Here is a 72,089-nt window from a genome sequence, read left to right as displayed (position 1 = left end):
GGTATTACATGTAGGTATTACAAAGGGTTGCACTGTTTCAATGATCAGTGGAACGTTCGTTTTAAGAGGATTGTTTATTTTTCTTGCCAAAAATTCGTTCAGCCCTGGATACGTACGTGGAACGTTACAGTATTATTTCATAAACTTTTGGCACAGCCGAATGACAGAAGCAACTAAATTACAAAGATGCATTTAACAAAATTAAGACGAAAGGTAGTGACGTTTGACTTTATGAAAACGATATATTGCATGGTTTTACTCAAAGCTATGTTGCAGTGTAGTCTAATTCTATAAATAGCTAATTTTATTGGGTTCAAAGGTCAAATATGTAGAGGATGACTATAGCATTTGTACAGGAAACCCTGTTAAAGCCATTCTTCCTCCGAAGAACACGATTTTTTTTATATTCATACACGACGTAAATACAACATACATGTAGTTACGGTTGGAGCTGACCGGAAGTCCCGTCTCATCAGTTCTATCTTGATGGAGTGAATTAATAAAAGTAGGTATGCAGACAGTGTACATAAATATAATTTCATAATATTTGATTTTCTGTTATTATCATCAAGAAAGATCATTAGGTTCGGTGTTGTACAATTTAAGTTAAAGCAAAGGTCGGTTAAAAAGTTGTACACGGAGCTTCCGCTGATTTGTTGAACGTATTATAATACCGACTTTAAGTAAATTTTCCTTAAAGTAATTAATTAAGCTTGTAATAAAGAGTGATTATCATGGCACGCTTCACTTGGTAGATCCAAATAAGGTAATAATCATTGTATCCTTTAATTTTACATCAAAATTATATGCTGTATGTTTTTAAGAAAAACGAAGGAAGGTGATAAATCCGACAAAGAATACAAAATTTAGAGTATAGTGCAAACACGAGCCCTTGGAAATACCAGAGGTGGGGTCATGCTATTTAATGATGATATAAAAATAGTATAAAAATTCTACATTTTATAGAATTTTGAATGCCATATGTCAGCGTGTGTCCTGCTCTAGTAAGTCGAATTAAATCATATTCAAATGATTAAAAAGAAGAATAAGAAAATTACACTGTAACTAATAAATATATCCCCAAATTAATAATGAAATCGCACACAAGTAGGGGACATTTTATTCTGCATCGAACGCGGTTTAAACCATGGGTATATATTCGTTTAATTATGGTTTATTGTAAAATACACTATAACATCTGTGAATAAATTACGAACAATTCACATTGATTAGAGCCTAGGGTCCCTAGACTCTAATCAACCTGTCCGTCAAATGACTTGAGACTGATTTTCCCTATGCGTTTTTATTTTATAATTACCGATATCTGTATGTTAACATATATAGTTCCTGGTTTACGTGATGATGTATAATGCAGACCACTCATTTAAAAACCATTATTGATATTGTATATTATACATATAACAAGGGTTGGAAGCCACAAAGGTCCGAAAACTTCTGTATTGTTTGTTTATTCAATTTCTAACGACCTTCATAAAACTCTACAGAAACGTTCCACTGCAAAATTGGCTTTTCAACCCTACCCCCGTTAATTTAACCCTACCCCCGTTACCAAATTAATGCGTGATCAGTCTAGGATATCAATTAACTCTTATCGAAGAAAGGTTTGAATTTCTGAAAATGTGTATAAGAATTGATTTCTTGCAAATTCTGTTTAATACCATAATACAAGTGTAAAGCGATGAATCTAATGAACCTTACATAAATTTTGGCCGATTTTTGCGTAGTAAAGAAGGATAACTCTAACTAATTAATGCTCGGACTGCACAATACTCATGTGCAAATACATGCAGACGGCAAGTCATTGATTTCTTCCTCCAAATCGCCAACGAACTCAGTCAGGTGAATAATAAGACAAACCGCTCTCAGGGAAAGTCAGCATGACAACCATATTGCCCGTTTACGTGCGACAACCCTAGACCACTCGTAGATTTACGATTATTAATGGTCATAATTCGCATGTCTTAACTTGTAGCGAAACGGTCGTACGTGCTACGTTCACGTTTATATCTACAGTTGGGTAGTGAAACGACCACCGGGTGCCTAGGAAGGAGTAAACACCCCTGTTGACCGCCACACCCGCCGTGGGTCCTTTATCATGATCAGGTAAACATAGTGATCGGAAGACACATTGAGTAAAGAACAGCCTAACGATTGGAATGAAATTAGTCAAACAGCATTCAACCTAATGACAGGATGCATATACAAATAAGATAATAAAATCTTATAGAGCAGTAATCTTTTTGTGGACCCTTATTTTACAGGTGGTGGTACGATCATCATGGATTCTGTTTCTTCGCGATTTTTCCTCTTCAAGACAGTAGCAAGTGTCATGTTCTCTAATATCGGCGTCTTCCTGTTGATTCCATCCTTAATAGCTTTCTCAACAAAGTTTCCTGCCGCTTTTGACAACAAAGAAACCGGTATGTACATAATGTATTGTCTAACCAGAACAGTTTCAATTGGCATAGTGATATATTTACATTTATCAAACACCACGTGCTTACATTGAATAACAAGGTCAAGTACGACATATTCGTGTTCCTACTGACTAACGGACCTTGATAAACCAGAATCTCATAAATATAACTTCATCAAATGTTTGTCTATCCAGACATTATTTCACTATTTTGTCAGGCATATACATGTAGTTTTAGGTCACCTGAGTTTACTCAGGTGACCTATTGCAATTGGTTGTCGTCCGTCGTCGTGCGACGTGTGTTTAACTTCTTCTTAATGACTACCAGTCCAATTCTTTCATATTTGGCATGGGACAAGGGGGACATAAATTGTAAATTTCAGGACTCCAGCACCCCTTGGGTCCTAGGGGTAAGGGCAAAAACTGTCCAAAACTAACCAATTTTCAAAAATCGTCTTCTCAAGAACCACATACAATGTACGCGTAAGAAAAACTAAATGCACAGTGATATAGAGCAGGAAGGCTTCTACCAAAATTGTAACTGTCATGATCTCCAGGATAGAACTTCTAGCCCAGTGTGGGGCCAAACTTGGTATATAGTGTTTATGTGTAAAGCACTTAAATAACAGTGCTATTGATACTCAATTGAAACTAAATAGATATCTAGAACGAACAGGTAGTTCTTTAACGAAAATGTAAATTTGATGATCCCAGGGATATGGGGTTTGGTATCAGGGTGGGGCCAAAATGGTCATTTATCAAATGTGTGAACAATAGAAATTTTTAACTTCTTTTTGATAACTATCATTCCAATTCTTTTCATATGGTATGAAGTATTTTTGAAAGAAGAAAAACATAAATTGTAAATTTCAGGATTCCCGCACCCCTGGGGCCCTAGAGCCTGGGCAAAAACTGTCCAAATTCACCAATTTTCAAAAATCTTCTTCTCTACAACTGCACATGTTTAAGAAAATCTAAATACATAGTGATGTAGAGCAGGAAGGCCTCTACCAAAATTGTAAATTTCATGATCCCCAGGGTAGGGGTTCTGACCCCAGGGCGGGACCAAACTTGGTATATAGTGTCCATGTGTAAAACACTTAAATAACATCTTCTTTAGTGGTATTGAAACTAAATGGATATTTAGAAAGAGCAGGTAGTCCTTTGCCAAAATGGTAAATTTGATGATCCCCGGGGTAGTGGTTCTGATCTCAGGGTGGGGCCAAAGTTAGTAAAAGTATTTATCTGTAAGTTTGCTGATACTGTATAAAATCTAAATGGATACTAAAGAATAGCAGAAAAGGATGTCCATAAATTGGTAATTTTACAACCCAGGTTTTTTACTCTAGTAATATCTTTTAATGTTAATACACCTTTTATATTATATAAAGGCTTTCATCAGTGTATTTTTTTTAGGGCATTGAAGTTTTAAGAACACAACTTGTTTAATACTTTTGCTGAACATTAGAATTTAGCTTAGACATTCAGAACAGGAATTTTTCTCTAGATTTCATCGCCCTTGGGAGTAGTAATACTTTGTCAATAGTACTCAGGTGACCGTTAAGGCCTGTGGGCCTCTTGTTATTTAAAACACATGTTCAATATCCCAGTTATTTCATACCACATAATTAATATCAATTCAAACTACGGGTGTTTTTATTCTAAAAGGGGGATGTTGGTCCTAATGTTTCGATATACAATGATCTACAATGACATTCTAAATGGTTTATGGCGTAGCAAGTTCAATGAAAATGATAAAATGGCAGAAGCCAAATTATTGGCCCCGGACCTAGTCTAGGGCGGACTTCAAAGATCAAAATTCGGCCAAGTCCACTATAAAATCTCACTAGTTCGATAAGACTGTTCACCCTGTATAACGCCACGACGTGTATGATTGTATAGAGTAACATATCGATACCAATCACGGTTGCCACATAACCTGAAAATGTAAGAAAAACACGCAACTGATTACTTGCAAATAAATATATGAAATGCAGAAATGGGGGTTAGGTGGGATGGGTGTTGCTTAATTGTAGCGGTTAACAGTTTCAAAAGAATGCACGCATAACGCGTATGCTCAGATGATGGGGGTAAAACTAGATACCTAACACCTCGCATCCCTCGCGTTACACAGGTGTTTCTTAGAGTCATTATAAGTCTATTTCACCAAGTATACTGTTCAAACAATGCAAGGTGGGATATCCCCTCACAATGTAGACCTTTCTTATCAAGTACACTAGTGACCTTAAACCTTTTGACCCCAAAATTAATAGGGTTTTCCTCTCTTCATAACGAAGCCATATTTAAAGTATCAAGCAAGAAAGCAAAACTGCGGCCTTTAGAGTGTCTGTAAAGATTTCACATTTGACCCCAAAATCAATTATAGTTTTTAATCTTCATAACAAAGTTATACTTGAAATATCAAATCAATCAAGCAAAAAATAAAACCTCTAAATTGCATCAAGTTCAGCGTTACACACATAACTGGGCCGGCATACAGTGCAGGCGGACACATGTAGGGTCAACATATAAAATTAGAGGTTTTAAAGGAATTTAAGGCGACTATCGACAAAGACGACCATTTTTGGAATGTCTGGTTGTCATGATTCACTTGGTTGGCATTTCATACACATATGCGTAGTTGATCTTTTATGTGTGTGAACTTTACATAACGTTAAGTGATTGCTGGTCCATTGCATGATGAAGACAGGGCTCACGGCGGGTGTGACCAGTCGACAGGGGATTCTTACTCCTCACGGCGGGAGTGACTGGTCGACAGGGGATTCTTACTCCTCCTAGGAACCTGATCCCACCTCTGGTGTGTCCAGGGTCCGTGTTTGCCCAACTCTCTATTTTGTATTGCTTACAGGAGTTATGAGATTGATCACTGTTCATTATCTTCACCTTTTCCGGAACCTTAAATTGAATGAGATATAGAGAGAACTCCTCTACAACCGAGACTTGCTAATTACTATCTTTTACTCACTTTAATGATCAAGAAAAGAAAACCAAAAATATTAAGTACTTTTAAGCTTCTATTTAGAACTAGCCATACAAATGTCAAATAAGGACATAGGAAAGGTGAAGATAACGAACAGTAACTCCTATAAGGAATACATAATAAAGAGTTGGGCAAACACGGACCCCTGGACATACCAGTGGTGGGATCAGGTGCCTAGGAGGAGTAAGCATCCCCTGTCGACCGGTCACACCCACTAATGAGCCCTACATGAATGTCTTGATCAGGTAAACGGGGTAATCCGTAGTCAAAATCAGAGTGCCAAGTATATATATGAAACATTTTGAAAACAATGATGAAGGAATCTTGTTTCTTTTCAGATTGTTCCATAAAAGTAGCCTTTTCTTGCATGGTCATATCCACTTGTATCGAAACTTTGCTCTGGTGTTGGACCATATTGGTAATAGTCGTTGCTGTGGAAACTGATGGATTCTGCAATCTAAAATGTTACCATGTTGAAGTTCTGCTACATTTCATATCTTGTAAGTATGTTAATTATACAAATCCATTTAAGGGCGTCTCCCATGTACATAAATCTGATAATGTCCTGTATGGAAAATGGATTGTAAATGATTCGTACGATTATCATATAGCTCTACATTTAGATACATATTATAGCCATGTGATTAAATTGCTGCGTGTATTTTGAGCGAAAGTAACACACGCAAACACCCTCTATTTCACTTCCCCTTTTTTTCAGTTGGATGTACCGGGGTTGGAGTGTCAATATTTGCTTTAAGGCATAATAGGGAAGTCTGGTATTGGATATTTGCCGTTGGAGGTGGCGCATGCGCTGGAGCAAATGCTTTCATTGGCTGTTGTTGTCAAAATGTAAAGCGAAGAGTTGAGGATTACATTGGAGATATGCAAGGTGTTGGAGATGGCATTGGAAATCCAAAACTCCACGTCTAAATGAAATCAGACGTTATTTTTCATCATGCTAAATACCTTAATTAACACAATACTTGAATACAGCTGTAAATATCCCGTAATGAATAACTGAATTTTAATTTATCTTATTCCATATTATCTATATCTATTTAGTTCGGTTTACTTGTTGATAAGGGGTTTTCGTTGGTGGGGATTGTCTTTGCTGTGCGAATTTGTTGTGCACGCTTTGATATATTGTTATTAAACATGCTACATGTATTTTGCTTATAGTCAACAACTACAGATCCAATTCGAATAGAGAATATTGTATCACACCCCATATTAACCCGAGACTCCATACTATATCACATCCCATATTAACCCGAGACTCCATACTATATCACATCCCATATTAACCCGAGACTCCATACTGTATCACATCCCATATTAACCCGAGGCTCCATACTGTATCACATCCCATATTAACCCGAGACTCCATACTGTATCATATCCCATATTAACCCGAGACTCCATACTATATCACACCCCATATTAACCCGAGACTCCATACTGTATCATATCCCATATTAACCCGAGACTCCATACTGTATCATATCCCATATTAACCCGAGACTCCATACTATATCACACCCCATATTAACCCGAGACTCCATACTGTATCATATCCCATATTAACCCAAGACTCCATACTGTATCACATCCCATATTAACCCGAGACTCCATACTGTATCACATCCCATATTAACCCGAGGCTCCATACTGTATCATATCCCATATTAACCCGAGACTCCAATATCAGCCCGAGACCCGTGGGCCCAAGGACGGATATTAGTCGAGGGTTGATATGGGATGTGAAACAGATTTTGCCTTGCATTGTTACATGTATATTTGTCAAATGCTAAAAAAATTTTTTTTACCTAAATTCACACACATGCACACATCTATCTATCTATCTATCTATCTATCTATCTATCTATCTATCTATCTATCTATCTAATGCTTCCTTTGTTGATTTATTGAGTGATAAAGGTAGCAAGAATTGCCCAAAAAATCATAACCGGGTTCGCTTGTTTTGCAATGATTGCTACCTTCATCACCCGATATAAGGCATTGTATTGTCTATACTTATATTCTTACGTATTTTGAAAATATATATAAACTAGATTTAAGTCGTATCGTTGACCCATCCATTACTTCAAACGGAACAGCCAATGCACCTTTTGACATTGACGGCGCTCCATATTTGGTACATGTAATAATTACGCTGCCAGGTGGTACTAAAAACCGGATCGAACTCGGTTGCAACAACCATGTATTCATTGTCGATGATGAAATCAATGTCAATTTCAAACGAAATATGAAAGTTTCAGTGAATGTGAAACACTGATTACTGCTTTTGAATGATATACAATGCAAGATATAATCTAATGAATTTATGAAATAAACTAACAACATTAACAAGAAGGAAATTGTACAGGGTTCTCCAGCATTATCACTGATAATGGATATTCCCTAAGGTCAGTCAAGTTTCAAACAAGGTTATCTCTATACCTTCTAATCTATATTTTGCGCGTAGAATTCAAGTCAATTGCTATGTAATCAAGCAAAAACAAATAAAGATCGATCAACCAGACAAGTAAGATTCCATGCGAAAAACATGGTTCTTAATTGATGAGGAGTCGGGTTCGAAGTCTTGCAAGTAATAAAAAATTCAAAATAATGTACATGCCTGGCGATTACCTCAAAGAAAACGGAAGAGACCAGTGATTGAATTTAAATCATTCTTAAGCTATGAAATTCTACAAGCAGTATGGTCAGATGCTCCATTTTATATATTCATGGTATCAGGCTCAGTTAAAATAGAGGTCAAAATTAGTAACTCAATATCAAAAGAAACCGAAAGTCGCTCTATCATTACGAAATGAGGAATTTACCCTCATAGATAAAACCCTATATATAAAACTGGCTATTCCCAAACTTATATATGATAAAAATTGAAGATAACAAACTGATCAATTCCTTACGTCCTCCAAAAATACCAGATGAGAGTTGGGCAAATGTGGATCCTCGGAACACTAGACCCCGGGATCATGTAACAAACTCAGACTTAAGTCAAAATTTCAATCACCTGCAGATGTCTTTTTTTTTTTTTTTAGACTGAAACTCTTACATGTACTTTGCAGACATTAGAATTTTGATGAAGCAATGTTAAATGACAATGATTGATTTCTTAATCATTTCATTGCAATATTCAGATTTTGACTCAAGCTTAAGTTGTTTCATGATCATGGGACTGTAAGTGTGATCAATTGCCTTGAAGGAGAAAGCATGTTATTTTGTTGACGGGCCAAATCTACCGTGAGCTCTCTGATTAGGTGAACAGAGTAATCCGTAGTCAAAATCGGTAAAGAACGGCATAACAGTAGGTGTAAAACACATTAAACAGAACATGCTTTCGAGAATTGAATTAGTTGAGAGACGTAGGGTGATGATGGGATATTGCTACATAAATATTAGAGGTTGTCAATGGAGAAGTAGCTGAAGGTCATAAAGTTGTAATGTTCCTGTTAACATCTTTGTTCAATAAGATATCATTGTTAACATAAGCTATAAAACCATAGTATCATACAGATATATTTATTATGAAATACCTGTATGCACCCAATGCTGGACATATATTTGTCTTTTAACATGGTTGAAGGGTAAATGTTTTCATTGTCACATCTAGTGAATTTTGAGGGAGAGGTATCTGTGGCTCAACTGGAAATCTTCATTTATTTATTTCCCCGCAAATAACCCCCCACCCCCACCCCGAAGAGCTTAATACAATACAACAGTGCTTTTGGAAGTCTTCATTTCATCTTTTCGTCAAATCTAGATTACATAATAGATTGAAAAGCTACCGTTCTACTGTGATGTTCCTTTTCACGCCAGTCAGATATTATATGTATTGTATGCCATTCCAGGGCGTTAAAAACCAATTCATAGGTATAAAAGGTATTTAATGTTTTGTTGTTGGATATATAATTATTTCACGAGTGAGACAGGATTTTTCTATATTTTCACGAGTGCGAAGTACTATTACATTACATTTTCTTCGATTTTTCCTTAAGGACTTTTAGCTGTTGTTATTTTCACAGTGTAAAAATAAAACAACTGTGAAGATACCAATTTTTATTCAATGGATAAATCTCAGTATTTTACGGTTGAAAATGTAATAAAATTTGACGAGAGTGTGGCTGTCATCTTGGAAAAGATTTTGTTTTTTAAATGGAATGATCGGAATGCGTGACAGTGTGTGAGTATAATGAGATATCTTAACAAGGTAAACCCCGCAAACTACGTGACAATACAGCGATAGTGATTCAATATAACATTCTGTAATACGGCTTTATCAATAGGAATACATGTATATTATCTACATGTCACCAAGTAAAGTGCCTTGTTTCTATTTATTTTGTTTTTAGACAAATTACAAGATTTTTAATTTGAAATCAAGCCGCTATATTCAAATCAATTTACAAAATGCGAATGCAAAAGTGAAGATAACGAACAGTGATCAATCTCAGAAATCCACAAAGAATACAAAATTAAGAGTAGGACAAACACGGAGATCAGGTGGGATCAGGTGCCTACATGTAGGAGTAAACACGGACCCCGGGACACATCAGAGGTGGGATCAGGTGCCCACATGTAGGACAAACACGGACCCCGGGACACATCAGAGGTGGGATCAGGTGCCTACATGTAGGAGTAAATATCTCCTGCTGAGTTCAAGACACGGTGTAGATATCGACAAACCAAATATGATATCGTACCAATATCGATAAGTACCACTCTAATAACCACATAACTTTACTGACGATATCGTGTCGATATCGAATCAAGATCGGTTTAAATTTGTAATGACTGTATGAAGACTAATATAGGATTGATTTCTTTCCTGTCGATATCGAAATACGATCGATTTTCTTAATGCAAAGTGAAGATAACGAACAGTGATCAATCTCATAACTCCTATAAACAATACAAAATAGATAGTTGGGCAAACACGGACCCCTGGACACACCAGAGGTGGGATCAGGTGCCTAGGAGGAGTAGTGTTAGAACTGAAATAAAAAGGATTTCTCTTCCTGTCGATATCGAATAATGTTCGTTTTTGTAATGGTTGTATGATGACTAAAATAAGTTTAATTTATCTTCCTTTCGATATCGAATCACGATCGTTCTAAACGTAGTGTTAGAACTGAAATAGAAATGATTTTTATTTCTGTCGATATCGAATCATGATCGTTTTGTTAACGGTTGTATGAGGATAAGATAGGTTTAATTTCTCTTCCTGTCGATATCAAATCATGATCGTTTTGTTAACGGTTGTATGAGGATAACATAGGTTTAATTTCTCTTCCTGTCGATATCGAATCATGATCGTTTTGTTAACGGTTGTATGAGGATAACATAGGTTTAATTTCTCTTCCTGTCGATATCAAATCATGATCGTTTTGTTAACGGTTGTATGAGGATAAAATAGGTTTAATTTCTCTTCCTGTCGATATCGAATCATGATCGTTTTGTTAACGGTTGTATGGGGATAACATAGGTTTAATTTCTCTTCCTGTCGATATCGAATCATGATCGTTTTGTTAACGGTTGTATGAGGATAAAATAGGTTTAATTTCTCTTCCTGTCGATATCGAATCATGATCGTTTTGTTAACGGTTGTATGAGGATAAGATAGGTTTAATTTCTCTTCCTGTCGATATCGAATCATGATCGTTTTGTTAACGGTTGTATGAGGATAAGATAGGTTTAATTTCTCTTCCTGTCGATATCAAATCATGATCGTTTTGTTAACGGTTGTATGAGGATAAAATAGGTTTAATTTCTCTTCCTGTCGATATCGAATCATGATCGTTTTGTTAACGGTTGTATGAGGATAAGATATGTTTAATTTCTCTTCCTGTCGATATCGAATCATGATCGTTTTGTTAACGGTTGTATGAGGATAAGATAGGTTTAATTTCTCTTCCTGGATACGACATCGAGTCACCATCGTTTTGATTAACGTAGTGTTTACATTATGCTGTGTAGATTGATTGATTAAATATTGTTTAACGTCCCTCTCCAGAATATTTCACTCACATGGAGACGTCACCATTGCCGGTGAAGGGCTGCAAAATTTAGGCCCATACTCGGCGCTAATAGCCATTAAGTAGGGAGGAATCTTTATCGTGCCACACCTGCTGTGACACGGGACCTCGGTTTTTTCGGTCTCATCCGAAGGACCGCCCCATTTAATGGCCTCTAACGAAAAGCAAGGTGGTACTGAGGATCTATTCTAATCCGGGTTCCCCCGGGATTGCTGTTTAGACTATGACTATTAATACAAACACATTTAAAATCGAAATGGTCGGTAACGTTGCGAGAATGTCAATATCGACATCGTAGGCAGACATTATGCTATGTATACTAAGACTATTAATTGAAACACATTCAAAATAGAAATTGCCGATATCGATACGATATCGTTGCGAGAATGTCAATATCGACATCGTAGATATACATTATGCTGTGCATACTAAGACTATTCAAACACATTTAAAATAAAGATTGTCGATATCGATACAATATCGTTGTAGAAATGTTGATATCGACAACGCAAGCGGGCACGACGATATCGATTCTATATCAATTTGATATTGTCGATATCGAAATCGGATTAGATCTTGGACATGTATGTTCCTGCTGATTGGTCACACCCACCGTGAATCCTATATTCCCCGGGTAATCCGCAATCAAACTCATCCATCAAATCACATTAAAAATATATTAAATTCACATCAGGATTGTTAGTATTAAAGGGGATGGGGCGAAAACGAAAGTATGCCGTGATTTCTTTCTAATCGGCTTTGCTTTTACACCCTATGATAAAACTAATATTGTAGTGTTGAAGCTTAAAAGATCGTCTAACATCCAACACAAGGATATAACTAGATTGATGACGTCATAATTTTGTATCGCATGTCGAATTAATGTCCACGGGTTTTAATCAAAGTAAAGAAACACATAATCAGATTGCGGGATTTTTGAGTACTGCCGAGAAGTCTGTATGTAGTTTATTGTTGACAATAATCCGTTTCATATTATGTAAGCCAATCTCCATCATTCAGCGATACAAACTACAGAAAGTATATAAATGTATGAATTGCAAGTCAGTAAATATAACAGACTTAGGTTTATATATATACATGTAACTTGATACTGATCTGTCATATACAACGTGAATTTTGATTGAATTAAAGATATATGATATAATTTCGTAACTGAATGGGTTGCACGTAAAAGCATTGCGATATGATAGTGATGACGTTCTAAATATATAATATGTGCAATGAATGCTCTCTAAAGTATTTAAATTCGTTTGTTCTTGCCACAAAGATAACTTTAGGTCACAATTCTTTCATGCTAAGGACCTTGGAATTCCACAACGGCAGACATTAATCTCCACGTCGTATAATTGCACAGCATTTATTAAAAAGTGATCAACAAGGAATACAAATTAAGAGTTGGGCAAATAAAATAAACACATGGATATTAAAAACAAAAATCACGATTCAAAACAAAGATACATTTGTTTAAATGTCTTTGAATAGAATTTTGAGTCATGTTAAGATAAATTTCAATGATTGTGTTATGGAGAACACGAATATTGTTCTTGACCCATTTTTTTGCAGTACATATCTACACAGAAGGTTAGATAATCGAAGTGTAACGCGCGTGTATGTTCTAGATATGATGACATATGTTATAATTTTATATCTATATACGAATATTGCGAAATCTATGCATGAATACTTAGATCTAAACACAATTTTCTCTATCCTAAAAAAACTACTTCTGTTGAAACTAGCTTCATTGTTTATATATTAGAAAACGTCACAGAACCGAACTAAGTAACACTAGTAAGATTTCAAACATTAGAAAACGTCACAGAAAGTGGTAACAATTCTAACATGGCAAGTTCACTATAAGAAGTACAGAGACCCACGAATCCATGAAAAAAACCTTCATAAAGGGTATTAACTGTAGTGGAAACAAGTCAAATTAAAGTCTTGAATATTGTAAATAAGACTAGTATATTTCATTGGAAACAAGTCAAATTAAAGTCTTGAATATTGTAAATAAGACTAGTATATTTCATTGGAAACAAGTCAAATTAAAGTCCTGAATATTGTAAATAAGACTCGTATATTTCATTGGAAACAAGTCAAATTAAAGTCTTGAATACTGTAAATAAGACTAGTATATTTCATTGGAAACAAGTCAAATTAAAGTCTTGAATATTGTAAATAAGACTAGTATATTTCATTTGCTTGATAAGGAATCAATTGAGACATAGGATTGATTACATCCGGGTACTCTGTTTCGCTAATTGCGGTGATTATCCCATACGGTAAATTAGCAGTGACTACCTTTTTGCTTCGCGGAATATACAATCATTTATTCGGGTGTGTATTCTACCATTACTGTTGACAGAAGGACTCGAACACAGAACAATTTGAAAATGGGTTATACGGACATCATCAAACGATATGTCTTAAGAAAATAAATGATGACTAAAATCCATGCTCATTTTCAGGACCCTGATAGACAGTTATTTCTGGTGTAACTTTGGAATAACACGGAAAACTTCAATGTATTATCTTAGTCATTAAAAGTACAATTCTCAAACGTGTAACGTAAAGATAATATTATAACAGGACTGAATTACAGTGTCCAACGAATTTCTTATACGGCAATTTTGATGCACCAAATGCGCATTTCGACAAATAATGTCTCTTCAGTGATGCTCAACCGAAATGTTTGAATCCAAGATAACAATGAAGTTTTAGAGCTATTATAAAGAAAAACAGTGTGCCAAAAAAGTGGAGTCAAATTCGTCTAAGCGTGAGGGAGATAATCCTTAATTTTGAAATGAATTTCTAAATTTTGTAACAGCAATTAAATATACATCCGTATTTTCAAGCTATATAGCGGCAAATGAAGTTTTAATTTTCAAAATAAAGTTGAAGACTTAAGAATCATCCATAGTTTTTACTCCTCAAACGAAAATAGCTTTAATGGATACTAGTACAAAATGACGAAGAAAATTCGATCAATATGCAAGCTGAGCTAGCTCTATAGAATCCCGTCCCCGGACCCAATTCCTGAATCTCTCAGAGTCTTTCTCAATCCCTTTTACTGGCCAGGAGCCTGCATTAATCCATAATTAACCATTTTCTTATCATTTCGCCCGTACTGAAAGTTTAACGCCGCCTTTGTAAGTTATCATGCGGTCATGTTCGCTTTTTTGCACACATTTAGGAGATGGAATTGTGCTTTGGGTAGATGCACTTCGCGACCTTTCTTCAAGCTCAGAGATTGAAATAAAATGATCATGCGAAAGTAAAAAGCGGTTTTTAAATAAAATCTTTACGGTAAAACTGTTTTAATGTTAACGATATAGTTTTCCAATCCGTCTCATCTGTGAGTAGTGGACGTAAAATTAATGAGCACGACCATCCCAGAGTGCATTTTCCCCACGATATTGATGCATTTAAACGTCAACATACACCTGATAAATCTAATATTGGAATTCAAATAATGAGATGCTTAGTCAGTGTTAAATACTGCCCTTTATACCATTGTTATGACTTCACCCCTTTGTTATTTTGTATGCATTCTCTGTCATATTGAAAACTGCCCAATTCGTTGTAATTTTCATTCTAAAGCAAAAAACAAAAAACAAAAAAACAAAAAACAAATTTAAACAGAAACAAAAAACTGTTCAATATTTTCGAACTTATTGGACAGTTGTACTGAATGGACAGGTAGGTACAAGAAAGGAGAGAATGGTATAGAGCAAAGCCTTTTCCTGACCAGACACACGTGACATTTCAAATTCATACACACATCTAAATAAAAACTTAATATTCTTTCGCGTCGACTTTATTTCGCGATTTAACAGTGCTTAACTGGTTTTGGAAACATATTTTAGCGACCAAGATAATCATAAATAAATTCAGAAGACATTAAAGGACTATTTCACAAAGAGACATATTCGCAACGACCAGGTTATCGCATACAAATGTACCTCGCGAAAATTTCTCACACACAAATAAAAGTTGGTTTGCAGTATACCTCAAATTTTAAGTCCAATTAAGATGTAATTATCAAAATTTGTGACACATGTTCTTTGATCTAGCAGGTTTTTATTGGTACACCCTGGAAAATGAAAATCGTCAGTTATGTCGCATAGTAAACTTCTTCCCTAGCATTCATTTACAGACGCACGCCTAGCGAGATGTTGTAACGTTCACTTTATCTGATTTAATTCATTTTCACAAAGAAATGCATGCATACAATCTGGGTTTTTGCAAGGTACTCGGTAAATATATTTCATGTGTAAAGATTACCACTACGGTGGTGTCTAATACCTCTCTCTCGACACCAAAAATACCTACCATACTCATAAAAAGCTAAAGAACAGGTGTAATTCTCTCCCCCATACCGGAAATAGGACTACAAAGTTTCCAATAATTTCAGGAAATATATTGTCACAATTTGAGTTTGTTTCATTATGCTTGTTATGGCGTTCCATAGGTTGTTCTCATCATATAGTCGTTACGGATAGTTGGTCACGGCTGTCAGACCGGTTTGTAAATGCTTACGTGTTAGTTCTGACCAGGACGTGGAAGTGGGAAGGTGTGTCCGCCCAATGTGAGAAAATGATAGACCTGTGTGGTCGAGAGTTTTACCTGTGTGGTTTACTGGGCCTGCGTTGTATGTACATTTAGTACGGGTGTTCGAATGATGTTCCTGTGTGGAAAGTGAAAACACAATTTTGAGCATTTCGACAACGGTGACCAGCTGTGTGTGTTATTGTATGGCTCGAGCAGGTGCTCGCGACATGTATATCATGGCGTTCTGAGATATTTGAACAGCGTTGGAGAACAACCTATAGAAATACAGGAAATACGTTCACGGTTACAGAAACGTTGAGCGAGTGATGGACAAAGTGTCACCACGTGTCTGAAGACAGCCAACGACTGTTGTGTAAAGTGTGGTAACTCTTTAGTCAACGTATTTTGTTTCGCCATCCTGTGTAACATATTTCGAAGTAGAGAGACAAGTCTGCTGGTTTTCTTACATAAGGCAACATAACGTAACATTTAGCTTTAGTCGGGTACACGTGTAATCGTCTGTAAATTCATATTTTGTTGTTGTTATATTTTTGTTTTGTTTTTGTGTGTATGCGTGTTGTTGTGTGCATGCGTGTGTATGAGTGTAGATGTTACTTGCTATATTAGTGGCACGATAATAAACTTATTTGCACATATTCTTGATCTTTCTTCAAAGAACGGTTTGCAGCGAGGGATTATTTCCATGCCATTATCACAAATTGTGACATATATTTCATGAAAAGTCTACGACAAACACATGCTGGATATTATGAGAGCCGTATTTTCCGTGACAAAGTGAAATTAAATTTCGGCGTTTTGTATTTGTATATTATTGTCCCCAAATGACTTCCGAATTTCCTAAGTATATTTTTCAGAAACCCGCTGTCACCTGTGGACTTTCTGTAGGATTCGTTTAGAAATAAAACTTACTAATCAATTTTAAATGACAAAATTCTAAGAGATTTTGAAATACCTCTAAACCCTGTTTTTGTATTGAGATGGACAGCAGTCACGTGATTCAGGCACTGCGTCTACTGTCCGATTAACACAACCCGAAAGGGTGAGGGTATGCAGACTTTCTTTCTATCTTGAACAAGTCCATTGATTGATTGTATATTGTTTAACGTTCCACTAGAGAATCTTTCTTTCAAATGGAGACATCACCATTGCCGGTAAAGGGCTGTAAAATTTAGGCCTATGTTCGACGCTTATGGCCATCTAGCAGAGAGGGATCTTTATCGTGCCAAACCTGCTGTGACACGGGGCCCGGTTTTTTCCCCCCGGTCTCATATGAAGGACCTCCTATTAAGTCGCCTCTTATGAAAAGCAAGTATTACTGATGACCTATTCTAACCCGGATCTCCAAGTCCAATTGCTAGGCATTATAATGCAGATTAACGAGCGACAACTCCAAATGAAGTTACCTTCTGCTCTTAAATGTTCAGCGTCGAAAAGTTATAATTCTTTGTATATGAATTAATCATAAATACGGATGACGAATAGAGTATGTAAAATTGTATCATCACAGATAATCAAATGGTATATGTATATGCTTGTAAACTCAAATATATCAGCATCTGAATTCCTTTTCGCTATAACGAAGACTATGTTGTTCTTTTCTGACTTTCAATGCAACAATTGATAAATTTCAGTACATAATACGAGTTAATCAAGAACCAGAATAAAAAAAAAAAGAAAGAAGATTGATTGATATTGTTTAACGTCGCTCTCGAGAATATTTCACTCATATAGAGACGTCACCATTGCTGGTGGAGGGCTGCAAAATGTACGCCTATGCTCGGCAGTTTAAGCCTTTGAACAAGGAGGTATCTTTATCATGCCAAACCTGCTGTGACATGGGGCCTCGGTTTGCGGTCTCATCCGAAGGACCACCCCATTTAGTCGCCTCTTATGACAAGCAAGGGGTACTGAGGACCTATTCTAACCCGGATCCCCGCGGGCTAATAAAAAAAAAATACACGCACACACGTAATAGAGATATTTTCAAACTGATAGCTTGACCCGAGCTGAGTTTAATATCCGTCTTTCCACGAAAAAATAACCTTATGTATTTTTGAATGGTTGAGTCTCGCTGTGTATGCCATTCCGTCAATAGTGAATGTTTGCTGCGTGTCGGAGATTCTCGATTTCACTTATCCCGACCTGTTACAAACTGAAATCTTGCTGTAGATACCCACGTTTTCTATAACTTCAGCAACACCATGAGGAAAAGGAAACAAACTCAGATATCATTTTTTGTCACATCTTAATACTCGTGGCACTATATATGTATAGTTATCTTACATAAAGATTTCCTTTACTTCACAAATGATAGTATTTCAATGTATATTATGAACCTTTGCCAATGGTGAGGTAAGTATAGAAATATAGAAGGTAAGATGTTCAGTAATTATGATATTCTGTTTAGATGTACATTATACTAATATTGACATCTATATTGGAATAGCCTGACTTTTACATGTCGGATACGTCTGTTTTGCATGTTGTTTTAACAGTAGTTTGATAGAAGTTTTTTCTCTGGATTTGAGACACTTTTCTCTTTCAATATGGACGTCTCCATATAAATAAAAAATTCTCGATTGAGACGTTAAACAGTATACAATCATTGTTTCAATTTAACAGAGCCACAATCAGTATGATCTTAAACATTTTACTAAGATCGGTTGGACTGATTTGAATTTGATTTGCATTGTCTGATACACAGAAGTACTGATATCCGTACTGTTTGAAATTCGAGTTGTACATGTAAAGTTTAACCAAGCAGAGGTACAGATATCCGTAAGTTCTTCTGTCATTCATTTCAATACCGTAGTGGGGTCCGGGTTAGAATAGGTCCTCAGTACTCCTTGCTTGTCGTGAGAGGCAACTAAATGGGGCGAGGTCCCATGTCACAGCAGGTGTGCCACGATAAAGACCCCTCCCTGCTCAAAGGCCATAAGCGCAGTGCATATGCCTAAATTTTGCAGCCCTTCACTGGCAATGGTGACGTCTTCATACGAGTGAAAGATTCTCAAGAGGGACGTTAAACAGTATACAACCAATCTAACCTTACTTTTTCATTATGTGATCAAATGATAGAGCAGTTCTATTTTTGCCAATCTTGTATATATATGATTTTGACACTTGTATTAATGCACTTATATGACATTTTCATGAAGTTCAAGAACGATAACCGGAATTGTACTAAAGTCGAAACATTCTGCGAAGGTTTAAATCAAACTTTCAAAGTAAATATTCATTACACATATCATGTAACTTTTATTTGTGTTATGATATATTGTGATTATATTTTCATAACCGTTTTGCTGTTAGTGTTTTTTTTTATTAGCGTTTTTTTAACATAGATTTACATATATGTACATTAAGCTTGAATCTCTCCAAGTTCATAAATATTTGTATATATTATCGCAATATGGCGAGATAGATCAAAACCTCTTTCGTACATGTGGTAAACAAATTATGATGACGTAATATGCTAAATATGGAATTATTTCGTGAACATGGTATTATCACGAAAATGCGATTGTTTATGGGTTTTTTTACGTTGAACCATACTAAAGACTGGAATGTGTCGCCGTTAATCTCCACAGGTTTCACACAAGTAATCACGACTCGATTTTATTTATCTTCTACAGTGCACAAAACATACAACACACACACACACACACACACACACACACACACACACACACACACACACACACACACACACAGTAATACATGGTTTTAATGATCTAAGCATAAACTTTTTCGAACTGTACAATCAGTAAATAATTTAGCACTTTATCCTACCTAAAATGTACAATCACAACCAAAGATTTAAAATTTGTACAAAATACTGAGTGTGAATTTGCGATATTTTCAAATTACATATACCACAACTTAGATAATGGGTAACTCCATTGAACAATTCCGAGCTGCAATCGGTCTTTTCTATTTATCAGGTAGAGGTACTTAACAAAAGACAACGTTTTATTGTGTTACCGTTTTCATGTTTTATGCATTTCCTCAAACACATTTTAAAACTACTCACTAGTTGTTTGACATTCATTAAGCTTAGATCTGTGTTTATCAATTTTAATCTTCAGTTTTTCATATTTGTTTTGTTAGCTTGCGGCGATATAGAGTTAAACCCGGGTCCTACTGCTGAAAATGTCCTTGACATATTACATCTGAATATCCGAAGTATTAGACGCAAACTAGGTCATTTAAATTCTTTTGTTCATGACTTTGATATTTTATGTTTTTCTGAAACCCATCTAGATAGTTCAGTGAGCAACGATAAATTACTTCTTGACGGCTTTAATAAAATAATTCGTAAAGATAGAAATTGTTTTGGAGGCGGTGTTATGATATATTTGTCAAATCAAATACGCGCTACAAGACGCCCAGACTTTGAGCCCGCCGATCTTGAGTGTATATGGATTGAAGTAGATAACAATACCTGTGTTTATCATCTTTGCTGTATTTATAGGCCTCCCAGTTCCGACAGTTCTTTTTGGTCCAAACTTTCGTGGAGTTTAGACACAGTTAGCGAATATTCCGACAAAATAATTATAGTAGGTGATTTAAATGTAGATTTTCTTAATGCTCCATTATCACACAATATTCGTGAAATTATTTCAACTCATGGTCTAGTAAATAATATAACTGTCGCTACACGGAACCTGGCACTGCTTGACCCAATATTGACCTCTACAGAGATTCAATCGTGTGAATCGGGTGTATTAAAAATCGAACCGACGATCAGTGATCATAGTGCCACATACATCTCCCTCTTTTCGAACATAAAGTACAATCGTGCATACACGCGTAAAGTATGGATTTATAAAAATGCTGACTTTATAAAACTCAATTATTTAATTGAAAATTGTAACTGGGCAAATATTATCAACGGAGCAGATACTTTAGATTTGGCAACCAAACATTTTACATCCGAATTTCTTTCTTGTGTTCGTCAATGTATACCTGAACAAATTATAACAGTTCGCCCGCGAGATAAACCATGGTTTGATTCTATGATACGGAAGACAATCAGAATTAGAGATCGACTTCGCAATAAAGCATTAAAATCAAAAAATGACTCCGACTGGTCTGCTTATAGAAAAGTTCGGAATTCGGTTAACAATAAGAAAAAACACGCGATAACAAATTATTATGACAATATAGAAACCTACTAAGACGATTCTAGTAAAGACAATAAGTTATATTGGAAGCTGATGAAAGATTCGTTTAATATTAAATCATCGAATGAAATACCTCCAATACAAATTAATGATAACAACGGCGATAACAAGTTAGTATATTCTGATTCTGATAAAATAGAAGCATTGAATGCATATTTTTCATCAATTACCAATATTGACGACACCAATGAAACACTACCAAACATGTATTGCTTATGTAATGGTTCCTTAAATAGCATTATTATTGAAGAACAAGAAGTATCGGATATTATTACAATACTCCCAGATAATAAAGCTGTTGGCCCAGTAAGCATTAGCCATAAAATGTTGAAATCAACAAAAACTACCATTATCAAACCACTTACTATGCTATTCAACAGATCATTGTCAGAAAATATTTTCCCATCTTTTTGGAAAATTGCTCACGTCATTCCTCTTTTTAAGAAGGAAGACCCGTCAATAGTATCTAATTATAGACCTGTCTCGCTATTATCATGCGTTAGTAAAATTTTGGAGAGAATTATTTTCAAACATGTATATAATTATTTTCATAGTAATGATCTATTTTATCGATATCAAGCTGGATTTTTACCAGGTCATTCTACAGTTTATCAATTATTAGAAACTTATCATAGTATTGTTCAAAGTATTGCTGGCTAACTTTAAAAAGTAGACATTATATTGCAAAAATGACTACCATGTTTAAAATTTGCAATGGTAGCGCCCCTGATTATTTAAATGAAATTATTCCACATAAACATGAAAATATATCCCTTTATAATACTAGAAACAATGATAAGTTTTACATTCCAAAATGCAGATTAAAGTTATTCAAAAAATCATTTGTACCTGACTCTGTAAAACAGTGAATTTATTAAATGTAGAAACCAGAGAAGCCATCTCAATCAATTCATTCCGCAAAAATATAATAACAGACATTAGAATACCACCATCATATTACTCTTTTGGAAAACGATATATCAACATTATTCATACAAAGCTAAGATACAACTGTATACTTAATTATGATCTTTATAAATTAAATATTACAAATTCTCCGGTTTGTACATGTGGACATACTAATGAAGATATATATCATTTCTTTTTTGCTTGTAAAAATTACTCCAGGGCTAGAAATGATCTTTTTAATCGCCTTTTCATGCTTGACTTGGTTAATATTGATACAAAATTGTTATGCGGTGATGTCAATTTACCTCTGCAAACTAATATAACTATTTTTTCAGTTGTTCATAAATTTATAGAAGAAACTTGTAGATTTGTTTAATCATTGTACATTATACCTGTTAATTATTACCTTGCATGACATATTGTAATATTTTAGGAGAGGGACTTGTAAGTTGTCAGAACTTGTTCCCAATCCTTTTGATTTCATCAATAAAATATGTTCAAAACAATTTGCGATATTTGTATGTATATACTTTCACACTTTAGGTTTCATAAATCGTTGACAATAAGTTCCTGTCCTTTACAAAATACATGGGCAATAAGCATGTGTTTCTAACAGAAACTAGGTTAAAATAAAAATATGTTTTTAAAGCAGATTTTTTTTTCTTGTAACATGCAAATATTTTTTAAAGTCCTTTTCTGCCATTTTGGGGTCTTCAACCGGAAAAGAACAAACTTTGGTCGCAACCCCCCGCCTCCTTTGACAGTTTTCTGGATCCGTCACCAAATGATATAAATCTGGCAACAATTAAATATTGATGCTCATAAGCTTGAATGTTGTTGTTCATTTGATAAGCTCAGAGCAACTTCACAAATGATGTCCATTTTAAGATACATGTATGAACAAAGGTATGTTACTTCCTTTGTTGAGCCTTGCTTGCATGAATTAGATTCCATAATATATACCTTTTTTATACCATTGAGAACATCTAATTTTAAATTCTTTTGTTTATGAAACGTTGTTGATTCTAATAAACATGTATTTTGCATGAGGAAGCTGACTTTTTACCCATGTGTACAGCCACGTACTGCTCTGTTAAATTAGGTCGTATTTATAATAAAGGTCATGACATTAAGCTCCGGTGCAATCGAAACATCAATCGGCCTTTTCCGTTAAGTAGTGAAGATTGATTGCTCGAGTTTAACGTCCATCTCGAGAATTTTTCACTCATATGGAGAGGTCGCCATTGCCAGTGAAAGGCTGCAAAATTTGGGCCACGGGATCTCGTTTTTTTTATTGTGGTCGCATCCGAAGGACCGCCCCATTTAGTAACCTCTTACGACAAGCAAGGGATACTCGGGACCTATCGTAATCCGGATCTCCACGAGAAAAATAAATTTAAGGAAGAAGAAAGTGTCACAGGCAGACAGACCAGGGTAACAACAGTTCGGATTATGATAAATTAAATTGGTACATGTATCATCACATAATGTATACTTCTCTATATAAGTAATTTTAAACTATTCAAAATACATGTATATCGTATTCGTCAGAGATTTTAAGGTCATTGCAAAATGCTTCCGTTTGAGCGGATTTACATGACCATCTTACAAATTCAACGCTCTCCGGATCTCTTCCCTCCGGAAAGAATGCCTCCGGAAAGAATGATGTCTCAGTGATGCGCCTATTTACATATACTTTATTTTCTTCTTCATTCCTTGAAATAATGAATTGCTTTTCAATTATATATGAATGGCGTCTTCCCGATTAACAAGTTAACATAGATATATTTTATCGATTTAGATGAAGTTTTTTACTTCCATTAATTTGCATCAGGAAATAATTAATCTCCGATATGTTGGTATGTAGATTTCATATACAAATTATTTTAACAAGAATACAACTAGATGAAAATTTACACATTTATAGAAAATATCAACCCCAAACACGCTATCTACTTTTTTTAATGTAACTTGTTTCTACAATATAATTAACATAACATGATTGATATATCGTTGTTGCGTGAGTAGTTTGGATGAAATTGGATGAAATTAAATTCAAATGACGTTCAGTATTTAACATGCAATTCAACGATGGATGGATTGTGTATTATTTAACGTCCCTCTCGAGAATATTTCACTCATATGGAGACGTCACCATTGCCGGTGAAGGGCAAACTACCTACATGTATGCTCGGCGCTTACGGCCTTTGAGCAGGGAGGGTTCTGTATCGTGCCACACCTGCTGTGACACATGACCTTGGATTTTGCGGTCTCATCCGAAGGACCGCCCCATTTAGTCGCCTCGTACGTCACGCAAGGGGTACTGAGGACCTATTCTAACCCGGAGACTATTTAGCAGTTTTTTCGGGATCAGACTACCTTGATAGACGATCTCTCAGACTCACATTCACGGTTTTGTTTCGTTCCTATATTTCACTGCTGAGAACTATACACGCTATAAGAAATTAAACAATGAAGTAGAAAAAAAACCTTACGGCGTGGATTTCTGTTTTGTTTGTTACAAGATGGAAGAAATGAAATAAGGAAATATTGTTTCTTTTTTTGTAATTTATGATTAAATCACTGGATATCATTGTTAATCTTTTTTGTAATTTACGATTAAATCACTGGATATCATTGTTAATCTTTTACTTCTTGTTGTCTTCACCTGATATTTGCTACTCGTTGTTTGTTTCTTGTTGATATCATTCATACTAAAATTCACCTCTTGTCTACAGGCATTGTATTCACATTGTAAAGTCATTTCTATGTCATTCATAATGTTAGCTACAGAAGTGTAACTCTCTGAAAAAATATTGTGACGGGACGGAGAGCTACAGATCCACCCCTTATAAAAACCTTCGATTTACGGCGCACAAAAAGCTGCGCACGGTTGAGGCCTGATATCGTTGTATTCTTGTCTCGTAAATTTGATATAAAAAAGAATCCTAACATATTTTCCTACTATACTTGTGTCCACACATACCTACAAATATTCCTTAAAGCCCCACATGACCCGAAAACTCACAGGTTTTGTTGATTTCGTTCGTTGACGACCCTTTTTATAAGGGGTGGATCTGTAGCTCTCTGTTCCGTCACAATATTTTTTTTAGAGAGCTTACAGTTCTGCAACTATAATAATGTCAATCCGCTGTTTGTCTACATTAACATGTATTTATTCATATCAATTCAGTTTCGTACATGTATGATGCATGTATTCTCATATTCCATGCTTTAACCTTTTGCTTTACTGTTCAAATTGTGTGATCCAATACAATTGTAACTAGTTTAGTTAAACCTCTTTTCTTGTTTTTGCTCTCTTTCAAAATGTGATCGCCATTTGTTAACTTATATTGAGACAGGAGTTGATATAAGTATTCACTTCTTTTCCAATCTCATTAATACTTGAACTAATGATAGGTATACAATCATATTCTGTTTTTGAAATAAATACAGTTTTAACTAATCTTTTCTTCGTAATGTGTTGCCTTCCATGTCAGTTTTGATAAACACATCACGAATTACAGCTAGCTAACCAGGTTTATTTCTTCGTCCACAAACAATACACATACATGTATAGGCGCGGATCCAAAGTAGCACAAACAATACACATACATGTATAGGCGCGGATCCAAAGTAGCACATGTGTACCCCTGTTTAGAAGAGGTGGTGGCAATAATAAGATGAAGAGTGTATGCCATAAAAAAAACGTACAAACAAAAATACAAGTATACAGATGAATGATAGATCTGCAGCCCTAAAACAGAAATATCAGAACATGTAAAACCTGCATCGTGATCGATCACAGTTCCTCATCATATACAGGTGAGAATGGAATATTGTTCCATAAATATTAGATGTTGATGATAGAGAAGGTGATCATACAGTTGAGATGTTAAGTTTGCCATTGGCATCCATGTTCAATAAAATATCGAAGTATGAAGCAGATGTGGAAGACTGTGGTGCCTTTTATTTCGAGTCCATTCGATATATAAATGAAAATGATTATTATCAATCGATAAAACGTCGACGATATATCTAAATGTCGAGTTAAAGGTCACAGCAAGAGATTATTACACCAGTGGTAACATGTAAAATATATAGATCTAACATTCGAAAGTGATGATCATTAAATTTACCTGCAGTATAACAGAACATTTTCAACTGGTTTTAGTTTTCCGTCGGGGTGCGATTTAACCATACGTATGTGTGGTGCTGTCGCTGTTTTTATTTTATTGCATCTTGGTATTGACCACGGCTGAGGTAAACTTGTATATGACATATCAAAAATGGTTATCAAAGCCACAAGTAGTCAGTTTTGCAGCCCAATTAATAGTCCAGTAATAGGGGAACATGAATGTGTAGCATGTGTTTTGATTTCTATTGAGGTCGAGCGTGTTTACCACATTTTACAGGCTCGGGTATTTCTTATACAAACTAATGTATATCATTTCGTATTTAACATACCCTGCAATACATGAACATTGTTCCAGGTCTAGGGACCCAGGGAAAACATCTCGAGTGGGGTACGTCATTTTTCCGTTGACTTCTGTGACATTTGGCAGCGATGATAACTTGCTTTTCTTTGCTGCTCTTAAACATTCTGACCTTTTCAAAATAATTCTCACTAAAACATTTGAACCCCTGTTATGTTGTCTTCACCAAAATGTATTTATCGGAAAAATCATCTGGTAAGTCGCTCAGCAGAGCTATCCTCGTGTGTTGGCTGCAAGACGCCATGCTGCTTTGTTTGTCTAACCTCAGCATCGGTGACGTTATGTTCGAAGTGGGTAGAGTTAAATCTTGGCGTGGCGACTCGCGAATTATATTCCAATCCCTAATCCCGTGATTTGTGCGTAGATACAATGACTATCGAAATATAAACTGCGTCTATCACCCTTGCACCTTATAGCTTTATCGTGAGTCATTCTACATGAAATAAACGTGATTTTCGGCTTTGAAAATGTATTACGTTTGGGAAAGTTAAGATCAGGCGTGCCACACCTTCAGTCCAAATTTAAAACTACGGCTAGCTCTCGGGGGATAGGTGGTATAATTTCATATTAATGTGTGAGAGAGAATGCTATTATCAGTTACACACTTTTTGCTTTTCTTTCCAGTAATGTCATCGAAACATGTTTTCTTATTGTTTTGATAATTTACTTAAATGATATCTTTTTGTTTCTGATCATCTTCATTTCGTGAATTGGTGGCACGCTGCAGCCAATATCTATAGTGTACTACAGAAATGATATGTAGTTATTGACCTTTCTGAGGTCAATGCGATGCTTTAGCTACTGAGAAGTAGAATATTCAATCAGCCTGGAAGGCAAGGTAAATATCGCACTATGTAGAATTATGTAGGTAGCCAGGCTATCGTATTGACCACGTACATGTAAATATCAATAATTTAAAATATAAAAGCTGGTTATTAGGGTCTGTGAAACGATTCCTGGTCGACCATCTTTGTACAAAGAGTGACATTTTAAAAACCATTAAAGCACGAGTCTACTTCCATTCATCCATTTAGACTTTATAAAACATTGGTCTGAGGTCCAAACAATCCCGCCCGAGAAGGATGTTCCCGATAATATTTTTACAAAAAGACACGTCATGTGATCTCTTTCATATTTTACCCAAATAAATCATTCCAGGAGAATGAATGATATTCAAAGTATACGTCACACGGAACTGTTGGCATTAACCACAAATTAAAGAGAATTATTACGCTATGAACCCCTATTCGAAACTGGTGCATTATCATGATAAATACAGTCGAACATAGTTATTAATTCGCGTCGTGTGTTTTTCACACCTATTTCAAATTCAAGAGTAAACATGGTGGTTGTTTACCACCGCTTCCTAGGAGGCCGACATCGGGAACGTACATTTCGGAATACAGATAAATCAATTTATTTCTTTACGTTTTACATTTGTCATTTTTCGTTATTTTCCGTATATACATTTCGCTGGTTTTTTAGCTCATGCACGAGCGCTTTTGCGCTTAGTATATAAACTCCTATTGGTCAGTTTTCGGGCAGTGCAAAGTTCGTTACAAGCAACAAAGGTCGCTTTTGTATAGTATTTCTGTGCCTTAGCCTTCTCTCCCACCCAGCCCATTTTCAGTTTTGAATTCATATGCTTTCATTAGTGATTTATCAGCTTTGTTGATTTGATGTTTGCTTATCAAAAGCGATCTTGAAACGAACGCAGCCAACCTATTCACTTTTTCTGTTTTGTTATCAAATAGTCAAGAACATATTTATTTTCGGACGAGGGCACTGAGGGAGAAAATAATATAGACTATTTAGAGTACAAGAAGCATCGTTTTATTGATTAGTAATGAGTTTAACATGTGTGTTATAGAGCGGTCATAAGGTTCGAATCCCGGCCGCGACAGACCTAAGTAGTTAAAACAGGTAGTGACAGTTCCATCGTCAAATGCTCGGCATCAAGTGTAAATGTCACGGGTTCTCGGAGATGACCTTAAAAATGGATGTCCCGTGTCACAGTAGTTGTGGCACGCTAAAGAACCCTCATTGTTCAATGGCCGTAAGTGCCGAGCATAGGCCTAAATTTGAAGCTCTTCACCGATCTTGTTGACGTCCCTATATGAGAGAAAAATTCTCGAGAGAGACGTTAAGCCAATCTTCCATGGGGAGACATGTTTTTGTACTTTCTGTCCGCCCTTCCGTCACAAAACGTTGTGAACGCTTCTCCTATTATATCAATGGCTTATCGGAAAGACTTGAAACTTTATTCAATGGTTCATTGCCATTTGCAGATGTGCGCATTGTAGGGACAGGAGAATCCAAATATTTTCCTAAAAGTTGTAGTGGATCTGAGTGTGGAGGGTGTAAAACGTTTATGAATAATTCTACTATATGGCTTATCGAAGTTCATAATGCCTATGTTCCTGCCCGTGCTTTCTCCTATATACACTGTACCTTGCAGTACATGAAGGGGAGGTTTCATTTGGTGCACTTCCAATTTGGGAAGTCAATTGGGTTTTTTAAAATATAAAATCAATGTCTAGTTATTATTACATGTAATATGTTGTACGGTGTGACTGTTGAGACGAGCGAAGCCCATTAACATCTTACAACACGACTTTTATCCGCCTCTTCATTTAACGCGGGAAATATAACGCGCTTGGTGTAAACAGTTGCAAATTGTGACGTCATATTAGCTGCAATGTTTTTTTCTTCTCTCAAACCAAGCAAAAACAAAACGTTTGAAGCTATGAGAAAGCTTGTCTGGTATTTAAAAACGTTAATTGTACTTTCTAAACAATTAATTATTTTCATTACGGGATTGTCAATGAAGTATACCGAAGTGACGGCGACATTTTTCCGGAGGCATTATGGGTAGTCCCCATCATTTTTCAGCTGATGAAGAGCAAACCACGTGACTCAATTGCGTAATCATTGGAGCGAGCTCGCTATAGATAGGAAAAGATACCGCGTACGCATAAAATATCCATATGGTAATGGATCCCCCTTTTAGAACACATACGGGAGAGTTTTAAGTCGTTTGTTTCATAAAAATTGCGAAATCTGAAAAAAACCTAATCGAACATGTATCTAATTTAACATGTACATGTATATTACATACTTTGTCACATTGGCACCTGAAGATACATCTTGGTCATGCGGAATCTTATGTCGATAAGTACGTGAAAATTATTCTTAAATACTGTAAACCTACTTTTTTCGCGAGCGAGAAATTTTCGCTAAATTAGCGAGAATCTAATCATCGCGAATATTTCTCGCCGCAAATCAGTCCATTAATATCTCTTGGAAATTAACATGTCCCTATCAACATCAACTTTCCCTAACCAGCTTAAGATAGCACAAGTGACACCATTACATAAGAAGAATAGTTCATTAGAGAAGGGTAACTATAGACCTGTTAGTGTTCTTCCTGCAATCTCAAAAGTTTTTGAAAGAGCAATTGAAAATCAGTTAACAATGTTTTTTAAAAATGTTTTCAATCCTTTTTTGGCAGCTTTTCGGTCAGGTTTTGGATGTCAGTCAACTTTATTAAGAGTAATTGAAGATTGGAAACAAGCATTGGATAAAAACAAGTACACAGCAGCAATTTTAATGGACCTTTCTAAAGCCTTTGACTGCCTTCCTCATGAACTACTTCTTCTGAAACTAAAAGCATATGGTCTCTCAAAAGCAGCACGAGAGATGTTAAGCAGCTATCTCTCATGTAGAAAACAGTGTGTTAAAGTAGGGGAGCACACCAGCATCATGTCAAATATAATCAAAGGTGTGCCACAAGGGTCTATCCTCGGCCCCTTACTCTTTAACATCTTTATCAATGACCTCTTTCACTTTGTAAATAAATGTAATCTCTACAACTATGCAGATGACAATACTTTATCAAAATCAGATAAATCTTTAACTCAGGTAATAGCAGCACTTCAAGATGACAGTAGATCTCTGATTAAATGGTTTAAATCAAACAAAATGCAGGCAAATCCAGAAAAATTCCAAGCTATCTCTGTTGGAAACAAAACACACAATGAAAACATAGTTTTTGATTTAGATGGAATAAAAATTTCATGTGATGAAGAAATAAAATTGTTGGGTATTACAATTGATTTTAAACTTTCTTTCAACACACATATTACCAATATTTGTAAAAAGGCAGCAAGGCAATTAAATGTTCTTAAACGAATAGGCAAACATCTTAGCAAATTAGGTAAATTAACCATATATCATTCATTTATTATGTCAAATTTTAGTTATTGCCCGTTGACATGGCACTTCTGCACTGAACAAAACACCCGCAAAATTGAAAAGATTCAGGAAAGAGCTCTGAGGTTTATCTATGGTGACTATAAAAGTACTTACGAAAACCTATTAAAACAATCTAAATTGCCTTCACTAAAAACCAGAAGAATGCGAACAATAGCTTTAGAAACTTTTAAAATTATCAACAAACTGTCCCCACTTTTTTTACAAGATCTAGTTGTTATAAAAAACCATTCATACAATTTTAGATATACAAATACAGCGGAAATACCAAGACCTAGAACAACCAGGTACGGGATTAAATCTTTCAGATATGAGGCAGCAAAGCTCTGGAACTCTTTGCCAAACGAAGCAAGAAATATTACATCATATAATCTATTCTCAAATTATATTCAAAATTGGTGTGGGGAATTAAATTGTAAATGCAGCTCATGCAAATTCCAGCCTCTCCTGCCTAAATCTTAAAGTTTTGATCTAACTTCTAACTATGCTTCTAAGCTTATATGTACAAATTTAACTGTTTTATTTTTACTCCGCTCTGTCTCTTAGGTATGCATATTTATTTATTCTATGTATATATCCATATTTTTATGTTTGTGTTGCAAACTGTTTTCAGTTATGCATGCTCATCTTAATATAGCTAGTCCCTGTGTATATATATGCATGACTTGTGATGTCTGTATACAAGTATGCGTCCTGTTTTATTTCAAATTTCTGTTTTTATGTCTATGCATGCAATTATATATCATTAGTGCTTTGTGGGTTTTTTTTTTTTTTTTTAATGCTATATAGTCGGTTAAAGAGCTCTTAGCTCATGTTTATTGTTTACCTGTATATAGTTTTCCGACTTTAAATAAAAATTACTTACTTACTTACTTTACTTACTTACTTCTTGTACTTCTTTTCCCGTGAGGATCCGGGTTAGAATAGGTCCTCAATTCCCCCCTTGCTTGTCGTAATACAAGAGGCGACTAAATGGGGCGGCCCTTCGGATGAGACCGCAAAAACCGAGGTCCCTTGTCACAAGCAGGTGTGGCACGATAAAGATCCCTCTCTGCTTAATGGCCATAAGCGCCGAGCATAGGCCTAAATTTTGCAGCCCTTCACCGGCAGTGGTGACGTCTCGAGTGGGACGTTAAGCAATGTAAAAAAAAAATAATCTTGTATTTCTTTAAGATAATATCAGTCGCGAAAATTAGTTGCCGTGAATCAGTTTGTCACTGGCAAATCGTGAAATTAAATAGTCGCGAATAAAAGTTGGTTTACAGTATAACCTAGGAATTTATTATCGGTGATTTCGCAAGAAGCATCACTTATTAGATAAAATAACTCGCTTTTATACATATGACCCCGAGATCGGACATCGGGGGGGGGGGGGGGGGGGGGGTATATTGTTTTTGTCCTGTCTGTCATTCTGTCTGAAACTTTAACCTTCCTAATAACATTTAAACAGTAAGTGCTAGATCTTTGATATTTCACACGAGTATTCTTTGTGACAAGACCTTTCCGTGGGTACTAAAGCTTTTGACCTCGGCATTTGACCTACTTTTTAAAAAAATGACATTGGTCATAACATTTAAATGGTAAATATTGGAGCTTTCATATTGCACATGAGCATTTCTTGTGGCAAGATCTTTCTACCGATACCAAAACAGTTGTCCTTGTGACTTGGCCATCTTTGGAATTGGCCATTATCGGGGGCATTTGTGTTTCACAAAAACATCTTGTTCAGTTACTAAAATACATGTAAAACTGTTAATCAACAGGACATTCTTGAATTCTGTCCTCGTGAGTTTGCGCGTCATCTCGCGATATTTGAAAAGTTCTCCCGTAATATAAGGAATCTACAGTACCGAAAATATCAATTCAACACATTAAATTCTTTTTCTTTCCAACAGAATTTCATAAAATTCAACATTTTAAATTCCTTTTAAACGTTCTTAAATGCAATGTACAAACACATCATTGGGAAAAACAGCTGGTAAAATACAGTAATTAAATTATTTGGTTTTACAACTTGAAAATGAGATCTGAAAAAAATGACAGTATGCCATTAAAGTCTTGATGCATTGTTAAACCGCCACAACGAACACATCAACTTCACACAGAGTTAAAAACTCGGAGACAATCGATATCTGCACGAATCTCCCAATAGTGTAAGGAGGACAGGGGATGGTCACCAGTTGAGACAACGTTCCAGGACCAGCAAAGAAACCGCAAACATGGGACATGGTAGAAGAAGTCACTCCTGTACTGATGGTGACGTCCTTAAGCCGATGTGACATATCTAAATGAAAGGGTTAAATTAAGTTATTGTACATAGGAAAGAGAAATTCAAGGAGGATATGAACAGATAATACATGTAAATCAAACATCAATAGACTTCTAGGTTAAATCTTTATTCAAAAAGAGAACTTTTAAAAAGCAGGGATGATACAAATTTTTGATTTATTTATCTATGTTAACAACTAATATGAATTTTCACCATTCTATTTAACTTCACAGCAGGTACTATGTAAATTTTATATCTAGATTAATCAAACAGTTTGAAACATATTGATGCGTAATATCATTTACTCAACATTACAGAACCCCCCCCCCCTCAAAATTTCCGTCTTTGACTGGTCGCGGTAGCTCAGTGGTAGAGCGTTCGGGAGGTTGCGAGTTCGAGCCCTGCTCGTGTCATGGTCGCGCCAATTGCTCCTGCGCCAAACGCTCGGCATTTAGAATTGAAGTGTTGCTAAAACGCGGAACGGAAGACGGAACAGAACGAAAAATATTGTATGCAATAATGTTATGAAGTCAGCAGCATTTTGCAAAATCGGAAGGCTTATCAAGAACAAGGGAAGCATAAGTTACAGAGAGAACGAGAAGTCATGTACAGAATCCACCGTTTCACATACTTCATACCAATGCATGTATTTTAAAATCCGGGTTAGAATAGGTCCTCAATACCCCTTGCTTGTCGTAAGAGGCGACTAAATGGGGCGGTCTTCGGATGAGACCGCAAAAACCGAGGTCACAAGCAGGTGTGGCACGGTAAAGCTCCCTCCCTGCCCAAAGGCTGTAAGCGCCGAGCATAGGCCTAAATTTTGCAGCCCTTCACCGGCAATGGTGACGTCTCTATATGAATGCAATATTCTCGAGAGGGAAAAAATAAAACACAAGATGTTTAACTTATTGACTTCAATAAGATCATGAATTATCGTTGTCTTATACATGTACATACCACACTAAGTACACATATACACGGTATTATGTGTAAATACATGTATATGTGTGTGTTAATGACGTATTGCCACGGAGGGGGGGGGGATATAAACCACGTGTGTTCTTTCCATTCTCTACCCATAGGTGTCCCTACTCGCCAATACCTCTGTCATTGCCGAATTGCGAAGATAACGAACAGTGATCAATCTCATATTTGTATAATACATGTATCACGCGCATCTTTTCCACACGTGGTCGAGACAAACCCCAGCTTTGATTGATTGGTTGAGGTTTTACACCGTTTCGGCAATATATCAGCCATTTTACAGCCGTGTTTGAAATTGGGTTCAACGACTGAGAATACATGTATATGAACAAGCATTCTGAGAGTATTGCATGGCAATACATAGTCCCCTACCGGTTGCAAAAATCACTGTACCACAACAATATTCAAAGTTCATTATGTAGGTTATGGTAAAAGGAAAAATTGGGGAACCAGGATAGGAAATCAACTACTATTCGAGTAGAGACTAGACCAAGAAAAAAGACAAATTTTTATATAGGTTTAGGTCTTTAACCAAGTCAATAAACTATGACATGTAGATAATCATGAATAACTTATCTATATTGTAGTATTACTAAGCTAGGAGTTTTAATTAGTGTAGTATTCTTAATTCTTATCTACAGAGATAAGAAACTTGGATGTAAGCTAACAATTCATGCTATTTTTCTACGTCCAAGGGCCATAACTAAGTGAAAAATCAACGGACCGAGACGAAATTCGAATTCGAAGATCTGTAACTTGTTATGGCAAAGCCACTTACCAAATATAAAATAAATATCTGCAAGAACAGAGAAAAAAGTACGGAAAACTGGACTGACGGACAGACGGACGGAGCGCAAACTTAAAGTCCCATCGACTTCGTCGGTAGGGAACTAATAAGGACCACACGAAACGATACCTTATTGTCCACCTTTGTTTATAGCTTGATTGCAAGACCCAATCCTCTCTCTCTCTCTCTCTCTCTCTCTCTCTCTCTCTCTCTATATATATATATAAATATATATAGTCGATCGTTATTAGAGACGCAAATTTTTCGTGGGTGACCAACAAATAACAAATAATAACTAATCGTATCAGTATGGAATTCCCAATCACATTTTACGCACCTCCAAGGTTCTGTAGTTATCGTAAATATAGTAACTGTTTTGTAGATAAGTCATTAGAATTTCCATAAAATACACTATATAATAATATGGTACCACTAGATGCCCAATCCCCGCCAAGATTGAAGTGGATAAATGTGCCTACAGCTGTTTTTGTTCGTGAAGGTTATCAACATGAAATCATCCATTATTATGCTTGACACAAGTTATTATTCTTCATTACGTACACAGTAAATCACTTTCAAAAAAAAAATTCTCAAAAATAAAACAAACCTCTCCCTTTCATATCAAACCCTGAATTATCTTTTGTCATGTCATAAAAGACTTGTAAAAATACTAATCAATAGTAAGAGTAGCCATAATGTTACAAATCGATTTTTCATGGACATCAAAGTATGTGTATCTCTCTTATCAACTAACCTTTAGAAATCAATTATAAAACGTAAAGCTTCTATTAACCGTATATACCCAATATATAATTCTAGGTTTCTTTTATTGAATACATAATGTACCTCAAAGTCAATGTAAACGGAATTTTTCAAATTCTAAATATCCTTAACCTAAAAGTTGTACATTTCGCGGTGGCTCAGTGGTACAGCGTTAACCAGGTGGTCGTCAGTTTGAGTCCCGCTCGTACCATGACCGAATCAAAACACACGCGTAAACATAGGTAGTGATTGCTCCTCCGCCAAACACTCAGTCGTATCGCGGCAGGCGTTGATACCTCAAAGACAAACTCCCCCCTCTGCTGTGGCCCTGAGTGCTAAGCATATGTAGGCAATTTGTGGTACTTCATTTTCATTCTCGAAAGAAGTAAAACAAAGAATACAAAGTGAATCAAAATGACCCCCATTTAAAAGTTTTCTATGATACCCCTTTGAAGCTACCCCTTATTTTCCCCATAACTTACAACTTGATGTAAAATTTCTCAGTTTATGCAAAATGAAAGACCGGTGAGCGGGAACTAAGAAAATTAACATGATCAGTCAGACAGTATTTTTGAGATGTCGATTTGATATCAAATATAAACATCAATAAAATGAAACATTGTCCAGTTTGTTGAGTATGGAAAACACGATGATTGATGCAGAACGCCTCCGCTGTCGAATGCGTAGTATTACGTTTTACATTGAAGTTATAATCACCTCGAGTACCCAACAAATATTCAACAGTGATCCTTTTTATGCCCCCGAGATCGAAGATCGGGGGGGGGGGGGGGGGGGCATATTGTTTTTGTCCTGTCTGTCATTCTGTCTGAAACTTTAACCTTGCTAATAACTTTTGAACAGTAAGTGATAGAGCTTTGATATTTCACATGAGTATTCCTTGTGACAATAACTTTCCGTGGGTACCAACATTTTTGACCCGTGACCTTGGAATTTGACCTACTTTTTGAAAATTTTAACCTTGCTAATGCTTTTTGAACAGTAAGTGACAGAGCTTTGATATTTCACATGAGTATTCCTTGTGACAAGACCTTTCCGTGGGTACCAACATTTTTTACCCTGTGACCATGGAGTTCGACCTACTTTTTGAAAACCTTAACCTTGCTAATAACTTTTGAACAGTAAGAGATAGAGCTTTGATATTTCACATGAATATTCCTTGTTACAAGATCTTTCCGTTGGTATTGAACCTTTTGACCTTGACATTTGACCTACTTTAATTTTTTTTTTTTTTTACATTGGTCATAACTTGTAAATTGTAAATATTAGAGCTTTCATATTGTACATGAGCATTTCTTTTGACAAGATCTTTCTACTGGTACCAAGATATTTGCCCTTGTGACCTTGGCCATCTTCGGAATTGGCCATTATCGGGGGCATTTGTGTTTCACAAACACATCTTGTTTATACATACCTTGTGCGTACATGTCCATTCCACGATTCAGTATTCTTACTGTCACGATGTAATACACATTCTGCAGATCCACCCTCCACCAAGGCGTGACGTCACCGTTATCGGTGTGTGAGCACGTGCCTGTCACGATGTCCGTGCTCCTGTCTCCATCAACTGCATTGCCTGCGATGTCAGTTGTATAGGTCGAGGATTGTTCGGCAAGCTTACCTACGGCAACATCTTTCAACACTGGCCATGCAATTACAAAATAAATGTTGAATTGCAATATTAGTACGCCGAGGAAGAGTATAGTTTCATTTTTATCGCCATTTTAAATTGTACTTACGAAACCGACATTGATCAGAAATGTTAGTGTTATACTCTCTGTCACAGGAGGCGATTATTTGTCCTGATACTGCAATAAATCCGGCGTCACAGCTACCATTCAGGGAGGTACCAGAAAGGAATGCGTCGCTAACATCTATTCGTCCGTTTGTTAAGTCAGCAGAACATTCTAGAATGTAAACAAAAGTTTAATGACCTTGAGATTCAAAGTATACATGTGTATGGCCGTTTACAACAATTTACAATGTAGCTAATGCATGTATTTATCATCAAATAAAGAGCGTGATACTATGTGAACAGAAAGGTCAAAGATTGTGTGATTTTTCAATAGTTTTGCCTTTGATATCTTCACAAATTGTAGTGAGAGCCATTTCCTAATGAATGCGCCGGAGTTTTGAATAATGCGAGTATCTATATGTCTATATTAACAACTGGAAATATCAGTAGAATTGCAGCGGTCCATTATACGCCCTTCCTTCTCAAATTCATCTGAACATGGTAATGTTCGAAAGCGTGGTATTACAGAACGTACATTTATCTTATTTACATCCTCCGAAAACAGTTGTATACGATAGTAAGTACATGTAAATCAAGCATGGGGTTACCGTAATCGAGAAATTGTAATCTATTGTAATCATTACTCTACAGTAATCTGTAATCGAAGCTATTTTCAATTACTTGTAATCGTAATTTAATTAATTACAGCTAAATTTTGTGGTGTATTTATAATTACTTTTTCAATGTACATTCAAGTACTCTAAACTAAAATATTGTCATTTTGTTAAGTTCGAAATATATTTTAAATTCCTGGCAAGGCTGTTTAAATTAGTGAATCAATGTTGATTACTGTTCTTTACAATTTAATAGCCCTAAGGATATAAATGGGTTCACTAAAAATAGTTGAATTCTGTTAACCATGTTTCCACTATATTTAAATGGTTAAATACAACTGGTTTTTTTTTATATACATGTATATATAATGAAAACCTTAAAGTAATAAATTACTAATCGATTACATCCTCGTAAGTAACGAATTGCAATCGATTACAGAAGAAAAAGACAATCGATTACACCCCCCCCCCCTAAGTAATCAATTATCAATCGATTACATTTTTGAGTAATCGTGCCCATCCCTGTTGTAAATAGCGACGCATCCAGAAATTTCAGAACCGGGGGGGGGGGTATAAAATGTTGGGTTTGTGACTGTTTTGAAGCCTCCAATGGAACCAGGGACTTCCCCTGATACAACGGAGATCAAAATAAGACGTATATAATTTAAACATATTTCAATAATTAAAGAAAATCATGTTTGTGAGGGTTTCACGCTGGATTCACCACTGATAAACCCCAAGTCTGTTTTTAAAGTTTGTAAAAGTTAACAACACAAAAGTTTATATTTGTATGATTTCAAACTCTTACACTTATACATATTAGTGGTAGCTATTCAACTGTGGCATTATTTTTTATCTTGACATTCCCTGTGACTTTGACATCACTATTCCCTATTTGGTGATTCATGTAAATAAATGAGTATCTGTATTTCATTCGAGTATAAAATGTTTTTTCTTCTTATTTTAGAATTAATTTTGAATAATGATAAACTTTCTATTTAAAACTAGGCAAGATTTAACCAATGCTAAAATTGCTATTCATCTTAGAGTAATTTTCTTAGAATTTTTTTTTGGGGGGGGGGGTCTTCAAAAGGTGACATTTTTTAAAATTAGGACACTTGACTTTGCCATAGAAATAATGCATTAGTTTGATACGGTAGAGTGCTTGAAAGGTTTTCTTTTCTTTGTATTTGTTTGTGATATGACTTGTAAACAACTGAGATTGAACTGTATTAAAGCTTTTAGAGTAAGTAACAAAAGACAAAAGTGTTTCAGAGGTTCTCTTTATGTTGTATACATTTGTGGTATGACTTGAACACAACTCAGATTTACCCGAATACAAAACTAGCACCACACCAGACTAAAGTTCACTAAAGATTTAAACCCTGATACTAGCACAACAATGTGAATTCCCTATTGAGAAAGCACTGCATTTCTCTTCTAATTCATTGATAAGGTGTGCAGTATTTCCCCTCAATCGACCCTTATGGTTATCCTTAATCTGCACAATTTTCTTTTAATGAAAGGGTTCAGATATGTAGTTTTTTTTTCCACAAAATGGAAGAATTCAACGTATTTTCCATTGTGAATGGGGCAGACTATCGGGTCATGAGAAGGTACCAATAAATCCCTGGGTTTTTTTCATATTGCATTACAAATGTCACATTGGACGGTCTTTCATTACAAATGTCACATTGGACGGGCTTTCATTACAAATGTCACTTTGGGTGGGACATTCATTTCCTATGGACGTATTTTTAGTTGTATTTTGTTTTTGTTCCCCACCGCAACGCGGAAGGGGACATAGAAATACCGGTACCCGTCCGTCCGTCCGTCCGTCCCACTCGATTTTGTGGACGCAACTCCGATGACACCACTCAAGGGATTTTGTTCAACTTTTGTAAGATTGTTAGTCACCATAAGTAGTTGGTCACAGTGCGCCGCCATTTTGATATGACAATGTTTATAGGAGTTATGGGACTTTTGTGCTTCAACTTTTCTTGCTGTGGTGGGGTCCATATGGCTACCCGTAGCAATCTTGTTATTTATTCATTTGTATTTTATAAACCTAACTGTGTACGTTTCTATCAAAAAATTGCTTCGCGCAAGAATGAAGTCATTCATATCATTAGATTGATGAGTGTTTTCCAATTTTGATTTCGTAGAAACATCATTTGAAAAATTGAATATGTCAATATCAGCTATTCCACTGAAAAATGGTCATCAATAATTTGTGGTAGTTAATGAAGCCATCGTGTTTCCAGGTATTCACTTTAGTTAAAAGAACGAAATCTAAAAGTAATTCATGATATTGTGAAACGTGGTTCAATATTCAGATGACTGGTGTCCTTATTGTATCTGAACCACCTTTACAAAAAGAAAAATAGTATACATGTTTATCACTTCTGATTAAACTTTCATATATAAATTTCCACGAACTCACATTTCTGCAAACACACATTACAATAGGGCTTCAATTGAAATTAATAACAATCTGTATCATATTGATGTTATTGGAAAAACATAAGAAATCGTTGTTACAAATATCTTGAAGGTTTATTCGGAACTATCAAGTTTTTCTTTCGGCGTATATAAAACCCTAAGGTGTTCCAGTAGTCTTAAATTTGGGAAGGCGTTGTTTTAAGAAGGGCTTCACGCATAGGGGACTAAGCCCATTTTGGGCTTAAACTTTGTGACATCATAAATATAGAAACGGGTCTATCTCTGACCCAGATAAAAAAAATACCCACTCGATTCAAATACCTAAAAAATCAGAAACTAGGTGTGATATGCGTAATTTACCGGTCTCCTGGAATAGAGTAATGTTTGAACTACTAAAGGGGCAAATTTAAAGCCACAGGTTCTAAAAATAACAGAGATATACGTCATCGCACTCTCGATTTCACCTGTTTATTTTTACTAGGACATTTATCGGTCCAGGTCACGGGGTGGTTTCTCGCCTATGACAGCAGCGAAATTCAGACTAGTGCGGAATATTTCGGACCTATCAATTAAAATTTCACATCAATTATACGCTACTTACTTCCTCATACTTTTATAAAGTTCTCTATGTTCGCCGAATCCGGGTCGCTTATTTTACAAAACATCAACTCCTGACTCTAACTGCCATTTTGAGAAACTCACTAAAGACCCGAAAATCCTAAGACTTTTAAGAAGGGGGAATGGGTAAAAATAATCCATATGAAATAAACTAAAGGAAAACAAAAAATTAAGAAAGCCAAAAGATCAATTAAGAAAGGAAGATAATGAGAATTAGAAGGTAAATACTTTTTACACGGAAACTGAAAGAAATAGGTACGATATATGACTTAAATGACCCAATCTTCAAACTGGACAACAGTGTACGGAAATATAGATATACATGTACATGTAAGTATAGTACTTCGCAAAATATAAAGATTTTGAGGATATTTTCATCGTTTTCATTTCAGGAAGTGCTGAAATATTGAATATTGAAAATTTTAATAGGTTTTAAGGGTGTCATTTGTAGCATTGTAACGTTATTACAATTATAAGACAAATAGCCTAAAATGGTAATACAATACCGTACTCCTTCATAAATGAATGGCGAGGACTGTACTGAATTTCACTAATTTATTAAAAGTAACTTAAATCTGTATTAATTATCCACATATATTTATTACAAAGACCTCACCCTACCCCCAATAAACCCAACAACACCAGTCTGTAGAACACAATTTCAACATGATATATGTTTTATCAAATAATGTGAAAGTTACGATACACTTTGCATTAGATGAAATATAGATTAAAGATATATGAAATTCTTCAAAACCATGCTTCAGTTTTAGACACATTTAATATTCCAGTTAATGGGTCGAATGAATATGAGTTACCGTACCTATACTGGATTCCGAAACTACATAAAACCCCTTACAAACAAAGATACATTGCTGGATCCAGTAAGTGCTCTACCAAGCCCCTATCTTTGCTCCTCACGAAAATGTTAACAGCTGTGAAGGAGAAACTTCAAACTTACTGTGCGACTACATATGCCAGAATGTGGATTCTAAAAAATTCTAAAGAACTTTTAGTAAACTTGAAATCGTAGAATGTTTCCCAAATCAATAACATTAAAACCTATGACTTTTCAACACTATACATGACAATTCCTCACGATAAATTAAAGACTAGACTTTTTGACATCATAGACAGTTGCTTCTTCAACAAAAACGGAAATATTCATATCTAGTGATCAGTCATTCAAAAACTTGCTTTGTTAAACACCACTCTGATTCCACGCACAAATACTCTGAAGTTGAAATAAAAAATATGCTAGAGTATCTTCGTGGTCTTTGGTGATCAGGTCTTCCAACAGTCTGTTGGAATTTCCATGGGCACGAATTGTGCTCCTTTGTTAGCTGACCTGTTTTTATATTCGTATGAAGCAGAATTTATTCAAAAACTTCTACGTGAGAAGAAAAAATCTCTCGCTGTGGCCTTCAATTCGACTTTTAGATATATCGATGACGTTTTGCCTATTAACAATGATAGCTTTCATTCATATGTCGATTTGATATATCCCTGTGAGCTCGAAATAAAGGACACCACAGAGTCGTCCACTTCTGCTTCATACTTAGATATTTTATTGAAAGTAGACATTAACGGCAAACTGACAACTCAACTGTATGACAAACGGGATGATTTCAGCTCTCCATCGTCAACTTCCCATATTTATGTAGCAATATTCCATTATCACCTGCATATGGTGTTTATATATATCAACTGATTCGATATGCAAGAGCTTGTTCTGCGTATAGTCAGTTTTTAAATCGATGTAAGCTACTGACAAACAAGTTGATGGTACAGGGATTTCAACAGTCTCGATTGAAGTCAGCATTTCGCAAATTCTATGGTCGTTATAACGATCTACATCGTCAGTACAACCTCGCATTGGGTCAAATGCTGTCTGACGTGTTTCATACTGATTGTTAAGCCGTTCTTTGCACACTGATTTTGACTGCGGATAACTCCGTTTACCTGATCAGGATATAGCGCTCACGGCGGGTGTGACCGGTCAACAGGGGATGCTTACTCCTCCTAGGCACCTGATCCCACCTCTGGTGTGTCCAGGGGTCCGTGTTTGCCCAACTATCTATTTTGTATTGCTTATAGGAGTTATGAGATTGATCACTCACTGTTCGTTATCTTCACCTTACATTTTACAATTTTTACTGCATGTACATGTACAATTACTGATTTAACAAAATAATTTGGTTGCGATTAACTGAATATCGTCTACCTACTACGGTTATTGCAAAGATCAAAGGAATGCCGCGGTCATTATTCTACGATATATATTCGTACGTATTAACTGATTATGAGAAAATTGAAACACATTTCGTTTGCACTTCGAGGTTTGCTATTAATGCAACAATAAAGTCGATGACTGATAATTCAATTTTATAATTATAAAAATCAATCAATATACATGTATGTTGTAAAACAAATTCATAAATGACTGAAGAACATTTGCCATTCAGTGTAAACTAATCCTCTGCGTTCCGAGAGAGATACACATGTAAACATGGCAAATTTTTCTTGAACTGTATTGAAAGCAATTGATATAATCCGTTAACATCAAACTAAACACTTGGAACTATTTTTTTTTCAAAATAGATTTATAATGCCCTACCATCTCGCCTTCTTTTTCAACAAAAACAATGTAGGTCGTTCCGGAAACTGTAATGACGTCGCAGTGACCTAATAGACTTATAATACCCCAATCGGATCACGCGCTCGTCCTTTACCGTAACTGGTAAGAAGACTCAGACGTGGATCGGCGCAAGCATTGCGTCAAATTGATGCATTTCTTCTCCGAAAGCGTGACCGTGGATGAGGTTAAAAGGCCAAAACCGAGTCCCTGAATAATGTGTTATTTATATTTTCACCACAGATTCAGTTTTAGTATCACTAACGTTTTATTCACTCTAATACATAAATATGTAAGTGGAAATTGATAGTGGTGCAATACCTTAGATGAGTATAATATCTTGGATACATTTGAAAGTTCACGTTTTATAGTGTAACGTACGACTTTGACGTCATGGTTACGTTTATGTATACGTAGCAACCAACTCTGATGGCGTCGATCCACATACGAGATTCATTTGCGACATACACGAAAACGCGATCATTATTATATTTCTTCAACAAAAGCAATTAAAACACTGTTAAACTTAACTTTAAAAATTAATGTATAAAGACCATATTTCATATCTAGTAAATGGATGGTGGGATTTTTGTAATCATGGTATCATTTAGTTTTTGAAGGGTTCATCAAGTAAAAATAATCCACCATAGGAATTTTCAAAATTTTGTTTACTGCTTGATTTATTTTACCTAGAACTTAACATTGAAGTGTATGGGTAGAACATTGGTACCGTATAAGTTTTGCATTATACATTATATTAAAATATATTAAAAGAAATTATATTTTGATACAAATATCTTGGTAGAAAGTTACAGACTTTCTCTTTATGAAAATATGGAATAAAATCAATTATTTACCACACATATTTTTTGAAAATTAGATTTTTATACGCCCGTCTTATAATAATGCGATGTCTGTACGTCCGTCTGTCCGTCTGTTCGGGTTTTCTGTTTCTAATTTCATTGCTCTGTCACATATCTAACTGAAACTTCCTATGTAGCGTCTTTGTGGATCACTCTGAATTATGATGCAATTTTGACCCATTTCGACCTCTCTTGCAGGAGTTTTGCCCCTTTATTTGAAAATTATTGTTACATGGAGGGTACATAATTTGTCTGGTCAATCCCTCCCACAATTTTCAGGTGAGGACCATCTTATTTTGCAGTGTTTTTATGAGTATTGAAGATGTGCATTTGCCAGGGATTTTAATTTTCTTCAATTTTTGAGAAAATTACAGGTTGTTGAACTTAGTTCGTTTTGATGAATTATTACATAGAGAGTACATGATTTGTCTGTTTTTCCTTCCATGTATTGTTTAAGCGAGAACCTACTTATTTTACGGATTATTTGTATGGGTATGGAAGATGGGCATGTGGCAAGAATTGCGATTTTCTTCAATTTTTTAAAGACAACTACAGGTTGTTGAACTTAGTCCGTTTTGAGGAAATATATTAAATAAATGGCATGGTTTGTCGTTTTAACTTCTCTTACAGTTTAGAAGCTAGGGTCTTTGTACATAAATTGGAGATGTGCGTGAAAGGCGAATATAACGAACAGTGATAAATCTCACAACTCCTATAAACAATACAAAACAGAAAGCTGGGTAAATACGGACGGACCCCTGGACACACCAGAGGTGGGATCAGGTGCCTAGGAGGAGTAAGCATCCCCTGTCTACAGGTCACATAGCCGAGAAACCTGTACCGGAGTGGGATCAGGTGCCTAGGAGGAGTAAGCATCCCCTGTCGACCGGTCACACCAGTCGTACAAGGATTTTGATTTTCAACAATTTTCTTCGATGTTTTAAATATCTACAGGTTTTTGAACTTGGTCAAATTTAGGGAAATATTTTACACACAAAACTCTTGGTTTGTCTTTTTACCTCTTGTCACATTTAGGATAAGACTATATATTCATAAAATGCCACGGGGCCTCCGTGGCCGAGTAGTTAGAGCATCGTGCTCAAAATCACACATCATCTCACCTCTGGTCGGAGTGGGTTCGAATCCCGCTCGCGCCGGTAAGTGAGAAAGTTTCGCAGTTTACTTGCGGAAGGTTGGTGGTCTCCTCCCAGGTACATTGTATCTGGGTTCTTTCTTCCACCAATAAAAACGGGGCGCCACCAGATAACTGAAAATTTTTTGAGTGTGGTGGAAAATATCAATGAATCATACAATGCAAAGAAAGTGTGTTATAGCCTGTTAATTGCTGATACTACCTGAATAAAAAATAATAATAATAAACCACACTATCTAAGCATGTTCACGGGTGTATTATGTACCGTTTGTGGTACTCTTGTTCTTATTTTAACAAAGTCTTCAAAAAAGGTTAGCTTCGAATCATTTACCAGTCATGTGAATTTCCGCTACTTCACTTTCATCAATCGTGAAGTAAACATCCCCTGTTGACCGGTCACAACCGCCGTATTATTGTTAATGTTATGGAAATACATGTAATTTGTTACATAAAAGCAAGCATATTTGAGACGAAACGTAAAGCGTCACCGTTTCCGGTATTTACACGTTCCAGAAACAAAAGCATGAAGGTTTGTGAAGAGAAGTGGATGTAGGCTATCTCTAACCATTTCTCCAAAGAGAATAATACCCCAATGTTAAAATATTTTTCTTTGAATCTACCAGCCTAAACTGCGAGTACTTTCAATAAAACCCGTGCTTTTGCGTCCTGCACCAAGTGTTGGATCCATACCCGGACCATTGATGGAAAAAATCCGACGATCAATGAGAAGGATGGAACCAGCACTATTCATCTTCTTAAGGTTATTGAATGCTTTAGTGACAATGGTAAAAAAAAATCAAAATCGATTTGTAAATTGGAGAAAATATCCGAGTGAAGTTTCAAGTTTATCAATTAGTGAGTTAGTTCATTTCAACTATTTTCTGAACTCTAATGCCTCATTTACTACGTAAACGTGTTTCTATAGTTCAACTTGGTTCGGAATTTATACGTATATACACAGTTCACCAAGTTAATTTCGCAACGGCATGATATAGAAATGAGTTATGCAATATTTGTGTTTAATATCAATGTTTACATATTGCGTGATTGACACATTGAAGTTTTTCCGGTGGGAAACAAGGTTAGAATAGGTCCTCAGTACCCGCTTGTCGTAAGAGGCGATTAAATAGACCGCAAAAACCCGAGGTTCCGTGTCACACCAGTTGTGGCACGATAAAGATCCCTCCCTGCTCAAAGGTCGTAAGCTCCGAGAATAGGCTTACATTATATGAATTTCGTTACATTTTGTCATTTTTCGTTATTTTCCGTAAATACATTTCGCGGGTTTTTGAGCTAATGCATGAGCGCTTTGCGCTCAGTATATACACTACTACTGGTCAGTGTTCGGGCAGTGCGAGGTTCGTTACAAGAAACAAAGGTCGCTTTTGTATTTCTGCGCCCTAGCCTTCCCTCCCATAAAGCCCATTTTCAGTTTTGAATTCATGTGCTTTCATTCGTGATTTTTCAGCTTTGTCGATTTGATGTTTGCTTATTAAGCGATCTTGTAACGAACGCAACCAACGTATTCACTTTTTCTGTTTTGTTTTATTATCAAATAGTCAAGAAAATATTTATTTTCGGTCGAGGGCACTGAGGGAGAGCTGTTTCATAATCTCCTTAAAAAAATACTCATTGTACAGTTGAAACTGATATTGAAGCTATTCCTGGCCCGCCCACCTCAAAAACAGTCAAAGTGAACTCAATTAGGACTAAGTAAGGGAGCTACAGAAGTATACGTAAATTTTAAATATTCATGCAAGCAGTTTTCAGTTCTATTAGTTTTGCATGTTTAACTCTTAAAATAGCTTTTAGTAAATGGGTCTGCTGGATAAGGATAAGTATGAAAATGATTTACTTTTACTGCGGGAAAAAATCTTTCTATTGGAATTTCCCAAATTGTGATTACCAGTGTATGTGGCGGATAATGTTTTTAGGTGTTCAGGTCGACAAAATGTTGGTATTCAATGTGAAACAGAAATTTAAGATCTTCCAGAAAATGGATTCTTTGACGAGATTGAATTCCACAATCTAAGTACTCAAACATAGGAGAGTCCTCAAAATGAACCGTTAGTATTACATATACAGTGTACAAATCGTACATACATGTTGGCTTTTCTACAAAACCCATCTTCACTAAGGCCAAAAGAAAACACACGGATATAATGAAATTCTGGGGACCAACCTGAATTATTCATTATATCCAAAGTTCAATATAACCTATGCTAAACTACATAAGTATTGCTACTGGGAGATTTATTTTAACTTCAATATCACAGATAGTTCAATATCTGTAAGTGGAGTGGACTGTATGTGTGTTTCCAGCCCTAACTACCTTTTTGTTGATAAAGAAAAGAAAAATCCTGAATTTGGAATTGATTTTCTTTTTGCATTCACTCCCGTGGGGATCCGGGTTAGAATATATATCCTCAGTATCCCTTGCTTGTCGTACGAGGCGACTAAATGTCCTTCGGATGAGACCGCAAAAACCGAGGCCCCGTGTCACAGCAGGAGTGGCACGATAAAGATTCCTCCCTGCTCAATGGCCATAAGCGCCGACCATAGGCCTAAATTGTGCAGCCCTTCACCGGCAGTGGTGCCGTATTCATATTCTCGAGAGGGACGTTAAACAATATTCAATCAACCAATCAATCTCTTTGCATTCGAGTTTTCTCTGATTTACATTTTCACTAATATTGATCTTCAAAATATGCGAAAAGTATTTGTTATATATATAGACCTATTTTGAAAGGGTATCAAAAAAAGTTTTACCTACCTAATGTTTTGGGAGGGAAATAGGAAACACACACATATATTTTATGTTGGTCTAAATAGCAAATGAAATGCTTATTTTATTCACAGCAGATTTCATATCTATCCTATTGTCGAGTTTGGGCATATTGAATTTTTATTCTTTTTTTCTATATGTACCTGTGTTAATTTAATTTATACTTGCTTCATAATGTAAGATGTTCAGGAGAACTTGAAACAATTATGTTCAGAGATGACAAATAACATTGCCTATGTTTGTGTCTGTGAGGAAACTGTTCCATTAAAATGTTGGTTTTTTTTTTATAAGAGTGGAAATGAAGGTGGCCGATTTTTACTATTTATTCAGAGGTGCAAAAAAGAAGTCAACACATACGAACACGATACGTTACGAACATAAACAATATATTATGAAGTGTAGATAAAGAAATCTAACCGAATTTCAGCATGTTTGACAAAATATATATATTATTTCATCTATATACTAGTAACTCAAACACATTTTGCATGTCAGAAGGCATAAATTTATTTTAAATCAATGATTTTAAACATACTACTTAATTATGTCACAATTTCAGCGTTTGAAATTTTCTGAATGTAACACAGTGATCACTAATATTGTTTTATTCCACATCACAAATCCATATAACTATTTTATTTATACCATACATACCTGTATTTCATTATGGAAGCACTTATTTAATTATATACACATTATTTATTGAAAAAAATAAAGCAAACATGAAATATGGATAAAAATTGCCAGTTTTGAAGAATGAGTTATGTATATATATGTGTGTGTGTGTGTGTGTGTGTAAAATATTCCAAACATGGAAGGAATTCCCAATATCCAAAAATGAAGACGATTTTTTCCAAATCAATAGGACACATGGTAGCTTATGGAATTGTTGTGAAAACTGTGGCTGCATTAAGGTACTTTTTATAAGAATAAATCGAAGTTTATATTCTTAAAACAAATTTAATTTTAATAAAAGTAGCGTTCATTAACACAAAACACACCTCTTGATTTAGTTTGTTATACGATGTGTGTGAAGTTATTGGCATCATGACCTGTCAATGTTATGTAAAAAGTGCGAGGACACGCTCTTTAATAGTTTTACATACCACTATATGCCACGTTTAGTCCTGCTTTGGAGTCTACCCCGAGGATCATGAAATTTAGAATTTTGGTAAGAGACTTTCCTGCTCTACATGATTATGCATTTAGTTTTTTAAAAAAATTGTGCGAATGAAATAAGAATTGACAAAGAACAAAAAGCTTACGAATCTATCCTACCTCTTAAATTGTAGTGTTCCCAATTTTTCTCAGTTCGGAAGGATGTAGGGATACCGTGGATCTTCTCCGTATACAGTAAACAGCCTCCCGTGTCCCTGTTCCATGCATAGGACATACATTGGTTGTATAGTTCCGTGCACTTTGTACCACACAATAACCTGCTACCCATTAAGAACTTTTGTAGTAGAAATTCTTCTTTGTAAATGTTATCCAATACCGGAACTCGTACATAGTCTAAATTTTTTGCTGAAGAACAGTTGAACCATTGAGTTAGAAGGCAAACAATAATGAGAGGTACCCGCTGAAAGGCGTCTCTCATTGTCATCCAGTTCTTCACAAGTCAGTGCTCCTAATTGGTATAGAAGGGTTTTATCGATATCATGTGTTGATGGTCCAGGAGTTGGCGTGTTTACATGCAGAATGTTGCATGTGTGACATAAAGGCGCAAATCAATTATTAATTTTGTTTCCGTGCATAACACTAATTAGTATACCCCCGCAACAAGTTGGGGGGGGGGGGTATACTGGAATCGGGTTGTCCGTCTGTCTGTCCGTCCGTCCGTCTGTAGACGCAATGGTTTCCGGAATCTAAAGCATTATCCTTTCCACCTACCGTCACCATATCATATATATGGACTACCCATGGGATGATGATGTTCCCTATCGATTTTGGGGTCAAAAGGTCAAAGGTCAAGCGCACTGGACATTGAAGTAGCAATATGGTTTCCGGGCTCTAAAGCGTTATCCTTTCCACCTACAGTCACCATATCATACATATGGACTACCCATGGGATGAAGATGTTCCCTATTGATTTTGGGGTCAAAAGGTCAAAGGTCAAGTGCACTGGACATTGAAGTAGCAATATGGTTTCCGGGCTCTAAAGCGTTATCCTTTCCACCTACAGTCACCATATCATACATATGGACTACCCATGGGATGAAGATGTTCCCTATCGATTTTGGGGTCAAAGGTCAAGCGCACTGGACATCGAAGTAGCAATATGGTTTCCGGGCTCTAAAGCGTTATCCTTTCCACCTACAGTCACCATATCATACATATGGACTACCCATGGGATGAAGATGTTCCCTATTGATTTTGGGGTCAAAGGTCAAAGGTCACGCGCACTGGACATCGAAGTAGCAATATGGTTCGGTTTGTCATGCCATTTGTTTTTTACACTCAGAAAAGAGGTAGTTTATACCTATTACCAACACCCTTTGGGAGATTGGGGTAAGCGGGGGGTATTCTTAGTGAGCATTGCTCACAGTACCTCTTGTTTTGTTTGTTTCTGTGCCTAGTAATTATTATTTTAATTTATTTCCGTGCATACCAAGAAATGTTTTTTGTGCATACATATAGCAGTAATTTTATTTTGTGTTTCCGTACATACCAATGAATATTTTTTTTCCATGCATACCCGTATGCAATTCTTCACAAAATTATTTTAATTAACATTTTAAAAGGACATATGAGAATTAAAGTAAAGTCAACATTTAGTTTTAATTCTAGATCGTACCAATCCAAGGCGACATGCTGAGAAAACATTAGATCTTCGGTATATGTATGGTCGTAGTTGGATATCGGCATGAATTTAGTTGCTTTGGAAGGGTTTGTCGTGTAAACTAAATCGACCTATGCACAAATCAAAAATACCATGTGATACGCTAATAAGAGTCACGTGGTCAGTACTCGACTCGTTTTGAAAAGATAGCGTGAAAAGGAGCTGTATTTGAAAATATTTTTCGTTCATATACATGTATCATTAGGCTATGACTAACAAGTTGATGGTACAGGGGTTTCAAACGTCTCGTTTGAAGTCAGCATTTCGCAAATTCTATTATATATTGTTGTTATAATGATCTACTTCGTCAATACAACCTATCATTGCGTCAATTGCCGTCTGACGTGTTTCATACAGATTGTTAGACAGTTCTTGGCACACTAATCTTGACTACGAATTTTTACATTATAATCGTAGTTTTTTGCATCCATACATGTATTTTTATATATATGTTTTTGACCCGTCAGTCAGTCACAAGAGAATCTCGTGAAACTTTGTAATTATTAACGACACTGTGTAGATTTTCCCGGGAAATTCTGATTAAATAATTATTTCTGGGATTTATGCCCCTTTTGAACTTAGACTTTCGAGCCCGTGTGTCCTGTTCTTGTCAGCATACCCCTATGAGACCACTCAACAGAATTTCGTGGGATACACTGTGTAGATGTGCATATATACCGAGTCACACATCAAACATTTATCTCGAGTTAAACACCTTCAAACATTTATCAAGAGTGACACACTTTCAAACATTATCGAAAATTCCCCTTGAAATGAAAACACATCTTTAATACATTTAGCCTGAGATTGAGAACCCAGTCTTCGGTCATGAAATCCGTAAGCTTTACTGAGTTTAATACGAGTTGTGTATTCCGCAGGTGACTTGCAAAAGGTACGTTTCTTTCAGACGTCTCGTGTGCTGAAATGATTGGGACTGTTGTTTATATACTCAGTCGAGTAAAGTTTTCCTAAAATGTAGTGTAAGTACACATTAAATAAAAACCCAACTAATTAATCAACTGCAACAAAGAGAAATGTTAAAGAGGGTTTGATACAGTAAATGCTTACACACTGTACTCCTTATAGGCAATCAATACAATTATTTGATACTTAAAAATATTATCGGGTAGTAAACGTCTTTCGGGAATCTGAAGTATGAAGAATAATTGATTTTGCACAGGATTAAAGAAATTCTATGGTCGTTATAATGATATTCTTTGTAAATAAAACCTTTCATTAGATCGAATGCTGTCTGACGTGTTCCATACCAATCATGTGGCCGTTCTTTACACGCTGACTGTAGCTCAGTGGCAGATCGTTCGCTTCGTAACCTGGAGGTAGTGTATTCGAGCCCCGCTTGTCCTATGGCTGCGTCAAACCTCAGACATCAAAATAGGTAGTGATTGCTCCTTCACAAAACGGTCGGCATTAAAAATGTGATTTCCGGGTCGTTCGGATATGACCTTAAAAATAGAGGTCCCGTGTCGCGGCGGGTGTTGGCACGATAAAGAGCATTCACTGCAGCGCCCCTGGGTACTAAATGTGGTACTTTACCTACAGCTAGTGACGTATCAGTACGAGTGGAAAATTTTCAACGGGGCGTACATGTAAAAACAAAAAACCCTATCAATATTTACACAATGATTTTGACTACGGATTACTCCGTTTATCTGATCAAGTTGAAGGGCTCACGGCGAGTGTAACCGATCAACAGATTATTATGGAACGCCGTTTCTGCCTTATAGTGTAATTCAGCGTTACGTTATGTCGATACATCATTATGTTATGTGGTTACACCATTATGTTATGTGGTTATATCATTATGTTATGTCGATACATCATTATGTTATGTGGTTATATCATTATGTTATGTCGATACATCATTATGTTATGTCCATACCTCTTTATGTTATGTGGTTACATCATTTCGTTATGTGGTTACACAGTTACGTTATGTGGTTATATCATTATGTTATGTGGTTACATCATTACGTTATGTGGTTACACAATTACGTTATGTGGTTATATCATTATGTTATGTGGTTACATCATTTCGTTATGTCGATACTTCTTTATGTTATGTGGTTACATCATTATGTTATGTGCAAACATCATTATGTTTTATTATATGATTGAATAATTCCTAGCTCTCTAATTGGCTGAGATCCAACAATGTAGAAATCATACTACGTTGTGTTTACCTGCACGTGACCTTCCAGGTGAACATAAGGAATTATTTTTTCCACATAGGACCAAAAATAGGTCGGGAACTTCCAATTTAACGCGATCGATTATATATATAAATACTTATTTTTGCCGTCCAATGAAATTCCGCGTTTCTCACTGGGTTCGGCTAAGATTTTAGCAGACGTATATAAACACAAGAAAGATGGCGAGGTTTGTTTTTTAATCATATAATAAAACAATTATTGCTGTTTTTGAGGTCAATACGATGATTTAGACACCTGACGAGTACAATATTCACCTCGCCCTTCGGGCTCGGTGAATATTGTACTTCGAAGGTGGCTAAATCATCGTATTGACCTAAAAAACAGCAATAATTGTATAAGGATAAACTTTCAGGTGATCGGCCTGTCTATCCCATTTGTAATCTTTTCACACTTTTTGCATGTTTCTACCGTTATTTTATCATACCGGTAGAACGCCAATCTCTAAAGCTTACAAAAAGCGTGAAACGATTACATACATCGAAATTGGGATGGGGTAGACAGGGAATCCACACATTTCGGAGAAATCACCGCAAAAAAATATCAGAAAGGAGGGTGGGTGGGTAATAGTATCCATACTTCAGATCCCTGTGGGTTCAGTGTGTCGCAATCTGTATGATGGAATCACAACTGTCGAGATAAAAATGGAGTTTGTGATTTTGTTTCGTAGATTTATCAGCAGAACGAGCATCTAACATTTTGAAAGTACACATTCATGTAAATAGCTGTCCGCATTTATGCGTTTTCTAGGTAAGCATGCTACATGTATGTGCATTACTTGTATGTACTGTATTTTACAAGAATTGAATGTGTTGTATGTATACGATGCTCTTTGTGTATTTCATTCTATCAGTATGCAATTGGCAAATAATTTCTTCGCGTTTATTTCATGTTATTTACATGATACAGTCGCTTTCATTTTGTCGTCTTTTCGCCTCGAAATAACGAAAAGACGACAAATTTTAAAATGGGCACAGGCTAGACAATGTAATAATTCTGAAAACACAACGTTTGAATTTAAGCACGCCATTTTGCATCACTACATGTACATTTGACACTGTCCCCATTTGAATGATATATTCCTGTGTTTATGCATATCGATGCATGAAATAAAGGGAGTAACTTGTTATTCTGTATTTATTTAGAATTTCTTTTATAGCAAAATTTAAATGATATTGCCCCACTGATATATAATGCAAGTTACCGGCCATAAAAATGTCAACTCGATCAATAACTGCTCAAAAATTACGATAAGAAAACAAAGAGATGTCCACACTAGGTTAAATCATCGACAAGGAATCCACCGCCTACTGGACAGGCCTAATCGAAAGTACCTCAACATGCTGCCGTACCAAGCATTCACAAGCACATTCAATTTTCTCTGGAGCCATATTGAATGTAATAAATCTCAAATGCTTTACTTACTAAAGTGCCTTACAAGGATTTCCTCTCGCCCTCGGATCCAAAGAAACCACGTGAATAAAATCCAAATGCACAAACACTTCTACTTTTCATTGTAAACTGTTGAACATTCTAATAACGCTGCATTAAAATATTACTTTCGTTGTTCGTTGTTACACGTGCTCATTTCAAAGAGACGGCGACATCAAACTTTTATCAGAAGGTCAGGCCTACGTCAAAAAATACTCGGTCAATAGTTTTATTTTGTTGGAATGGCAAACCCTTTATTATAAACTATGCCTTCTAAAACGATTGTTATCCATGGTCTTTTTAATAAACATGTCCTTTGTAATGTACATGGATTGATTATAAGCGCACTGTTTTTTCCCGCGTAAGGAAGATGAATAAGTACGACGCCTGAGCCACGGATTCAAAACAAATTCAATCAGCTGTTTCTACCATACTGGGGATCATCTCAGATTTAAGAGAAAAGAAGACGTATGAGATAAATAGAACATCTGTAATTGCGTATTTTGATATTTGGGTTTTCCAAATATCAAAACACGCAATATAAATATCCTCTATGTATAATATGGTTTTGTATGGCAACACCCCCCTTTGAGGTATGACTTCTAGTAATATATTTTGGTTTTGTCCCAATTCCGTCCATCGATATATATTTAAATTGCATTTTCACCATCATAAATGATGTATATTTCATAAACTTAGTAATTTCAATGTTTGCCATTTAATCTGAAAATGTTACACGAAATCGGAAATGTCAAAAATTAACTTGGTTGTCGATGTCCCTGCATCATTTGACGAAATTCCGATACGCGAGTTATCGCACTTAACAACATACTCTTTCTCAAAGGAGGTAAATTCGGCGTGACTGGGTTTGGATGACAAGGGTTGACAGTCTGTCTGTTACACACTTAGTGTACGTGTTGATTTTCTGTTTCATAAGACTACAAGGAAAGGTGAAGATAACGAACAGTGATCAATCTCATAACTCCTAATGAAATGTGAAGATAACGAACTGTGATCAATCTCATAACTCCTATAAAGGTGAAGATAACGAACAGTGATCAATCTCATAACTCCTATAAAGGTGAGATAACGAACAGTGATCAATCTCATAAGTCCTAATGAAAGGTGAGATAACGAACAGTGATCAATCTCATAACTCCTAATGAAAGGTGAAGATAACGAATAATGATCAATCTCATAACTCCTAATGAAAGGTGAAGATAACGAACAATGATCAATCTCATAACTCCTATAAAGGTGAAGATAACGAACAGTGATCAATCTCATAACTCCTATAAAGGTGAGATAACGAACAGTGATCAATCTCATAACTCCTATAAAGGTGAGATAACGAACAGTGATCAATCTCATAACTCCTAATGAAAGGTGAAGATAACGAACAGTGATCAATCTCATAACTCCTAATGAAAGGTGAAGATAACGAACAGTGATCAATCTCATAACTCCTGGTGAAAGGTGAGATAACGAACAGTGATCAATCTCATAACTCCTATAAAGGTGAAGATAACGAACAGTGATCAATCTCATAACTCCTATAAAGGTGAGATAACGAACAGTGATCAATCTCATAACTCCTATAAAGGTGAAGATAACGAATAGTGATCAATCTCATAACTCCTAGAAGCAGTACAAAAAAGATCGTGGGACAGACACACCAGAAGTGGGATCAGGTGCACTGTAAATTAAAAAGAAAGAAATATAGCACCGGATGTTGATTATCAGGGGGGGGGGGGTGTTCTCATACAAAACCATAATATACAAAATGAATTACATATCCTAGTTTGTATTTCATCAATCAGCAAATAGAATACAATAAGAATTAAATTATATAATTATACACAATACAGGGGCTCCCTGACAGGGAATGATTAATAGACTAAGAAAATATCCGCGGAGTTTACTCTAACAAATCAAGTTGCAATTTGCTAATAAAGACTTCCCTAAGTGAAAACACAAATCATGCATAGTATTTTACGTAATAATCTTGTACTGCATCCGTTGACAAGACCTACATTTGCCAGCTTGTTTTTAATGGTCGTCAATGATATGGTGAAATATACCCTGTAACTGTGAGTCGTGTTTATTCTATAAGCTGGGCGTTGTCATGTTAGCACGTTTCACAGCGTTTTGCAGTGTGTCAGTGACGCAGTTAGGCCATATAAAGGATAGCTCTCTTCTGTTTTACATGGGTTTCACTTGTAGTAGCAGTATGGCTAATAACGCCAACCTTTCACAGGCACTTTGGAAGCTGGTCCTAGATCTGCAAATGGCGTCACATTACGATAAGCTTTCTCTTAAGATATCGGATGTCTACGGAGAGATTGGAGCTCAGTACACGTTCTATGCTGGTCCATTTTTGTGGATATTGCCTAGTATCGTCACAGTCACGATGTCTGTCGTCTTTATACGTAAAGGAATTCTGGGAGTCGTACAGAAATTCCTTTTGGCAACGATGGCCATAGATTTGGCGTACACAGTTGTATCAGCAGCACGGGACGGAATTCTGGTGCTTTCTAACAAACATTTCGGATACATTGAATATGAATATTGTTATGCAATACTGATGTCGTTTAACGTACAAGTTTTACTTCAAGGAACATCAATCTGGCTGAAAGCAATGATGACAATGCACCAATATCTATCCATCCGTTTTCCTCAAAGACTGAGGATTTTAAGAATTAACAAGGTACTTTTAGGTCTTAGTTTCGTTCATATTGCGATGATCACTTTAGTGTGTTTAACATATTCTTCTCCTGCATTGAAGACGGCAAAGATATTGCAAGAATTTGAAGAAGGATCGCCGCTTCGAGTGATAAACTCATGTATATTCGTGGGAATGTCGAATTTTGAACGTCTTAACGCCGAAAGTGTGGGCTGGCTCTTCATGATATACTTTTTACATCTCCCAGCTGTGGTGCACATATTTCTCGTAGTAGCATTGTTGCGTTTGATGATAAAACAATTACATCTTGTCAAATTATTTTCAAGCCATGGAAACCGATTTTCAAAAAGCGTTAAATACATCGTTTTGATGAAGATTACGGTTTGTTTAGGAATTTCTTTCTTTCTTCAAGAGCTTCCGATGATTATCCTTTCCTTAATACATATTTACACACAAAACCACAAAGTAACTAATTTCCATAGTACAGCATTGTCTTTTCAGACAATATCTTTTTCAGTAGGAAAAACCGTGGACTTCGTTGTATATGCAAGCCTCAGTCCCACTTTTCGGTCAGAGTTAAAAAGAATATCAACAGGATGTTGTTTAAAAAAGACAAAATGGCATAAACAAGTGACAAATGTCAGTAGTGTATCTTCAAAAAGGACATCACGTCGCTATTAATGTTTATGTAACCCCGAACAAAGTTCCATATTTAATTTAAGAGCATTTACAATAGTTAATTATCTGAAGGTGTTTCCATAGTATGTGAATTGTTCGACGGGTATTCTAGTACAATTCAATCCCGTGCATTTAGTTTTGAGTGTTGCAATTGCCGGGTGCGGACGCGTTTACCTGCGTCGACAAAGTTCATATAAAAATAGCCATCGGATTTAATTCTTTCTTTGTAACCAGATCCTAGTACTTACTGTGGTAAGTTTGTTTATTACATCTAAATAATCATTTCACGTTTCTAAAATGATGGGAGTACATCTTTCGTTACAATTTATATTAAAGTTTATTGTGATAGTTCTTGTGAGTGCAAAGTATGTTCACATGTTATTTTATTTCAAATATTCAGATATTTACCTACAATGTGAACGTGAGATATTTGAATAGGTCCGCATAATATCACCACTTTAAAATTTTCACACATAAAACATTTATGTGTAAGCATTTCACATACAAAAAATTACGATGGTGATATTGTGCGGACCATACTTATTTTACGTTCATATTTTTAGCGTTTTTACAGCATGGAAATACACGTCATGTTTATGGATGTTGTTATATATGTGTTGTTACATAAGTTTACCAATATTTTGATTACAAAAGAAAATACTCGTCTAACACCGTATCAAATGATAAAATTCCTAACATCAATCTAAAGGGGCAATGTCACGATACGATATTTACATGTCTTCCCTTGTGTTGTGTATTATATTAATCATGCCATCTTACTTCCGTCCCTGTAACTAAGCGACATGTACACTGGTTTGGAATACTTTGATATCAATTACTTTTAATCAATGGAAATGGCATTATATGAAACATTTTGCCGAATACAAAATGCTACTATTTCTTATTAATCTATATAGCTAAATGCATGGCAGAGCACGAGGCCGATTTATACATGTATTTCGGTATATAGACGTCACTTCTCAAAAGTGACAGACGTCACTTAATTCTCAAAAGTGACGTCACAATGGGTTGATAGATCATTTGGTCAACTTACATACTACGTTTCCTCAGCCGGTAGTGTAATGGAAACGACCAATATTAAGATATTAAGTAAACAAAGATATTTTTTTTTTAATTTAAATTATTTCAATAGCATTGAACATTACAGTGCATATGCCGTCGTGCGATACGACTATATATAGGCCTAAGTCTATATATGCAGCAGCTATTTTATTATAGACACGTAGGATTGTTTTTTCAAGGGGAGCCGGAGAAATTGACTTCACTTTGTCTAAAAATAATACTTATATAATTTAAACAAAAAGCCAACATGGTCTTCAAAATCCTAATTTGTGGGGGGGGGGGGGGGGGGGGGGGGGGGGGGGGGGGATTTGGGTTGACATACATCATATGTATTTTCATTAAATTTAATATTGATTAAACTTTACGTTTTCCCTAACTTCTAGTTCTTCATTCCGGGGGGTAAGTGGGGTTGCTCTCTTCTATACATGAATTCAATTCATAATTTCTATTAGTACTACTTCGAAACTGCATTCTTACCATTCAGTATTACTTTTTAAAAAGTGGCCTGGGGAAGTCACCAAATATATCTTTACTAAAAAATATATATTGTTAAGAAAGCACCCCCCCCCCTATTCTATATGCCTGTCATACATCGCTTTGTGTTATTCACGGATAAATATTATAAAGTTATTTTCTGTCATATACGTACAATCGTGACAAATTAATTTTGTATAAACGCACATGATTACTAATGAAATATTTTTCAAACAGCACATTCAAGTAGGCAGCATAAATGTTTACGTTTTGTGAAACGGTTGATTCATCAGGACATGGATTTCAACATCGTCGGAAACCCACGGTGGAGAGAGGAACGAAGCGTAATCAACCGTGGGTTTCCGACGATGGGATTTCAAGGTTTTATTTCATTCCCACAAGCATTCACTACTACCATAAAGGGAGGGAGGGTGCAGGGTAAATCAAAATTCATGTTAGAATTATGGAAACACTACATTGTCAAAATAAAGTGGGGGCAAGTTCTGTTGCTAAATTCCTTTAATATTTTTTTGTGGAATCTAATGTGGCAATATACTGGGCACTGGGATATGTGTTCTATGTCATGGTCCTTTTGAAAGATACATAACACCACTGGTTATTTTCATCATCAAAAAGTGGAACAGTTGTTCAAGTAGTACGTAGAGCACGATGTTCACGCACATGTAGACCTTTACAGTCTGCCCATCCATCCACCGTTGACATGACATTTATATTGGCGTGTGCAAAAGACATCGCATATCTAAATCATGCGCGGATCTAAAGTGGGTCACCGGAACACCACCCCTGGAATATGAAGTTATTACATCCGTGCGCTAAGTAAAAATTATTACATCCGTGCGCTAAGTAATGAGGACAGAACCAAATCACAATATCATCATGAAATCATCTGTACAAAACTAGAACATTGTTTAATATCCTTCCATTTTCAATTTACGTAATTACCGGTGATTAATTTTCTTTATAGGCATTTTTTATTATATATATACTGCCGTAAAATTGCCGAAATAATGTCAATACGATGTAAAACATTAAAACAATTTATACTCTACATGTAGGATTCAAAGCATAGATTATAATTTAAACCTTTCACTTAAGTTAATGACAACAAACTGCTGGATAATACAAACCTTTGACTGACGGTATTATATATGGTAGTGAATTGTCATAAAAGAATTTACTTTTGTACAATTTAAACTGTCACTACTTCATTCATCATTAGAAACTGACCGAACAGGACTAAATCAGGCATGTAGCAAGAAGGGGGGGGCCGGGGGGGGGGGGGCTGCCTTAAGGTACGATCCTCTCCCATGCGGACTTCGGACGCGATATGAGACGATAATAATGATTTACAATTCAAACTGTTTCAATTGCGTAAATGCCAATGCATTGAAAGATGTGTTGTATATAAAGAAGCATTTATGATATATATTTTTAAATAGATACACGTGCATATGCTAAAATCTTGAATCTTAAAATCCCGCAAGATTATTTTTAGTTATATTCTTTTCATTGTGATAGTGTTGAATACGTGTGCTGTACATTCTCAATCCCAATGTCATGTGTGTTTTTTTTTTTTTTTTTTTTTATTCCAAAACATTTTAATATTTCTTCTCACATTACTTTGAATGAATTTCATGTTCTTTTCACTGTATCCAATGTGGCATCGTTTAGTGTCTTCGCTGAGCTGAATACACCTTTAGTGTTCTTGGGGGGGGGGGGGGGGGGATTGAACATGGTGTGTATATACACATAAGTATAGTTTCATGTACCCAATCACCATACATACAACTGATATTCATTTAATTCATATTTAAACAATGCAATTTAATCCAAATGTAAAGACACAAACATGTGCTGAATGATAAAATTAATTGAATATGGGTTACTCTACAATTACTAAATACCGTTACACAAATCGTCATTCAAATCGTAGCACCCGTCACATTGAATCATTTACAATTCATGAAAAATTTCGGAGTGAGTCAATTAAACTTTTCAAATAATAATCACAGTACACTGATACGGCACGTTATGTAATAACGAGACGGTCCCGGAATCGGCCTAAAAAGGTACAGTCACCGCAATCGGTTGCAAAGCGTTGCACGAATGACGAGGTATGTACCAAAAATTATTGTTACACTGTGCATACCTTCGCCATTTATGCCACTGTATGTAACATACCCTCTCGTTATTACATACCGTGCCGTACCAGTGCACTTTTATTTTTGCCAAAATAATAAGACATGTAGCCTTCTTGTTCATGACGTCGCATAACGTAACGTCAAAATGGCACAACGTTATCGTAAACTATACTGTATTAACGTATGTATTATATGAAAATAAAGCTTCTTACGGACATATGATAGTCATTTGATAAAAATATATACCTTATTAAAGAACTTTGACAGATATCTTTTAATTTGAACACGGGGCCGAATTTGGCCTCAAACGTACCGTGTCCTTTGGAAGAAACCCTTTACTTCAAGGATATTTTTTATAACATTTCATCCAAGATGTACAAGTTATTTTATAATATACTAATTTTTGCGTCGGTGGCCGAGTGGTTAGGCCGTCAGACTCTCGACCGAAAGGTCGTGGGTTCGAGTCCTGGCCGCGGCAGGGCTGACGTTGTGTCTTTGGGAAAGGCACTTTACATGAATTTCCTCACTCCATCCAAGTGTAAAAGGGGTACCTGGCTATAGACAGTGAAAGATATTGTTAGAATGTTAGTGCTCTAGCGTTTGTAATGGCAGCTTGCACTGTATGCTTCCTAGGAGGCTGAGAAAGTTCTAGATTGATATAAGGTCTGCCGGGGTAATAATGTACATTGATAATTGTAAAGCGCTTTGAGCAGCATACGCTGGATAAGGCGCTATATATAAAACCAATCATTATTATTAAGGTGGTAATCATTTGTAACTTTAAATCTAAAGCCAAGAGATATCTTCCCAATTCTTCATAAACCATATGATTTGGAATAGAGTTACTAAGATTCAAAATATGTTTACAAAATTTCATACGTAATTTCTCTACAATATTTATGTTTGAAAAGCCCCATATCTTACACCTATATAATAAAATCGGTGAAATAATTTTTTCAAATAAATCTCATTCACAATCAATTGGTAAATCATGGTTTCTACAATTAGCATTACCCTGTACATAGCTTTGTCATGTGGATATTTAACATGATCCCGAAACAACCCTGCACTTTAAGGAAATACACCTAACTACTGATAATTATTTACAATTTCAGTATCAGAGCCGTTGTACAAACTTTATTTTTAAATCCAAAGTATTGAGGTTCTATACGCAGTACAAGATTGCTACACGTAGCCATGTCCCCCACCGCCGCAAAAAAAGTTGAAGCACAAAATTCCCATAACTCCTGTAAAATTTGTCGAATCAAAATGGCGGCGCAATATGATCAAATACTAACAATCCTACAAACTTTGAATGAAATCCAGTGATCGGTTTCGGAGGAGTGGCGTCCACAAAGTGTTTCTATAGTGTAGCATATACAAATTCAACAACGTTTCATATCTCCTGTAAAAACTGTCGAATCAAAATGACGGCGCAATGTGATCAACTACATATAGTGACTAACAATCCTACAAAATTTGAATGAAATTCGTTTCGCGGTTTCGGAGGAGTTGCGTCCACAAAGTGTTCCTATAGTGTAGCATGTACAAATTCAAAAAAGTCCCATAACTCCTGTCAAAATTGTCGAATTGAAATTCCGGCATAATATGATCAACTACACATCGTGACTAATAATCCTACAAATTATGAACAAAATTCGTTTCGCGGTTTCGGAGGAGTTGCGTCCACAAAGTGTTCCTATAGTGTAGCATGTACAAATTCAAAAAAGTCCCATAACTCCTGTCAAAAATTGTTGAATCAAAATGACGGCATAATATGATCAACTACACATGGTGACTAATAATCCTACAAATTATGAACAAAATTCATTGAGCGGTTTCGGAGGAGTTGCGTCCACAAAGTGTTCCTATAGTGTAGCATGTACAAATTCAACAAAGTCCCATAACTCCTGTCACAATTGTTGAATCAAAATGGCAGTGAAATATGATCAACTACACATGGTGAATAACAATCCTACTTAATATGAACAAAATCTGTTGAGCGGTGTCGGAGGAGTTACGTCCACAAAGTGAAGTGGGACGGACGGACGGACGGACACCGGTATTTCTATGTCCCTTTCCGCGTTGCGATGGGGGACAAAAATACTTTGTTGCAAAGTGTAGTGTACATGTCTCTGCAGTATAACGCAGTATGTAATGTGTATATGTAGTATAACGCAGTATGTAATGTGTATATGCAGTATGTAATGTGTACATGTATATGCAGTACAATGCAGTATGTAATGTGTATATGCAGTACAATGCAGTATGTAATGTGTATATGCAGTATAACGCAGTATGTAATGTGTATATGCAGTACAATGCAGTATGTAATGTGTATATGCAGTACAATGCAGTATGTAATGTGTATATGCAGTATAACGCAGTATGTAATGTATATGCAGTACAATGCAGTATGTAACACGTGTTCATGCATTAAAATGCAGTGTGTGTGTGTTTTAATGCAATTTATGTAATAAACGATTTTATGCAGGCGACTGTACATTTTTTATAAACTGGTAAAGAGCCTATTTATTTTGTTTGTGTATTTTGTGGTTAAACCTTGGTGAGCCTCGTTATTTTTCCTAAACTTAATACCCGTATGTAAACGCTTTTAGTTCTTGATTTTGATTGGCTATAAGACTGCGTCCTTTCAGTGTAATTTTATCCTGCAAGAAGTCTGAAGGATTATAAGTAGTTTTCGTAAAAGGTTTTGTTTCCCCACCCCCTCCCTTCCACAATTTGCACGGTTTGGGGGTGATGACCCCACCTTTGCACATGATTTTGTTGGTATTCTTATTGGCTATTCATATACATGTTACCTTTGTTCTCTTCTTAATACCAGTAAAATATGAGTATTGGATAGGTGTATTTTTTATGATGTAACAGGCCTGCCATTGAGTTGTTGATAAAAGTACACTTGGTTTTAGTTAGTGGCATTTTTGTAGTCATGTGATCTGCTATTGTATTGTAATTGTATATTTATATTAAACTGCTTTTATACATTTCTATTATTGATTGATGTTTTCTGCCACACTCAACAATTTTTCAGGTATATGGTGGCGCCCAGTTTTTATTGGCGGAAGAGAGAACCCAGATACAATGTAACTGGGAAGAGACAACCGACCTTCCGAAAGTAAACTGGGAAACTTTCTCACTTGCCGGCGCGAGCGGGATTCGAACCCGCGCCGACAGAGGTGAGAGGCCGTGTGATTCTGAGCGCGATGCTCCCGTGGAAACCCGGGTTAGAGTAAGTTCTTAGTACCCCTTGCATGCCGTAAGAGGCGACTAAATGGGGCTGTCCTTCAGATGATACCGCAAAAACCGAGGTCCCGTGTCACAGCAAATATGGCACGAAAAAGATCCCTCCCTGCTTAATAGCCATAAGCGCCGAGCAAAGGCCTAAATTTTGCAACCCTTTACCGGCAGTGGTGATGTCTCCATATGAGTGAAATAATCTCCAAAGGGACGTTAAGCAATACATAAGCAATCGTCACAGGTCCCTCTGTCCTTTTTAAATCACAGAATAGGACTTAATTCTTATTAATCTTAATTTTTGTATTAAAACGCAAATAAACATACAACACTTATGGTGTTTGAATGCCTGGTGGCCATCCAGCGCCACATCGTAAAGCACATTGACATTCGGAGTCCTGCGACACATCGTTAAGTACATTGACATTCGGAATCATGCGACACATCGTAAAGCACATTGATATTCGGAGTGGAAATCAAGGATCTTTCGGATTTGACTTTAAAAACGAAGGTCCCGTCTCATTCTAGGTGTTGGTACGTTAAAGCGGCATTATTGCTACGACCAGTAGCGTCACACATAAATCAAAATTTATGGCCCTTTAACTAAGGTTGGAGACGTTTCTTTATAAAAGGAAAAATTAAACAGTTCTTGTAAAACAGCATCAAAACAAATAAAAACCTTTAATCAGTTCAGTTGGAACAATTGACGTGAATTTGGACTTGGGTACTCTATTCTGTATTCCTTAGAGGAGATATGAGATTGATCATTGTTCGTTATCTTCGCCTTTCATACTATATACGTTACAAATCGTATTGAAAAATATTTTTAGTAAACTAGTACCTTTATTATTTTTCATTTTAAAATAAATGTTTGAAAAGTTACCATGAAAGGTGAAGATAACGAACAGTCAATCAGGTTGCGCCATACAGATAATGACGCCCCCTGTTAATTCGTAAACAAGCCACAACAAGAGGCACTGTGAACAATGCTCACTAATATTATATCCCGCTTACCCCAATCTCCCAAAGGACGTTATTAATAGGTATACATTACCTCTTTCCTGAGTGTAAAAAAGAAAGGGCATGACAAAACCTTGGGAAGTCTCTTCTCTTGGGAGAAATGGATAAGAGATAAATTCGATAGGGAACATCTTCGTCCCATGTGTAGTCCATATGTATGATATGGTGACTGTAGGTGGAAAGGATATTGCCACTTCGATGTCCAGTGCGCTTGACCTTTGACCCCATATTCGATAAGAACATCTTCGTCCCATATGTATGATATGGTGACTGTAGGTGGAAAGGATAACACTATAGAGCCCGGAAACCATTGCGTCTACAGACGTCCGGACGGACAACCTGATTTCAGTATACCCCCCCCCCCAAATTGTCTTGCGGAGGTATAATAATGAAAGGAGAAGAAAAATAATGATCAATTTCCCTTCGTAAAATGGCTGAAATATTGCCAAAACGGCGTAGAACATCAATCAATCAAATCTGAAGACAACGAACAGTAATCAAACTCCTATAAGGAATACAAAATAAAGATTTGGACACACGAACCCCGGGATATACCAAAGATGGGATCAAGTGCCTAGGAGGAGTAAGCATCCCCGGTCATCGATCACACCTACCGTGAGCCCTGTATCTTGATCAGAAAATCACGGTCGTTTAGGGTAATGACTTCAATGGAGATCGCGTCCGTAGGTTAAACAACCCTCACTGATACGGCCAAATGCGCTAAACATAGGTATACCTATGTGGTACGCCACCAACAGTTGGTGACATCTCAATATGAGTCCCGTCAAATAAACGAACAAGTATTTCAGACATGTTTACCATTCAATTCGTTTCCTTGACGGTGGCTGGTTGATATTAGCGTGGAACACTCGGTATTTGGTCATTATTAATCTTCTCTCTATGCTTGCTATGAACTTGTAAAGGAAATGCCTCTCCACTCATTCTCTAACCAGAGGGCGCGTTGCGTAATCTTCACTTGCAAGTCGCGCACGGAACTCTGGGTAGAGAATGCCTCTCCACTATGATCCAGTGACGTACAGGACATTTTGAGTTGGCCAAAATAACATTGGTTCAGGGTTATGAAGCACTGTGACACATATAATATCGCATGCTCAGAGATATTGGACTTATTTTTGTGTCCTCCTTTGAAAAGAATAGTTTTGCACTGTCTGTCGGTCAGTCAGTCAGTACCCGGTATGTAGTCCAAGTCTTGTTCGTTTAATATCAAAAGAATCACTTGTTTGACAATTAACAAACTTGTTACAGTGGTGACACATAAAGAGTAAATGACCCTTATTGATTTTCAGTTCACAATACCAAGGGTCAGTCTCTGTGGGTTTTAACGTATTGAGTTACAAAGGGTCATTATGAGTCCCTGGGGCCGAATTTTGGGAGTCCGCTGTACATGTATTAGGATTGAACTTATTAAATATTAATTTAGAGCATTTAATTTTCATCTACATGTAATAGGGTACATTAAAGTACTGTTTTGTTAAATGCAGATGAAGTGAATACCTACCAGGGGCGGATCCAGGAATTGCAGTTACGGAGGGGGGCGCCACTTTATGAGGCTGGGGCCCCGCCTTGAGGCCCCCAGTGGGTCCAGAGCCCAGCCCCCCCCCCCCCAAAGCTCCTGGATTTTACAGATTTTAGAGGGCTTGAAATATATCTCCTATTTAGTCATTTGTACTATTTCCTATCATTTCTAATAAGTTGGAAATTAATAATATAACGCAAATTTTAAGGGTTGGGGGGGGGGATTAAGTTCTTCCAATGAAGTTATTCATGAAATCAAAAGATTTTGTTAGTTATTTCTCCCGGAGTAGAAGAAATCACTGCTTCTTTTATCGTTTAGTACATTTTTCTAAACAAGATACCACGATTTACCTATTTGAAAATTTTAGGGGTGGGACGCACCGACTGCGCCCCCCTTCCCCTTAAATCTACCATAGCATACGTTTCTATGTCACGAGTATAAATCATCATGTATACCTGATCAATGACAGTCACGCCCGATAATTTTTCACTTACACGTCACTATTGCCGATGAAGGGCTGCAAAATTGAGGCCTATGCTAGGCGCGTACAAGAGGGACCTTTATCATGCCACACCTGCTGTGACACGGGGCCTTGGGTTTTGCGGTTGCATCTGAAGGGTCATCCCATTTAGTTGCTTCTTATAAGTCAGGAGTACTGAGCACCTGTTCTAACTCGGATCCCCACGAAATGATCAATCTTAGAAAATTCTGGTTTTAAATAATGTATCAAGCTATTTTGTTTCCCTGTAAATTACTATCATGATAATTAATAATAATAACTTATACAAATGTACTTAGTAATAAACAGGAAAGAATTCAGCAGTGTGTCTGTGAAGTATGACATTAATGAAAAGACTACTGACAATCATGGATCTGAATCAGTAACGGTGTTCTTACAAATTGATTTTCGTCCTTTTCACCTTTGAAATAAAGGAGTCTTGACACTGAGTAAGTTTTCTCTTGCTTCCATCTGCATACCTAACAACATAAGCAATTTTCATTTTGATTTCAACAATATTGATTCCAATACTGTTTCTTGATTTGCTTTTTTAATCTATTCTGAATGCCACATCCCCTTTCGCAGATTAAGTGGAATAACAGCCAATACATTTGCAAGAACAAATTCTTTTGCATAATCAGTACAAACTCTCAAACGTAGACATTTCTTTAAATTTATTAAGAAATTGAATTTTAAGAAGCCATTTCTTGTTCTAATACCTACAATGAGGGAAGGGGTGCATTTTTTTGTGTTCCACAATGCTGAATTAGCTGATCAATGCTAAACAATGACAGCTATTGTGTATGATTAAAACGTTATTCAACCACTGAAGTAGATTTAATTGAGACCTGACTTTTTACTTCAGTGAATTGTTGATCATTAATACTTGATACTACCACACGTTGAAACGGAACACTTGCCTGTCATGTAACACTTGTAATGATTCATTGATGTTTCCTGCCACACTCAACAATTTTTCAGTTATATAGTGGCGCCCAGTTTTTTATTGGTGGAAGAGATAACCCAGATACAGTGTACCTGGAAAGAGACAACCGACCTTCCGAGAGTAAACTGGGAAACTTTCTCACTTACCGGCGCGAGCGGGATTCGAACCCACGCCGACAGAGGTGAGAGGCCGTGCGATTTTTAAGCGCGATGCTCTAGCCACTCGGCTACAAAGACCCCCACTTGTAATGGATTATCAATGTAATCTAAAATTAACTTAGTAGAAGCTACTATCCCATTCATCTTATCCCCCGGGGCACCTGAGCCCACTTCTGTATCCGTGTTTGCCCAACTTTCTTTGACTACGGATAACACCGTTTACCTGATCAAGATATAGGCCCAGGCCGTGTGTGGCCGATCGACAGGGGATGCTCACTCCTCTTAGGCACCTGATCCCACCTCTGGTATATCCAGGGGTCTGTGTTTGCCACCGTTCTATCTTGTATTGCCTATAGGAGTTATGAGATCGATCACTGTTCATTATCTGCACCTGTTCATCAATATTGTCTTCTGGAATTAGTTTAAAAGTACACCCAAAAGATCATGCAATATTGCAAGTGATGCTAGGAATTTCAAATTGATGACTTTCTCAAGTATCCCTCTAGCCTTAGCAGTCCCATTTGTTTTAATTTTACGTTCCGGGGTCATAACTAAAAATTCCAACTTCCATGCAAGACATGCACAGCTTAAGATATCAACAACCATCTAGCATTTGAAGACCTTTTAAATAACTACCTTACTAAAATAGTATTCGCCTTTCTTTCAATTCTCCTATTTTCTGATATAGGGCTCAGGGCGGGTGTGACCGATCAGCAGGGGATGCTTACTCCTGCTAGGCACCTGATCCCACATATGGGATCCGTGTTTGCTCATATCTTAATTTTGTATTCCTTGTAGGAGTTACGAGATTGGTCGTTGTTTTTTGTGGATGGTTATCAATCATAATTCCAATAATGCCACTTATAGAAACAAGATGCCCATGGGCCACATCGCTCACCTGAGTCACCTTGGCCCATATCTGAAGACTTTTCATATATATTTGCATATGAAACCTTAGTCCCTATTATGGCCCAAACTACCCTTTGCAAACTTGAATCTACACTATGTCAGAAAGCTTTCATGTAAATGTCAACTTCTTTGGCCCAATGGTTCTTGAGAAAAAGATTTTAAAAGCTTTTTCCTATATTTGTATGTAAAACTTTACCCCCCCCCCCCCACTTGTGGCTCCATCCTACCCCCCAGGGGCCATGATTTGAACAAATTTGAATCTGCATTATGTCAGGAAGCTTTCATGTAAATCTCAGCTTTTCTGGCTTAGTGGATCTTGAGAAGAAGATTTTTAAAGTTTTTCCCTATAAATTTGTATGTAAAACTTTGATCCCCCTTGTGGCCCCATCCTACCCCCGGGGGCCATGATTTGAACAAACTTGAATGTGCACTATGTCAGAAAGTTTTCATGTAAAAATCAGCTTTTCTGGCTCAGTGGTTCTTGAGAAAAAGATTTTTAAAGATTTTTCCTATATATTTGTATGTAAAACTTTGATCCCCTGAATCTGCATTATGTCAGAAAGTTTTCATGTAAAAATCAGCTTTTCTGGCTCAGTGGTTCTTGAGAAGAAGATTTTTGCTATATATTTGTATGTAAAACTTTGATCCCCTATTGTGGCCTCATCCAACCCCCGGAGCCCATGATTTGAACAAACTTGAATCTGCATTATGTCAGAAAGCTTTCATGTAAATCTCGGCTTTTCTGGCTTAGTGGTTCTTGAGAAGAAGATTTTTAAAGTTTTCCCCTATATATTTGTATGTAAAACTTTGATCCCCCCTTGGGGCCCCATCTTATCCCCGGGGGCCATGATTTGAACAAACTTGAATGTGCACTATGTCAGAAAGTTTTCATGTAAAAATCAGCTTTTCTGGCTCAGTGGTTCTTGAGAAGAAGATTTTTCCTATATATTTGTATATAAAACTTTGATCCCCTATTGTGGCCCCATCCAACCCCCGGAGCCCATGATTTGAACAAACTTGAATTTGCATTATGTCAGAAAGCTTTCATGTAAATCTCAGCTTTTCTGGCTTAGTGGTTCTTGAGAAGAAGATTTTTAAAGTTTTCCCCTATATATTTGTATGTAAAACTTTGATCCCCCCTTGGGGCCCCATCTTATCCCCGGGGGCCATGATTTGAACAAACTTGAATGTGCACTATGTCAGAAAGTTTTCATATAAAAATCAGCTTTTCTGGCTCAGTGGTTCTTGAGAAGAAGATTTTTCCTATATATTTGTATGTAAAACTTTGATCCCCTATTGTGGCCCCATCCAACCCCAGGGGTCCATGATTTGAACAAACTTGAATCTGCATTATGTCAGGAAGCTTTCATGTAAATCTCAGCTTTTCTGGCTTAGTGGTTCTTGAGAAGAAGATTTTTAAAGTTTTTCCCTATATATTTGTATGTAAAACTTTGATCCCCCTTGTGGCCCCATCCTACCACCGGGGGCCATGATTTGAACAAACTTGAATGTGCACTATGTCAGAAAGTTTTCATGTAAAAATCAGCTTTTCTGGCTCAGTGGTTCTTG

At 36.3% G+C, this 72,089-nt stretch overlaps 2 protein-coding genes across 2 annotated transcripts; one reads left to right on the top strand and one right to left on the bottom strand.

The window, feature by feature from the left end:
• The first annotated feature begins 418 nt into the window (after nucleotides 1–418).
• On the top strand, nucleotides 419–7,522 carry LOC125665988 (uncharacterized). The gene is made up of 4 exons (XM_048899037.2): nucleotides 419–505; nucleotides 2,283–2,441; nucleotides 5,777–5,938; nucleotides 6,157–7,522. Exons 2-4 carry the CDS (start codon nucleotides 2,300–2,302, stop codon nucleotides 6,366–6,368), a joined length of 516 nt encoding a protein of 171 aa, XP_048754994.1. The 5' UTR covers nucleotides 419–505; nucleotides 2,283–2,299; the 3' UTR covers nucleotides 6,369–7,522.
• Nucleotides 7,523–32,863: 25,341 nt separating this feature from the next.
• Nucleotides 32,864–50,246, bottom strand: LOC125665985 (uncharacterized). Its single transcript, XM_048899030.2, has 4 exons — nucleotides 49,897–50,246; nucleotides 37,513–37,680; nucleotides 37,188–37,415; nucleotides 32,864–33,237 (listed from the first exon to the last, which is right to left on the bottom strand). Exons 1-4 carry the CDS (start codon nucleotides 50,219–50,221, stop codon nucleotides 33,023–33,025), a joined length of 936 nt encoding a protein of 311 aa, XP_048754987.2. The 5' UTR covers nucleotides 50,222–50,246; the 3' UTR covers nucleotides 32,864–33,022.
• Nucleotides 50,247–72,089: the final 21,843 nt, after the last annotated feature.

This window comes from Ostrea edulis, chromosome 10 (assembly GCF_947568905.1).
Source record: "Ostrea edulis chromosome 10, xbOstEdul1.1, whole genome shotgun sequence".
In the NCBI taxonomy this organism is placed as follows: domain Eukaryota; kingdom Metazoa; phylum Mollusca; class Bivalvia; order Ostreida; family Ostreidae; genus Ostrea; species Ostrea edulis.
The sequence above is the reverse complement of the archived record's forward strand: the minus strand, read 5'-3'. Positions and strand labels throughout refer to the sequence as shown.

Coding starts and splice junctions, on each gene's coding strand:
- LOC125665985 (XM_048899030.2), bottom strand. CDS start 50,221: ATGACAATGAGAGACGCCTTTCAGCGGGTACCTCTCATTATTGTTTGC. Junction 37,681..49,896: donor GGAACACTACAATTTAAGAG/GTAGGATAGATT, acceptor TTTACATTCTAG/AATGTTCTGCTGACTTAACA. Junction 33,238..37,187: donor AATGGACATGTACGCACAAG/GTATGTATAAAC, acceptor CCTTTCATTTAG/ATATGTCACATCGGCTTAAG.
- LOC125665988 (XM_048899037.2), top strand. CDS start 2,300: ATGGATTCTGTTTCTTCGCGATTTTTCCTCTTCAAGACAGTAGCAAGT. Junction 2,442..5,776: donor TTTTGACAACAAAGAAACCG/GTATGTACATAA, acceptor GTTTCTTTTCAG/ATTGTTCCATAAAAGTAGCC. Junction 5,939..6,156: donor TCTGCTACATTTCATATCTT/GTAAGTATGTTA, acceptor CCTTTTTTTCAG/TTGGATGTACCGGGGTTGGA.